Raw genomic sequence first — 71805 nt, forward strand, 5'->3', positions numbered from 1 at the left:
CTCAGAGTCAAAATATTATCAGACTCAAAATAAGCGTCATAATAGTGGTACATAGAAATAGAATGAAGCCCAGCATGGATCCTTATAATTTGACATTTGGATCTTGACAAGCCATGTACACTGGCACGCAAAACTTTGCAAAGCATCTGGAGATGGAAGAACGCCCATCAACCAAAAGAATTTCGAGACCTATCAGATGGATTCCGGGGTGTCTAAACTGTGGCTCCCCAGACGTGCATGGACTACAATTCCCACAAGCCCCTGCCAATGCTGGCAGGGCCTCATGGGATTTGTAGTCCCAGGGCATCAGGGGCGCCACAGTCTTCTGCAGCAGTTAGCTATGGAGAAAGCCATGCTCCCTGGTCTCAATTTCCCCAAGGGGGCGAGGGCAGATTCTCTCAGAGAGCACACATGACAAAACCAGACAAGGCCACAAAGGAAAATCGCCGAAGCTGCCCCTAGATTACGATTTGACGGCCGCGCGCATGCGCCCCGTCCCCCTCGCCCCTCTCAGGAAAGCGCACCGACCCCTCAGAACCACAAGGGGGCGCCCGCGCTTGCTCAAGGCGGCGAGGAAAGAAAAAGAAAGAAAGCGTTCCTGTTCTAGAAGTTTCCGGAACGTCCGCGGCCTTGGCGGAAGTGACGGCACGCGCTGCATCGCGGGGGCGGGGCCGGCTGTCTGCGCGTGACGCACCTCCTGTTTGCGGCCTGGACGGGAGAGAGAGGCTGTCGCTGCCGTCGCCGACCAGAGCAGAGCAGAGCGCGCCGCGGGAAGGAGCCTGTGCTGAGAGGGGGCAGAAAAGGCGAGTGGGGGGGCCGCGGACCGTGTCGGGCGCCCTCCCCGGCGGGGAATTCGCGGCGGGCGAGCGGGCGGGCAGAGCCGTTGTGGGGCCCCCTCAGGCCGGGGGAGAAGGAGGGGGAGGGGCCGCCGCCAAGTTGGGGGGCCCCGCAGCGGTTACAGGTGTGAGGGCGCCTCTCCCCCTCCCCCCCCAAGCGTTCTACGGCTCGCGCTGCCTCGTAATTGGCTGGAGCAGCCGCGGGGGGCGGGCTTGTCCATTGCCTCCTTTGCCTGCCCTCTTTGCAGTGTATCCCCCCCCCCCCAATATGGGCGCGGGACTCTGGTGCGCAGACTCCGTTTCACCTCCTCCGGGTCTCAAGTGGGACTCCCGGGAGGGAGGAGAGGAGGGGGCGGGCAGGCTGTCCCGCAGTTCCTTCAGTAACCTCAGCAAAACAGCCCAAGGGGCGCTGTGGGGGTTGGAATGGCGCTTTTTAGGAATACGAGGGGAGGGGAGCTGGTGGAAGGGGTGACTTGCTGTTGTTCCTGGCTTGGTGGTTTTGTTTACGGCTGGAACGAGTCACTGGGGTGGGGGAGGTGGGTGGCTGGCTTGCTGGGGGTGGGTAGGTTTCTCCAGTGCTGCTGTTGCAATGATAGAAGTTTGCGGGTTTCCTTAAGCGTTTCGGAATGGCCCCACGGGTTTAACCACTGAGCCGCTTAAAAACAAATCCCCAAATGTCTGTCGTGTCGTTTCCATTGTCTGTGCATGAAGGGTGTCAGCTGGTGTGTCTTGAGGGGAAAGTGGTTTAATGAGCTAACGTCTTGGGATCCGGTGCATGCCTTCTTAGAAGTGAGTGCCGCTGTATGCAACTTAACTTTGATTAAAGGGGGAAAACTTCATCAAGTTTTCAAGGTATTTGGAAGTGTTTTATTGGGCTTATATCTAATTGTGGAAATACAGATGGTGCCTGTCTGTGTTCTCAGAATTTGTAATGGTAGCTTGTTTTATTAGGAATCTTGGGTTCTGCATTTTGACAAATTGATTTTAGAAATTATGGCTGGATATACATTTTGAAACAGTCGTTTAAGATGAGAAACATTCCTTCTTTACATATTCTTCAAGAATAGTGGTAAGCCCAGTTGCCTGAAAGTAAATGAAAATGTTGAGTTTGTGAGGTCATCAGTCTTTTTCAAGTGGACCATGAAACAATACTGTATGGAGTCTAGTTTAGATGTTTCCCTCAAGAATATTTGTTTTTGGAATGTTTGAGAAAATTGCTATACTGTCTTTCTGTTTCTGTATGAGTTACCCAAAAGTTGTTTGCAAGACCAGTGATATATGTATGAACAGCAATATATAAACAGTAGAATTAATATAAATGTTTGAAATAAGCGAATCATAGGTTTAAATATTGATTCAGCAGGACATAGGTTTAATTATTGCATGGAATAGTCTTAGCATAACGTTTTCCATTAAAACTATTGCTTGGACATGGAGTACTAAGAGAATAATAATTTTGGATGAAGGGTACATAGGAAGGAATAGTTCTAATTATAGTTCATAGTACATGGATTTAGAAGGCAGTTACACAGATGTCCTGCTGTAAATCTTTATTTAATGCTAGTGTTGTTTAATACTGCAGCCCACTCCACTCACAGGTACATATGAGAATTTCCATATTCATGTATGGAACTGTATGCTGGCACTATAGGCTATGAGGACCAAAGGCAGCATAAGAAATGATTTTAAAAGTTTGCAAAACTCACATTGTAATGGTGATAGTGCAAATTACTTTTATCTAAATATTGTAATGGGTACATTATTTCTTATTACCAATGGCCTTGAAAAAACGACTCAACAAGCCAGATATATTTTTCAGCCACTGGGGTTTTATCAATGGTTGAATTTTGTGATAGTTACTATAAAATCTAATGCTAATTTTTTTTTCAGTTTCTGAAAACTGCTGCTAGCAGAAGTGCAAAAATATCCATTTGGTGGCCTGTAGGACTTTTTATCTCTCATAAAGGAGGAGGATCTCCTCAGGGTTAATTTGACAATATACCCCCAGAGCTGTTAGTATCTCAATGAAGCCATTCTCAAGATACGTACTTTTTCATGAATACTACTTCATTGCTCAGGGTGCATGAATGCAATATGAATGTTACTTACTCTAATTCAGTGCTACAAATATCCCTGTCATAACAATGAGCTTTCCAGTTTATTTAAAAAATATTTTTATGCTACCTTTCCACCTGAACAGGGTCCCGAAGGTGGCACTCATAAAAAACATAAAAACAGAATGTAATAAAACCACTTAAACAGTATCAGAACCACAGAGGAGGACCAATTTCTTCTTTACTCAGTGGCAGAAGACCTCAGGCACTTAGGAAGTTCTGGTGCCACAACCTAGAAAACGTTTCTTGGAAGAAGAAAAAGAGTTGGTTCTTATATGCTGCTTTTCTCTACCAGAAGGAGTCTCAAAGTGGCGGGCAGTCGCCTTCCTTTTCCTCTCCCCACAACAGACACCCTGTGAGGGAGGTGAGGCTGAGAGAGCCCTGATATTCCTGCTTGGTCAGAACAGCTTTATCAGTGCAGTGGCGAGCCCAAGGTCACCCATCTGGCTGCATGTGGGGGAGTGGGGAATCAAACCCAGCTCACCAGATTAGAAGTCCGCACTCCTAACCACTATACCAAGCTGGCTCACTGCTCAATTAGTGTCAGATGGTGGGGGCAACCAAAACAAGGCATTCAAAGATGACCATTTAGCAGACTCCCTCTGGTTATGGGAGTAGTTGGAAGCAGTATCAATCATGCATTCAAAAAACAATCTTCGCTTGGATGCAACAGGCCTTGTCCATTCATTCTTTTCACTTATCAAACAAAAGGGTCAGTGAGCTTCAGAAAGGTCCATCTTGTCTGTGGGGCAGAGATTGCTGAATCTCTTTGAGTGCTTCCAGTAACAGCCAGGCAGAGGAAGATAATAATAAATGTTGGGAGCAGTGCTGCCAAGCTGTGAGATAAAATATATTAAGAACTGAAATGAAATTTCTGTGTAGCATGTTGACCTGTTGCCTAAGATTTACCGAACTTTTTATTACATACAGAAAATACGTTGAAGTGTAATTGAGGTAATTATACCCTGCTATTCTTTCCAATGGAGGCCTTAAAGCAGTTTATAGCATTGCTTTCTGCTCCTCCATTTTATCTTGTGAGTGAGACTCTGTGAGGTAGTTATGCTGAGAGAGTGTTGACTAGGTCACTCAATGAATTTCCATGGCAGAATGCAGATATTTGAACATGTGTCACCAGACTGTTTGACTACTGTATTGCACAGTTTTCTAAGTAGCAAGAGAGGTAAAATGTATAAAAACACCAGCTTGAGTGATGACACTGCTGAGCTTTGCTAAGAAAAATGGTTGCTAAAGTGGGTCAGTAGCAAGAGTGCACTAGTAGCTGTTTTGTTGGGCACAAAACTTAAATCTTACAAATTTAACCTAGAAATCCATGAGTTTGCACTGAAGGAGGTTAAATGGCCTGAGGGGCTTTTTGCTTTGTTCACTTTATGCTGTGGAGTAGTGTGCAATGTGCAGATTTAAGATTTCACAGTGAAAAATTCCTTAACTAATTAATTACATTTATATTCCACCCTCCCCTGAGGCTCAGGGCAGTATACCAGGGTTGCCAAACTGTGGCTCTCCAGATGTCTACGGACTACAATTCCCATAATCCTGTAGTCCATGGACATCTGGGGAGCCACAGTTTGGCCACCCCTGCTGTATACATTGTGTTTATGCCATTAATGAGGTAAAGGTCTGAAAGATAGGGAAAACATTTGAAGCCATTTGGAGCCTAGCAACACATTGCTTTACTCATCCGACCTGCTGGGAGCAAACAACCTTTTCTTTGCTGAATTTGAGATCAGAATTGATGTAGTCCTTTAGTTGGTAGTCAGAATATGGTAAAGGCTTTTGACCCAAGCTTCTTAGGATTAAGGATACAGAAATACCAAGACAGGCAAGTGGAGATGGGGAACTTGCATGTACGGGTGCAGAGTCAATAAGGCCCAGCGTGAGTTCATTGGTGAGTTGATACTCCCAGAAGGAGGAAGTGAGGAGTAGTCATAAATAAATAATTTTACATCCTTCTGAGTACTAATCTTTCTTGAGACCTTTAGAATTAACAGGAGCTTCAGCATGGTATTACTGCAGGTTAGCTTAAACATTCAAATCAGATAGCAGTTTTTTGAGATAGTCATTTTCTGAATTATGGTTTTTTCTTTAGTTTCCAGTTCTGTTCTTATTGATGTCAAAATTATCCTAATCTACATACATGTTGTGATTGTGTTCCTCTAGTGGGGGATAAAGCTTGGGAGCAAATAAAAATGAAAGGAGATAGACAAATGTTGCATCAGCCAGTTTTGTTTTCCCATTTTGGCCTCCCTAAATTTGGGCTTGATTTAGTTCATTCTTTTGTTCCACATTTTGGAATATTTGGCTAATAATGGTACATAGTGACTTTAAAGTACAAGCACCATATTGTGAAATATCAGGTCAGTGCAGTCTCAGATCTGTATAACTATCATTTGTTCTACGTTTTTTCCAACCTTGCTATCTGAAGGCCTGTTTATAGAAAACATTGGACCTTAAACTATTTAGACACAAAGCCTGTGTTCATCTGAAGATTATCACACTCTGTTAATTACATCAAAGTCTTCATTGCTGGTCTAGGCCATATCAAAGACTACATTCAGCACCAGATACTTAATAAGCAAATCCCATTCAGTTTGAAATTAAGTATGTGTAGACAGAAGATAGTCTATAATGGTCAGAGAACCATGGAGTATCACCATATGGCAGCCAAAGCCTGTCCTATGGGGTAGTCTAAATTGCTGGGGAGTTTTAGTTGAAAAGAGAAGATTACCAAGGTGGAGGACATGGTAATGGTTTTTAGAAAAGTGTCATTATGATTCATGATTTTAACACATTAAAGTTTATTGGTAATGATTTATGATAACCTGGAGAGTGTGTGTGTGTGGTGCACAGTGAACTCAGGGAGCCCATAGATGTGCAGGCAGCCACTAGCTTAAATAGCATTAAAAAGATTACTTGTGTCCATAATAGGTAGGTCAATCAAGGCTGTTAGTCATTGCAGCTAAATGGGACCTCTGTGTTGAAAGGCACCATATTGGTTAGTGCCAGGGACTGGAGATGAAGCTGGAAATGGTGATCATGTCATTCTTAAGTGGGCCTGGTGAAATTGTCTTAACAAGGGCTATAGATCCCGAGCTTACCTTAGGAAGCACATGTAGCTTCTCTGCACAGGTTGCAGCACAATTCACACAAGATGCTGAAATCACACAAGGATTTACACAAGGAAGCTTTTTTCCATATTTAAATTAGGCCTCAGGTATGTAAAACTTAATATTCCCTCAGAGTATAGGTCCAGAGTAAGACTGGCAGAGTCCTGGATTAAAATAGAAAGAATGCTTGTTAAGGGATGTTGGTTTTAAACTACGGCCTTTTGAGAGCACTTGTCTCCTACTTAGGGGAGAAAAAACTGTCCAAGACAAGCAGGATAATAATATTTTATTCTGTGATAGTGAACTTCATTGCTTGTAATATGAAAAAACAAACACTTCTACCATGCCTACGATATAACTATTAAAACTTTTACAGTCAATTACAATTAATCTGTTAGGTATCTCAAGAGGGGCCATAAGATCACTTGATCAAATGGAGCATTTAGCAGCTAAATGTTCTCATAAGTGGTATTTTTGAGTTTGTGTAATTGATTTAATTGCTTTCTCTGCTTTCCTGTATCTTCTACATTGGCTTATCAGTGTATACAATTCACTATTCAAGCTACTTGCTTGAACTTTTGAAAACCTGCAACTGATCTCTTTTTAATATGGTATATTTAAATGAAAGGAAGCTTTAGTTTCATTCTGATTGAGTTGCAGTTTACAACTATGAATGTGTATCTGTTCATTCCTGATGGGTTTCCTGTTTAAATGAAATTCCTTCTTTGGCAGGGAACCATTTGAGATGTTAGACTTACGCTGCTTGAGTTAAGACTCTGTTTTAGAATAACAAACTAATACTACGAATTAAGAGTTGCTTGTATTTTGTTTTGTTTTTTGTAAAAATAAACATATTGATACTATATTTGATAGCCCTGATCATTGCTGTTCGCTCTTCCTTCCCCCCCCTAACCCAGAAGCTACTTTTAGCTACATGGAGCCTGTGATTCCAGAGTGTAGCCTGAAGATTTCTGCTTATTTTGGTTGCTGAAAACAAACCCAATTTAATTTCACCATAATCTTTCACAGACTAGATCCCACTCCGTTCTATCTGAAGAAGTGAGCTCTAGTGTATTAATATTTATGCTGGAATAAAATAATGTTGCCACAGTACTCAAAATTTGTTTCTGGAGCTTGTTAGTTGGTGAACTATTTCTGGCAGTAGCTCATCGTTTGAGTCCAGTGGCACCTTTAAGACTTAACAAAGTTTTATTCTGGGTATGAATTTCATGTGCATGTACACAAAAGCTTATACCCAGAATTAAACTTTGTTGGTCTTAAACATGCCACTTGATTGATTCTGTAAAGGTTCAAGGGGGTGGCAGGCTCAAGTGGATGAGCAATAGGGTTGTGAATGTCCTGTATAGTGTGGGGGGTTGGACTAGATGACCCAGGAAGTCCCTTCCAACTCTATGATTTTATGATTCAAATTTTGTTCTGCTTCAGACCCACACCACTACCTACCTGAATCTATTTATTTAAAGCCCTTCATGATCAACGTATTTGAAGGACAGTTTCCTTAAATTGGTCCCTGTGCACCAATTTGGATAATCAGGCAGCCATCTGTTGGGTGCACTATCTGGCTTTGACCAGAGCTTGGCCCTTTTTAATCTTGGCTCCAGCCGTGTGAAATGGGCTCCTTGAAGAGATTTTGTGGAGCCACTTCCTTGGAGATCTTCAGGAGGGGCAGCAAGACCTCCTTGTTTTCCAGGGCTTTTGAAGGAGTGTATATGGCAGTGGTTCCCAACACCCGGTCCGGGGACCGGTACCAGGCCGCAGCTCGTCCTCCTCCCCGGCTGCTGCCTCGAGGGCTGCCCTGCCACTCTGCTGCCGGTTCACCTTTGGTGCTCTCCAGTGGCTGCCATGGCTGGGGCTCCCCCTTGGTGTGGCACTGCACAGCTGCTGCTGGCAGCACCCCCCATTGGGTGGCGGGAAGTCAGGGGCGCCAGTGGGAAAGCAAGCGGAGCAGGGGCTCAGGTGGCAGCGGCCCTCAGCGAAAGACTCTCCTCCCAGGCCTCAGTAAAATTGTCAAGTGCTGACCGGTCGCCGGTGATAAAAAGGTTGGGGACCATTGGTATATTGTATACATCTTTTAAGGGAGTTAAGGGGAATTAGAGTCTTGCTGTTTTATCTTTGGTTTTTAGGTTAGGGATGTTTGAACTATTATTGTAATTCCCCTTGAACCAAGAGGAAAGATGGGATGTAGATAAATTAATTAAGTTGGCAGCCAAAAGAGGAGAGACCAAGATTTCTTTTGCCATTTTGCTGTGCACCAGGTTTGGAGTAGCCCTCCCTTTCTGATTTCTGTGGATGGAGGAGAACCTGTTTTTCTCTCAAACTCTCAGCCTCTGCATTTAAAATATTTTTAGACCGGTTTCATCACAAAGCCTCCTCCACAGTAGTTTGCAGTAAAAAGGCAAATTATAAGAGAAGGGAAGTTTGGAACATGTTTTGGAAAAACCCCTGATGAAGCATGTTTAAATTTTTGAGCTCTATTGAAAAGCAGCTTGGTGCTTATTATAGATTTTACTGATGATTGGCTGATGCAATAATACAAAATAATCTGTTAGACTTAGAGGACATGCACTTCTGGTCACTTACCTTGCTTCTTCAAAGGAAATTTGCTCTCTTAGTGAAACAAGGCCTTGTTTTCTTTTTACAGAGCTTTGGTAACAAAGAAATCTAAAACATGGTGGATTATTATGAAGTTCTAGGAGTGCATAGGCACGCTTCACAAGAAGACATCAAAAAAGCGTAAGTAATTTGTATTTAAGAGTAAGATATTGTGCATATACTTTTGTTGTTGTTAGGTGTGAAGTCATGTCCGACCCATTGTGACTCCATGGACAATGATCCTCCAGGCCTTCCTGTCCTCTACCATTCCCCGGAGTCCATTTAAGTTTGCACCGACTGCTTCAGTGACTCCATCCAGCCACCTCATTCTCTGTCGTCCCCTTCTTCTTTTGCCCTCAATCGCTCCCAGCATTAGGCTCTTCTCCAGGGAGTTCTTTCTTCTCATGAGGTGGCCAAAGTATTTGAGTTTCATCTTCAGGATATACTTTAGGTTAGCAGTATTTCTGAATCTAATGTCTTTAAGTGCATAAATATCTCTATTTTGCTGTAAGGTGAGGGGTGTTTACCCTGTCCCTTACTGAAGACCTGCCCTGCTGTTTATTAATAAAACAAGAAGATGAACTGCTGTTACTATCCAAGAGTTTAGTGCTGTCTCATTTTGGATGTAGTATTTCATGCATAAAACTAGCATACTGAAAACTGTAACTGCCTCTTTTCATTTCAGGTACCGTAAGCTAGCTTTAAAGTGGCATCCTGATAAAAATCCAGATAACAAAGAAGAAGCAGAGAGGCAGTTTAAACAACTAGCTGAGGCATATGAGGTCCTGTCAGATGGTGAGTATTGAGAGGGTATTTGGGGTTAGCAGATGACTCTTGAAGGAAATCCTAAAGCAGGAACCTGTGTCTTCTATAACTTAGATCAGTTTCTAACATTGTAGAATCTGTACTGGCTATGACTTTTGTCTTCATAATATCAAATAATAAGATCCACATCTGATGTGAGAAAATACAACTTAGAGGTTAAGAGCTTGTGGCCACTTTGATCTTGCCTTAGAGCTCTCATTAGTCTCCAAGAATAATAAGGGTATGTGACTTTCTTCCCATCTTTTCTCATAGAGTCTTTTCTTCGCTCTCCATTGCTTTCTTTAAAGTGCTACAAGCTTTGTCATAAATTGGTCACTGTGTTTTGGCAGCAGTTGACTTTTTTATTATTACAACGTCAAATAGTAACATGTCTGGTCCTGTGCAATACATAAGCACTGTAAAATCTGGCTACTCACATAGATGGAAAGGACGTCTATATGCTTGTGTTGTGCAAAAATCAAACTATAATTCAAGCTTGTAGCAAATGTGATAATATGAAGAGAGTTGTGATTTGCCTTAACTATTCCCTGTTCTTTGTAGCTAAAAAACGTGACATCTATGACAGATATGGAAAAGAAGGCTTAAATGGAGGAGGTATGTAATTAATTTTTTTTCAAAGATATAAATGACTTCTAGCTATAAAGATGTATCTACATTATTCTCCAAACAGACACTAATAGTGATTTGAAAATATTGCTTATTCACATAATGTTTTAAACTGTCTTGAAAGTAAGCTCTCAATCTTGCTTCTAAAGGAAATAAAATTGCTAGAAAAAGTCTTGAAAAATGACTATGAAAATGTATGCCATAAAAGTAGCCGGATTCTCTCATTATTATGCTTTAGCAGACATGGCTACCTTTCTTAAAATAGTAGAACATCCCTGTCCTCTTATTCTCAAATTTAAATTTATATTTATGGGAATTGAGTAGTTGACAGTATGGTGTATCAGGGGAAGATATATATGGATAATGAAACTTAGAAATGAGTTAAAGCAAAATTGAAAACTTCACTGGAATGAGCCCTGTTTATAGTTTAGACTTGAGAGTTTTTGGGAGGAGGTTTACTTATAAAAAAAAAAAAGAACTCTCATGAGTTGGTAATAAAAATGTCAAGCTTTCCTGATTAGTATTTCATCTAAAGTTCTTAAGAATTAATACAAATAATAACTGTATTTGGAAGAAATTGACAACTGACAGATTCCTTAGTGAGAGCTGTATAAATGAAAGTCAAAACCCAATGTTCTGAGATTTCAGTGCATCAGTAGCATGTGGAACTGAGTTGTGACATTGGGTTTTTCTGTTCTGCAGGTGGAAGCCATTTTGACAGTCCATTTGAATATGGTTTTACATTCCGGAACCCAGAGGATGTCTTCAGGGAGTTTTTTGGTGGAAGGGACCCATTTTCATTTGACTTCTTCGGTAAGTATTTGATGTGTGTGTTAAAACTGAAAAAATTGAAAAAAATTGTTTCGTAATTCGATACTCTTCTTTTGCTGTCCTCCTTTGTTTTGCTGTAAAGATATTATAAAAGGGTTCTTAAGTCTTGCTGACATTTAAACTTTTTAAAACTTCCCTGTTCTTTTGCCTATGCACTATTTGTTTGCCAACACATAAACAGGTCTGTTTTCCTGTACAACTTACTGCTTTAGAATAGTCTTTACTGAGATGATACAAGTACTCCATATGGCTGATATATATATTGCTGGCTACTTTGCACACACATTAGTAACTGGTTGAGATGGGCAGTCTGCTTGGTACTTAGCCTTTGAGTGAGTATACACAAAGTTTTGTACGTGTGGGAAATTGGCTGGTGCCTTTGTGTATGGGAGGCTAGGAAACCAAAATAATGTTGACTGTTCTGGTGACTGATTTGCCTCCAAGAATCTACATTTGAGGGACTAGGTATTGAATTCAATCTCATTTTATGTAAATATAAGCCATATATTATACTGGATAAAAAATCTTTCCACTAAGAATTGTGTCGTACAGTGGTCCCCAGCCTTTTTATCACCGGGGACCGTTCAAATCTTGGGAATTTTACTGAGGCCCGGGGGGGGGGGTAGTATTTTGCCGAGGGATGTCACCGCCGCCACTGATTCACTTGCTTTCCTGTCGGCGCCCCTGATTTCTTGTCGCCCGCTGGGGGGCGCTGCCAGCAGCAGCTGTGCAGTGCCATGCTGAGAGGAAGCCCCAGCCATGATGGAGAGCACCAAAGATGAGCCAGTGGTAGGGCAGCCCCCAAGGCAGCAGTCAGGGAGGAGGAGGAGCCACGGCCCGGTACCGACTGATTTACGGGCCAGTCCCGGTCTCCGGACCGGGGGTTGGGGACCACTGGTGTAGTAGTTAAAACATCTTGGATAATAAGCAACAGAAGGCAATTGGAACAAAGGCCTGGACTTCTAAGACAGGCTGGTTAAATCTTGTATTATTATATACACTGGAACACTGAAAAAGTATCCCAGCTGGAATGTGCCACCCTTAGACTGTGAAATTCACTGTTAATCATTAAACACTGTCTTTAAACAAAGAAAACCCTTAATACTGCATAATTCCTAAACCGGCAATACTTGATTTCTTTTCCCATGTCTTTGAATGAGTATTTTGCACCCCAAGATAGCTAGTATTGTTTAATAACAGATTACTCAAGAATTGACACAAGTACAATTGATACTTTTCTTAGATGCCTACTCAGTGGTTATCAGTTGGCTGCCAGAGGAGTCTAATGAAGGATCAGAAGAAGGCTCCATAGAGGAGCTGGAGGAAGTGTATAGTAGTGAGTCAATAGGAGAGCTGACAGAGGAACTGGAGGAAGAGCTAGAAGAAGAATCTGTTGAAGATTTTATTGAGATGCTTGAAGATCACGATGAAGGATCTGTTGATCTGGAAGAACAGCTAGTGGAGGAGGAGAGCTCTGAAGGAGTGGCAGAAGAGGCCCTAGAGGAGGAAGCAAGTTTAGTGTCAGAAGAGTGGGTAGAAGAACCTAATAGTATAACCTTGGAGGACTTGGAAGACGAAATAAGTATAGGTTCAGAGTTGGAAGACATCTGTGGAAGTCTTTAATAAACTTTGTTTTAAGCAATCTAAGATGTCTCTTTGCTTCTCTGATGGGTACTCAGCTGAAGTAGCATAAAGAAGGAAATGTAACTACCGTATTTGCTGGGCAGCTATGTATATCCCAACTGAAGTGCACCCGGCGTATAAGACAACCCCCCCCCCCACTTGGAGGCATGTTTTTCAGGGGGAAAAAGTTTTATATGCCAGCAAATACTGTATTTTTGTTTAAATGCTATTACAAACTCTGCAGCATTGTAAGCTTACTAACTTTAGAAGTGATGAATATTTTTATAACCAGACTTAAGTGGCAGAACTCAAATGCTGGTTTTACGTCTAAGCAGAATTAAATGCCTTCTTGGAGATGAAATTGCAGAGAGCTGAGTCTTAATTAGTTAAAAAGCTTCTAAAAACTGGAGTACACAACTACATCTAACCCCATGAAGACCAAACTGATGCCCTCTGTATTTGTGTACTGTAAATCTACCTACTTGTTATCCATGGCAGATCCTAGGAATTCTTAAGTCTGTATGCTCAATTTTTTACTAGCATAAACAGATAAATACTAATGAACATAGATGACTGTGCTAACTCTAAAAGGAAGTTGCAATTTAATATGACCCAGATAGTGCTTACGATAGTGGCTGGAAGTTTTGCTACTTTAATTCTAGTGTTTACTGAATTTGTTACCACTTCATTAACATGATTTTGGTGTTGAATGGGTTTTGCAGGTGAGAGAGTTTACTTAAAACCTCAAAATACCAAACATCCCTAGACTTACAGATTTTTGTCTTCGATGAGGCAATATTCTGTAAAGTTGGCAGTTTTGTTTAGTTGCATTGTTGGTATTTAATGTCTTGTATTGTTCTGTATAGCCAGTCTGGTACAGGTTTTCCATCAGAGCAGAAAATCACACATGCTTATGACCCTCATCTGTTGGCTTACTTTTCCAAGCCATTTAGGACCTGTGGAAGTTTTTTGATAGCATTTGAGACTTGCTCATCTGTTTCCTCTTAGCGGTTGAAAGCATACATTCATACTTAACAACACTGTAGCAAAAAATATACAGTAAAAATACAAATAGATAGATTTTATCTCTTACTATCTTATTTCAAAGTGATGTTATCCTGAACTGAATGGCTTGCTCAAATGGTATGTCTGTATCATAAGCGTCTTCATGTGAAGCTAAAGGCAGTGCTTGCTTAGTTGTTTCTTTGAAGACTCAGATAATTTCCCACCAGAGTCTACAGGAATTTTCATATCCCATTCCCCAGCTGTATTGGGGGGGGGGGACCAACACACCTGCAGAATAACTTACTTGCAAAGAAAAAAAATTGAGAGCAGAGACAAGAATCCCACAACAAACTGGTGGCCATCTAAAAGTTTCAGTGTTAATATTGGACGTCTTCCATGTAGAGGCAGCAGCTGCCCTTATATATAAAATTAAGAACTCAGGTTGTAACTTATTGGAGAGGTCTGACATTGGCTAGCTGACCTATGTAACCTTCTTAATACAACACAACACAAAGATAAAAATTTACCTGTGCACTCCTAAGATAGTCTTGATTTGCAAAATATCAGATTTATCTCTCTTCAAGTTTCTATACAGTTATTTTAGATTCTGTGTTATTTTAGTATTTTGGTTGCATTGTGGTCTGTGCACGGTGACAGGCCAAATTTTTAATGCAGAAGGTAGTGGTAATGGAGACTAGCCAAGCAACCTATTGTCAGAGTGAGAGTACTAACTGGCCATGTAAAAGGGATAGAATTGCATGGGCAGAGGAAGAAAAAAAACTAGAAAATCTTTCCAGGACTCATTGTTATAATGATAGCAGAAGGAAACTTGGGATCCCCGTTGGATTTAAACTGACTTCCCTGTATAATATTAGTATAATGTAACCAGAATAAGACTGACTTGAGATTGTTTTCTGTACTTCATTCACAATCTTATAAAATCGTCAGTGCAATTTGACTGATCTCTGTTGCATGTAAACATCAAGTAAAAATAAAAGGCTGTATAAAGATACATAATAATGGCTAGTAATAGAATGTAGCTTATGCCTTTGTGAATAGCCTTCATAGTTTGTGCATCAGTCTGTTAACTAACAGAAGTAAACCAGGCTATTTACATTAATTACATGATAAATCTGTCGGACTAACAAGTAAACTTGCAAGCCTTTTGTTGTGCTTGGGATGCTTGGAGTGTATCATGCCAAATCTCTTAATTGTTCCTAAAGATGTACTGGCTGAGTTAAATGTGCATCCTACTCCTATTTGGGATTTTCAAAAGTAGAATTTCTTCCGATGGATTCATTTTACAGTTTAATACTAGTCAGGATACCCAATTTACTTTTATTATTTATTTGTATTTTAGCAATCAAGCCATTCATATTAGACTATTTAGTTATGTAAAAGCTTTGCATTTAATGAATTGCCACTTGTAAGCATGAGCCTAAAATGTACCTGTATGTGGAGGATGCTGTTCGCTTTGGCAATGAGTTTTAATGTCTAATTTAGAAGTCTGTCATAATACTTGGTGAGTGGGAATCATTGTGTTTTTTTATTCTCATTTGTGAGTATATCTAGAAATAGATCTGGTACCCCTACTTTCTGGCATGGAATAGAAATTTCTGAACATGTTCTTCTTATGTACCTTTAACTTTTACTTTTAGGGTGCATCTGAATTTGACTTTGAACTTTTGAAAAGCTAACTAAATTCATTAGCGCTATATTGCTAGGAAACGACTTTGTTTGCTAGGTATATATATAGGTATTATGGGAAACAATTTTTAATGCAGAATGTTCAGATGCATTCATAGAAGAATTTATGTTTAGTTGAAAGTTAAATTTTGCAAGCTCAATTTTTGGGGACTAAAGAATTTCTGAACTCAAAAAAATTGTGCTAAAATTGCCATGATGCATTAACATTAGTGCATTAACGATGCATTCACAGTAACATCCTTTATATGAAATCAGGTGCTTCTGTTTCTATAGCAGGGAATTCTTCACAAAAAGAGGACAAATCTTAATGTGCTGCTAGGCATAGAACCTTTGCTTAATGGAGTCTGTGAGACATGGGAAATGTGGTATAAGAACTGACTATAGGAAGTTTATAAAAATTAAATGATCTTCACATGGTGTGTAGTACTGAAATTCCCTTGTTCATTATTTCCACAATCTTTTCATTTTGATTTTCAGAAGACCCTTTTGATGACTTTTTCGGTAACAGGCGAGGGACGCGTGGAAACAGAAACCGAGGTGGTGGATCCTTCTTCTCTGCCTTTGGGGGATTCCCTGCCTTTGGGAGTGGATTTTCTCCTTTTGATACAGGTAAGGCTGTTCATGAAACAAATTCATTGTAATAAGTACAGTAGATGTGTAAATCTAATCCTTCACTGAATTACTTTTAGAGTAAAAAAATACTTATAAAGTACAATGCTACATAGCTTAAACTGTAGGCTATCTTTTGAAGAGGCCATGGTATGCATGCAAATGGCCGAAAAGGGCTAGAATGATGAGACAACATAAGGGAATAGTCGCCTGGTTCTAGAATATTGCTTTAGACATAACCTGAGGCTTCAGTATGCCCTGTGGGATTTCTGGCTTCCCCTTTGAAGTATCTAGGTCTGTTAATATGCTATGCATTATTTTAGAAATGTACACAGTTTCAGAAACGACTTCCAGTGTGATTGTTTTAATTCCATCTAATGTGCTGGAAAAGTAAATTAGATCATATGGTGTGAGACAGAAAAAGAACTAAACGGCCCTCTATGAAATATTGGTCCTCTTAAATTTAAAACACAAACTGTTAGCACTAAAGATCCCAGCTTCCTCTTGAGCTCAGTCTTCAAGAACGAAAGCACTGTGATTGTACCCAGTGGAACTGGCCAGAATTCTGTATTGCTTAGATATTTAAAATAGAAGTTTAACATTATTATCCATAGTCGCACTGTCATCCATTCTGATGCTTGAACTGAGAAGCGATCAGTCGCAGTCTGTTTTTCACTTTCTTCCTCTGTAGATGTTGTTTTGGTCAAGTCCATTTCTGTCATTTGTATTCCCTCACCAGGTTTTACTTCGTTTGGCTCTTTGGGACATGGAGGCCTCACTTCATTCTCTTCAACATCATTTGGTGGCAGCGGGATGGGGAACTTCAAATCAGTATCGACTTCAACTAAAATAGTGAATGGCAGAAAAATTACTACAAAGAGGTAGAGTGACTTCAGTATTTTGGTATGGCAGTAATGTAAACACTAGAATAACATAAACGTTGTTAAAGGTATTAAAATTAAGCACTGTTTCTTTCTGAACTACTTGGGCAAGGTTGAACTGAAAGTTTTTACTATGTACACTAGTGGTACAAAAAGCAGTTAGTATGCCTGTTAACATGTTTGGTGTGGGGTGGCGCTCCTTAATTGCAGGGATTTGAGGTGTTTTATGGATTAGAAGAGCCTCTTGTGGCGCAGAGTGGTAAGGCAGCCGTCTGAAAGCTTTGCCCATGAGGCTGGGAGTTCAATCCCAGCAGCCGGCTCAAGGTTGACTCAGCCTTCCATCCTTCCGAGGTCAGTAAAATGAGGACCCAGCTTGCTGGGGGGTAAACGGTAATGAATGGGGAAGGCACTGGCAAACCACCCCGTATTGAGTCTGCCATGAAAACGCTGGAGGGCGTCACCCCAAGGGTCAGACATGACCCGGTGCTTGCACAGGGGATACCTTTACCTTTTTATGGATTAGAAATGTGAAAATTATGGTTGCTTTAGTTCTTGAGATACTTTCTAAGGTCTGTCTGAAATTGGGATAGCGCTTAAAGTAGCTTGCCTAAAAAGGATTCAACAAAGACTTTGGTAATATAAATGCATACAAATTGTTCTAAAGCTTTTTCACAAAAAGGAGCTTCTAAGTCTAGCTGCTGTATTTGGTGCCTATCTGGTCCTAATCACTTTATGGGCAAGATATTCTTGTTCCGCTTGATTTGCTATTCAGACCACTTCAAAAAGACTATTAAATGGATTTTTATCCTGCAGAATTGTTGAGAATGGACAAGAGAGAGTAGAAGTCGAAGAAGATGGCCAGTTAAAGTCTTTAACAATAAATGGTAAGGAGCAGCTGCTACGCTTGGATAACAAGTAATTCAACGCACGCATTTAACAGAAATTTTAAGCTGTAACAAGCACCCTTTGAGGATTAACAGGAACATTTTTTGAAGATTTCAGACGAACTCTTTCATTATACTTGTACGTAATCTAAAGTATTTATAAACGGCTCATCGGAGCTCATGATACCGTCAGACTTTTGCGTTAATTGCTGGGACCACATGAATAGGAGCACTTTTTGTTCTTAAAATTGTTGTAAATTTCTGTATGCACTTTGCTTTTTATTAAACATGGTTCTAGGTAACAGTGATCCTGCGTTAGTGCTAGGGCAAAATTGTACACTAACACTAGCATGAATCATGCTTTTTGTTTTTGTTTTTTTTATTTTGATATGTGAGCCAATTAGTAGTTTACATCTGCTGTGAAGTTAACATTTCCAAGGCAAATTTAATTTCAAGCTTTTCAGTATTTAGTAGTGAATAATGTTAATATGTTCCTGATGGTGCGTTTCTGGTTTAAACAAATTAAGGATGTTTTCTAGTTGTGCATGAATGCTGGCTATAGTAAGTTTTGACATCTAAATGTGTAATGTTAAGCCTAGGCTAACGAGTTAAAGCTAGTAAGGTTGGGTATTTTGTCATTTTGCTAAAACATTCAAAATGAATAAATTCTGATGTTTGTGGTGCATTCTTTCATGGGTAACATTTGTAGCTTTATTATTATTTTTTTGTGCGCCTGTAACCTGGATAACAATTCTTTGCTTTCAGCACCCGCTTCCTTCAGACTTCCTTTTCAACTGTTCTCTCTATAAAATTGGATGCCACTTAAAATTGGTCACAGTGTTCCCAGCTAGCCAAATGTAATTCTTTTGAATTAAGTAAGAATAACACAAATCTGTGTTTGTAGACCAGAGCTTCCCAAATACAGCTTTCCAGTGGGCAGTGGTATTGAACGTTGATGGGCATTCTGTCTTTTCTTCCTGACAAGAGAGGCTGCTGCCAAAAACCAAAATAAAGGGCATGCATTAAGTGATTAAGAGCCTCTTGTGGCGCAGAGTGATAAGGCAGCAGAAATGCTGTCTGAAGCTGTCTGCCCATGAAGCTGGGAGTTCGATCCCAGCAGCCGGATCAAGGTTGACTCAGCCTTCCATCCTTCCGAGGTGGGTAAAATGAGGACCCAGCTTGCTGGGGGGTAAACGGTAATGACTGGGGAAGGCACTGGCAAACCACCCCGTATTGAGTCTGCCAAGAAAACGCTGGAGGGCGTCACCCCAAGGGTCAGACATGACTCAGTGCTTGCACAGGGGATACCTTTACCTTTTTATTAAGTGATTGCATTTTGTCATGAAAGCACCCAGGAGATCCCATTAGGACATGTCCTGGGACCAGGCCTCAGGGAAGACAATTCTGCATTGAGCCATGAAGCTGTAGATTGCAGGGGGGGTTGGAAAAGAAACTAAGCTGCTAATTGGGAAGAACTGCTCTGAGCCATTAGCGTTACAGCTGAGCAACTGGCTGCTCTCGCCATCATTTTTAATGTCAAAAGGGCCTAATTGTCTTGACTGTATATAATAATGTATAGATGGCACGTGACGTATCATGGGATCAGATTTTCAATTGAGAGCACAACGCTGTGTGTAAAATCTGTCCTTTAAAACCGCATGCCTCCATTTAGCAAACATGCCTGCTTATGCATACACAGACTTTGTGTATTGTCTTCTAAAAAAATACGCACATTGTTTTGTACACCAAAGAAGCACAAGCGGAGCTCAAAGAGCAACACAAGTGTCCTATCTCCTCTTTCCTGCAAACCCCCCACCCCTTACTGGCCACTATATGTGGTGTGGGGGGAGTGTGACAAATAGGGCGAATTAACAAAAATCCCCCCTTCCACCAATAGCAAACAGGGTGTTAAACAGAGGACCTTTCCTAGGATACATTTACTTTAAAACATTATTCAAGTGAATGTTACTAAGGCCCTTCACAGCCGCCTCGGTGATTTCTCTCCTCATGTGTATCATCTAGTTTCCCCATCCTACCCGATGACTGTCTTTATTATAATTAAAGTTTTCTAAATATTTAAACGTATTGAGAATGCAGGTGCTTCGGTCAACCAAAAGACCAAATGAAATCATCTAGCACAGAACTTCACGATATTTAAGTTGTTGCTGAGATCCTTGATGCTTCGCTTCTGGTCATTTGGATCTGAAATGTAACCCTCACTTACTAACTTTGAGTGATGCAAGCAAAGCCCTGCACATTTTTAAGCATGTGCTAGTTATTTGATCTGAGTGGGCGACACTAGCCTAATTAAGTCTATAAACCCTTTTCTAGAGGGGAAACTAGAGAGCCTCTTGTGGCGCAGAGTGGTAAGGCAGCCGTCTGAAAGCTTTGCCCATGAGGCTGGGAGTTCGATCCCAGCAGCCGGCTCAAGGTTGACTCAGCCTTTCATCCTTCCGAGGTTGGTAAAATGAGTACCCAGCTTGCTGGGGGGTAAACGGTAATGACTGGGGAAGGCACTGGCAAACCACCCCGTATTGAGTCTGCCATGAAAACGCTGGAGGGCGTCACCCCAAGGGTCAGACATGACTCGGTGCTTGCACAGGGGATACCGTTACCTTTACCTTTAGAGGGGAAAACTCTATTAATGTTACAGAAATCTATCTGTCATGTATACGAAATTCCCCACATACTGAATAGTCCCATAACCACATACAAAAAATTAGGTTGAACCACATGGCCTTTGCTTCCCACCAGCTGATTATGTTTCTGGTTCCTTTTCGGCCTGCTGCATTCATCCGAGTTGCTAGCTTGGGCTGCTGGCTTTATGGACTACTTCCCTCACATATTGAGAGACTTCAGCTGTGTATGACCTGTGGTCCATTGCACATATACAGAAAGTTGACGTAACTTCAGGTTACTTGGCCCTGAAGCGGCAGTTCTAAAACTGTGGCCTAAAGTCAGGCTGCAGAATATCTACATTTGTCATCCCCATTGCACTCTTTGTTGGAGACCCTGTATTTTTTTCTCTACAAGTCAATAGAATTTGACTTTGACCATTTGGGAAAAAATGATGACAGTCATGGAAACCAGTTGTGTGCGGTGGCGTCCGAATCAGCTGTTCCAGGCCGATGCAGGCAGTGCCGCACACTGGGTGGGAGGGGAGGTGCATAACTTGGCGCACACATGCAGGCACGGAGCTCTGTGGCGCAGCACTGGCTGCATTGGCCTGGAACAGCCGATTTGGACACCGCCATGTGCAATCCTACCAGTGATTGACTGCAGTTGCCCCTGTTCCCCATTATGCCAAATGGGGAGGGAAGTGTGGCCCTCTTAACAACCGTGCAGCTTCTTGCTCTGGTTGCCATCTGTTACTACTTCCACTTTCCTGCTTGTTTCCTGTTTCCTACACTTTGCATCCCATCTGCCCTAACTTCCTGCTTCAGGTCTTGGTTACATCAAAACCCCTTGTTTGCTGTCCTAGTGAAACTTGGGGGTAGTGCCTATTCACAAGGAAAACTATCTTGGATATAGAAAAACAATCTATGGGTGAAAATACCCAGTCAATACAGGCAAAATTGGTACGGTTGGTTACATACACTTGAAAGGTAGACTTTTGTGGGTCAGTTCTGAACTAGCAAGCTCTGCTGCTTACTCTCCCTCTAGAGTGGTTGTGCATTTTGTCAGTTGTGGGATGTCCTTGTAGCAACTGGCTGGTATGAACAGTAGTTGCTGCATCTTTGACACCCAGGCAAAGTCTAGTGGGGGAAATGGTTGTTTCCTGTAACTTTATATGGTGCTATATTGGTGGTTGAATTTTTTTTTGTACAAATTTGGGAAAGTCTCCCAAGATTCTTAAAAGTGGTCAAAGTTCTAATAAGGGGAACAGCATGATTTTATTCAGACATAGGCATTGCAGTGGCTACAATTGCTTCCTTGAATAGAATGTGAGATATTTTATATTTCATTGGCTTGAAACCTGGTTCAGATAATGTAGCATTCAACTTGAAGTCATAAATAAAATGCAACTTTATCTTAAGTGCGATGAATTAACTTGTCTTCTGTCTAGTCACTAGATTGAATGCTGTCATTGTACCTTGGGATTGATTTCCAACAAGGTATTGCTAAAACTGTCCCTATTTCTAAGTTATGCTTGGTAAAGGAAGAGTACACCAACCATTTTGTAAGTGACACAATTCTGAGACTTTTCATTTTGAAAGTTTAGCACTCTTCATTCTCATGTCTGAACTTTTGCTGTTGCTTGTCTGCCTGGCTGAACATAATTGGTTTGCGTGCAAGTGGCATTTTTGTCTAAGTGTCGTGCATTACCATGTTACAGTGTGTTTGAAGTATTCCTTTTTCACCAACCGCATTTCCAGGTTCAGCTTCAACTCAGAATCTTAAACATGAAATGTGTCTTTGAATTGTACTAAAATAAGTCACTTAACCTCAGTTTCTTCATCTGTGAAGTGCATGCTGTATCTTGTAGCAACAAGTATTTGAGAGAACTTGCTATATTTTTTTTTAAAAAACAACAATGAGTTGATAGTCTGCAGTTCACTCCCTGTAGCTTGATTATGATGTGGTTTAAATCAGAGGTAAAATGCCAGATATTTTGAGCTGGTTGCTTTGTCAGAACTTTTCTAATATGAGCGAAAAGCTTTGGGTACTCCACATTTTTTTTTAAGGCATTTTTGTTGTTCTGGATTCTGTAAGCATTTTATACCAGTTAAGTGCATTTACATATTTCATGTAAGTTTATTATTATTCATGTAAGGGACAGCATTATGAAAGCCCTGCCCCTAATTGGTGAGAATTTTACACCAGATATTTCCTACCTACTCTCAAGAAAAGTCTTAAGATACCCAGTTCTAAGCCTTAGATGAAAATGTTATATTTAATGTGCTCTCGCATAGAACAAATGACTCCTTTTACGTTCAGAGGGACAACTTGCATGAGTATATCCTTGGAGTCTTGAAGTGAATCTGGGTGGGTTCATATTGCCTATTGACAATCCACATTTCGTGACGATCTCTTTACAGGTACACTTTTTATCCATTGAGTACTAGTGCTTTTAAGCAATTTAAAGATCATCAAGAGCCTCTTGTGGCTCAGAGTGGTAAGGCAGCCGTCTGAAAGCTTTGCCATGAGGCTGGGAGTTCAATCCCAGCAGCCGGCTCAAGGTTGACTCAGCCTTCCATCCTTCCGAGGTCGGTAAAATGAGTCCCCAGCTTGCTGGGGGGTAAACGGTCATGACTGGGGAAGGCACTGGCAAACCACCCCGTATTGAGTCTGCCATGAAAACGCTAGAGGGCGTCACCCCAAGGGTCAGACATGACTCGGTGCTTGCACAGGGGATACCTTTACCTTTACTTGCTTTAAAGTGTTCTGAAATTTCTGAAAAAAAGGAGTGTGGAACTTAGATCCAAGCTCTTCTCTACCATCTGATTATTTCTTGATGTATGGGAATCTCAGACAAGGGCCAAGATTCATTTGGTTGCTTACGCCCACGGAATGGCCTTGTGCTGGCTCAGTGTGATTTCTGAATTCTTCTTTGAATAGCTGACTCCTGTGTCATGATCATGAACTGCTTTTGACACTTCCTTGAGTTGAGATTCTGGTGCAGGAGCACAAAGTCTGCCAGTGCAGCCTTAAGCAGAGAAATGATGCCTACAGGTCAACATAATTACAAACATAAACCCATAAAACTTGCACTTTCATTCAGACTGGCCTCTACTGGCCTAATTATTGGCCTTCATTTTTTCTCCCTGCCCTTTCAGACAATGGTGTCTTCTGAAGAGTATTGAGTTGAGGCCCACGTGGCCTAAAAGCTGGCTTTTTGAGCAGTTAAGACCTCATAGCAGTGTAGAACTTGTTTGTGTTTGGTCTTCTTTCTGCTCTTCTATCATTTGAGTTATTTTTCACAATTGTCCTTTCAAGTGAGAACCTGCAACCTTCAGCCCAATGTTTTTGCAAAGTGCTGAGTCAGCTGCTTAGATGTGCACTGGGAACATGGGTTAAAGCTGTTGACTTAGTTGTAGAGATTCTTTTTCCATTTAAGTCACCTTGTCCTTAAGACCGTAATAAGGGTGCTAATGTGCCACTTGACTCATAGCTATTCTACTTGAGACTTAAAAGGCAGCTAACTATGCTTTGCTTTATGTGTCCTCCCTGGAAAGTTTACATAAGATTGGAGCCATGGCAACAGTATTTTTTCTTTCATGAATCACTGCAGTTTGAGTGCACAAATACTCTGTCCCAAGCAAACTAACTTATGGGAGGCTCTCAAAAGTACTGTGTTGCATTAGATACCCAGTATGAACAAACAAACCAAATAGTCTGCATTTGTCACATAATTGGGCTCTGGACCACAAGCAAAATCCTTCGTTGGTTGTGGTGCTGGAAATTCCCTAAATTGCCCTTGTCTTGCGTGTCAAGTTTGGGCCTGTTGGTGACGAGCAGCCATGATAAGGCGTTGAAATAGTGTATGTATAGGTCAATATGGGTCAGAATTTGGTGGCTAATACAGCCCACTGAGCCAGAGCACACCGTCTGGGGTGTGGTGCCACATACATCTTCCTTGCACCTGCCTGCTCACTTGCTGAAGGTGACAGGAAAAGAGAGAGAGAGACTGTAAAATGTGTTGGTTTTCATGACTCTTCCCTTCCATGTGTGAGGATTTGGTCTTGAAGCTGTTTCTTCCTGTATTCAGCTGCAGAACTATGAACTTTTAAAACACTTGGACAGCCAGGTAAACTAAATCCACAAGGCAAATTCCTATAGTTAACTCTCCCTAGTCCTTATGAATTAATTTATATGATTGCAAAGTTCAGATATAAAACACCATCTTTCACTTTTCCTTTCTAAGTACACTTAAGAGTCAATTTATTGTGCTAGCACAGTTGAACTGCTTCTCTTGGGTTTGGCTGCTGGGTACATAATTGTATAGATGTAACTCGGTGTTGATAAATCATGGACGTAGGAATATTTGTTTCTGCTTGGAAAGTCCTGATTTGGAATCTGCCTTAGGAATTACTGTTCTTGTCTGAGGAAGAGTGCTTGCACTCGAAAGCTCACGACTTGAATAAATCTTTGTTGGTCTTAAAGGTACCACTAGCCTCTGATTTTGTTTTGTTGTGATCTTGTGCGTGTACTTGGTTTATGTAGTTCCCCACTCATTCAGTAATGTTCCTGCTCAGTCCCTTCTAATTATAGTTGAAATCTGTTTGTGCTACCGTCATCTACTTATAACTAGTGGTTGAGCAAGGTCTGTGTTAAATATAAAGGCTGTTTGTGTTTTCGCTAACCTTATTCACTTGACCGTGGTAATATGAAAGTTATTGCAGAAGTGATAGTTGGCTTGTACTGTCAAATAAGATTGTGTTTATGCTTATAAACATTCCAGATACCATACTGCTTCATTGTGAAATAGGACACGGAAATTCAATATGGGGATTAGTAGAAGTCATTAAAGCCTTCCCTCCCAACCTAGGATTAAGTTTTAAGAAAGGGGGGTGGGGAGCACATTTTCCAGTGCTTTACCGGAGTTAGTTGTGGGAGGAAATGGTTCACCTAGATCAGGGGTAGTCAAACTGTGGCCCTCCAGATGTCCATGGACTACAATTCCCAGGAGCCCCTGCCAGTGCCGCAGTTTGACTACCCCTGACCTAGATTGACCAAGGTGCCACGTTGATATAGAGTGTTTAGCAATGAATGGCCAATGAAGAAGGAAAAACAGAGTCACTTTCCCTTAACTCTTTTCTTCCCTGTCCATGAAATTTGAGGCATTTCATTTTTATATACATTTAGTTTCTATATAATTTTACTTGGGTGCATATTGCTGCATGTTACTTCTTAGATAAGGGTGGCCTGTTTTGCCTACACAAAGCAACCTGGCATAAGATTTCCATCAGTGGAAGAGGCTGCTATGCTGCCTGAGTGGCTTCCTGCATTGATGGGACCCTGTTATCTTCTGTTCCAGCTGATATGGAATATCACCCATTCATTTCTATATTAGCTTTTATTGCATGGCCAGAAACAAAGCCAAAATAAAGGGATAAAAGAATTGCATTGTTACCAATATGCAGGATAAACAGTTTCATACCTGTTTCATACCTTTGCACGTCACTTTCTGTACCTTTTGTACATCATGTACTGGGAATTTGCGGTATACAGATAACGCTATCCATGCTTACTGCTGCTTTTTCGGAACTTGCAGGGTATTCAAGGGTCAGCACATGATCTAGAGCAGATAATGCAAGCTAAAACTTGACGGCTTGTTAGCAAACTTAAGTTAAAATAGTTCTTTCATGACTACACAGTGCATGCAGTCGGTACGTTTTCTGCCAGATCATGGACTGCAGTACTTTTGAGCAGGTGCTAAAGCCAGGTGGGGTGTCTTTGCCACACACACAGCTCCTTGGGTAGGAACCCGTGGCAAACATTATTATTCACAACTCAAGATGAAATCTATCCAGGGCAGTAACCTTGCCTTTGCATTCAATTAAGCTGACTGTCCAGTCCAAGTGAGGAGAACTTTTCAAAAATGCAAATAACTAGGCCTCCAGTGAGGCATTCCCATTAGCAGTTTTCAGGACTCCAGAGAAACATTTCTATTAAGGCCTTTACAAAAAAATTGCCAGGTTAAACAAAGCCTCATCACCCAGAGGTAAACTACTGGATTACTTGCTCTTCTGGTCGTAACAGATCTTTAATAAATCTCCCAGAGGTTTTTTTTTTTTTTTTACAAGGTCATGATGTCTTGTTTCTTTTTCTTCCATTTTCCCCACAGGACAGATGATATATCATGGTGTAGTGCTTGGGAGTGGTTAGGAGTACGGACTTCTAATCTGGCATGCCCAGTTTGATTCTGCACTCCTCCACATGCAGCCAGCTGGGTGACCTTGGGCTCGCCAGGGCAGTGATAAAACTGTTCTGACTGGGCAGTGATATCAGGGCTCTCTCAGCCTCACCCACCCCACAGGGTGTCTGTTGTGGGGAGAGGAATGGGAAGGCGACTGTAAGCCGCTTTGTGCCTCCTTCGGGTAAAGAAAAGTGGCATATAAGAGCCAACTCTTCTTCTCCTTCTGGCTGCCTTGCCTTGCCAGTCTTCTTTCAGCAGGATGTTTACCAGATGTCCAGTGTACAAACAAAAATTCCATAATTAAATAGCAGTAATTAAACGAAGGGAGTATTTCTAGCAAAATAAAGGGTGTGACAGTGTCTTAAGAAAGTTGCTTTAATGTTCAGCACATGATCTATTATCTATGTGTTGCTGCTGCTGTTAGTATTGCTCTGTGTATAAAGAGATGCACTTGAGGTGGATCCATGCATGGTTTTCCTGGCTTACCTCCAAGCAGGGAAAATTCACTTGTACTTCAGTTGGTAGCCATTCAAGTGACTTCTGATGGAACCAGCTCATTGGTGGCATGCTGACTTAAACATATCCAGCATTGTCCATGTTTGCATTCAATCCTGCTGCCTTTAGGCATTTAGTGGTACCTCTAAAGCAAGGTGGGTGGGTCCTACTCCCATGTATCTCCAGCAATTCTCCCCCCCCCCACACACACACAGTAACCTTTTTATAGTGAGTTGGTTCACTGCAGTGCTTTTCCAGCTTCCCACCCCACCCCTGCATTTCATCCCTTCAGTGTTCCTGTAGGAAGCATACCCTTAGTGGAGAATAGAGGCATTTACTACTAGTGGTCTGTAGCTTTTGTCCACTGGCATGTGTTCAGAGATTTGAGGAGACAACGGTTTCTTTTGCAAGAGTTTGGAAGCTTTCTTGTGCAAGATCCATTGCTGTGTTACAATGGGAGTTACGCTCTTTGACTTCAAACAGAGGTAATTCTGGAACTTGCATGTGCTTCAGAGCGATTAATTCCTGATAGCAAACTTTATAGTTAGCTGAGCAAACTGCAAACAACATGTTCAGGCATAAGTCTTGGCAGCAAATCAGTCATTTGCATGCCAAGTGAAGTGTCATAAAACGACCCCCCATCTGATTGTTTATACAAAGGTAGGCTTATTACTGATACATATGCCACTTATAGACTCTGTATATACCTTTAAAAAAATTTGGCAACTTTAACATCAGGTAGGTCAGTAGGGTTACCCTTATCTTGTATATAGGGAGCTGAAAGTCTCTTTAGTTTATTTGAGTGTGCGGTGAGATTTGAATATTTGTTTATGGCTCCTGCTTTTAGCCACCGCAATTCCTTGGGGAAGAATTTGCAGAACTGCAAAGCTAAGCCTGATCCTGTGCTTTAAATTTGCTGCCAGTCTGTGCCCGAACAAACCACAGGCATCCGGTCCTTTTGTTTGTATTTCTTTTTGCACAGGATGGGGCAGATTCCTTCTGGTTGAGTGACCTAAGAAGCCCCAGTCAGTTGACTCTGGTGGGAGACTTGTCCTATGTCCAAGGCATCTGTCCCATGTCTTGGCATGGGGCTGCTGTGTCAAGGACTTGGGTGGGTAGCCAGGGATGTACGAATGTTTAGTGCTGAGGCTGTTGACAGAGTTCACATTTTTTTCAAGTGAAATTTGCTCCATTATGGGCTGGCATCTCACTCCCAGTAACACCCTTGCCTTTTCCATGCTGTAGGCCGTCTTGGACCACGACAGCTCCATGGAAGGCCTACACCTACAGACTTACACTATGTAACTGGGCTGCCTAACTTTCTTCTGCTGGTATTTCAGCTGCACCATTGTAAAACAGCCTTTGCATCCGTGCCCTGGCCCGCTCAGCTGGAACTTTGCATCTGGTAGGATTGGGCCCAAGACTTCTAGCATTAGTGCAACCATAACTTTGTGCCACTTCAGTCTGTTCAGCATGAGAGAAAAACACACTGAAATGAAGCCCAGTGTGTTTAGGGTTATGGGTGCTGATGTTGGTTGTACTGAGCTTTTTTTTGGCAAACGGTTAAGCATTCTTGAATCATTAGAGTTAGCTCTGTTTCAAAATAGTTTGGGGCCCAGATAAAATCTTCCCAAAATAGGCGCCTGTTACACGGAGTGCTATAAAATCTTATCAAAAGGACCCAGCTCTGTAGACCTCCCTTTAGAAAACAACAGCACTACACTTTTTTTTTTTAAACCATCCACTGCTGCTTTTCTGCTGTGGTAAGGGCACAGCCTGTAAGGATTGAAGGAGCCTGGAATAAAAAGTAGCATAGAAACAATTGAATTAATTTTATTTATTTACACCATTTATGTCCATGTTTCCACTCTATCATGGCCTCCGAGAGCTAACAATTAGTACAAACATAATAAAAATTACATTTCTACAACCACTTCTCCCAGCATATCCGGCTCAGGGCAATTTACAACATATTAATGTTATTGTTTTAAAGATTATTTATATAATAAATAATTTGCAGTTAATTTAAAATTTTGGATTTAAAATTTGCCTTTAACTATAAAAAGACTTTGCGGATGGTTAACCATTGATACAAATCTTAAAGCAAGTCAGAGCAATAGAATATAAGCAAGGTGAAATGCAGGGAATGGGATCTCAATTATCACCAAACGTATGAGAGACGAGAACAGATTTTGCCACTTGAAAGATCCTGGAACTTCTCCCAATGTGTGTCCATCTGGCTTGGCCTCCACCTCAAAGGAATCTTTCTCCAGGTAATCTAGCTCCACCCTTGAGAGAGATCATAGGAAACCCTACATTTAAACAAACAAGGAGAATGGGGATATCTGCACTGAATCTGCAAGCTTTCTCTTAAGCACCAGTTAAACCATGGCAGGCTTCACTGCTACACTGGCATTCCATAGATGGTTTCTGCATATTTTTGGCCTCCAGTTTAAAAAGCACTTTTTTGGGGGGTCGAGAAATTCTAAAACAATTATTCCCTCCTCCCATATAATATCAAATGCCAGGAGGTTTTAAAAGTTTTTGCTGTTGGTCTAGCATGTGTTGAAATACTTGCTTGTATTCAAAAAAGGGTGTCTGTGTTAAAAATGAACAGATTTTAGAACTTTGCCTTATTTGGAATTGTTGTAGTGTTGTGGGTTTTCTTGGAATTTCAAACCTTAGCTGAAGGGGGGGGGATCTTCATACTCAGAAACATTTGCAGAAACAATGTTAGCAGTATTCTGTAAACTCAGGTATTTAACTCTGGGAAATAAAAAAGGATTTTTAGCTTCCAAGCTGCTACTGAATGAAAGGAAGGTGGGGCAGGCCAGCTGAATGCTAAAAACTTGCTTCGGCCTCTGAAGGGTGACAGTTGCAATTCCTGTTACTTGCGTGGTGGTTCTCTAAACCAGGGGTAGTCAACCTGTGGTCCTCCAGATGTCCATGGACTACAATTCCCATGAGCCCCTGCCAGCAAATGCTGGCAGGGGCTCATGGGAATTGTAGCCCATGGACATCTGAAGGACCACAGGTTGACTACCCCTGCTCTAAACCTCTTGGCTGAATTCAGTTCACCTTAACTCGGAAATAGACCCACTGAGAGGGTCGGAGCGAGAAATAACAGCCCTAATCGATGCTATTGTAAGTTACAGTTGTGATTTGAAATGGTTTTTAATTGATTTGGTCTGTCACGTCTACATTTAAATTCATCAAACAATTTCAAAACATTAAAGCCAAAGAATAAATACTAAAATTTCCCAATTCCCTGTATCATAGGGCAGGACCCTTTTTGTTGGCATGTCGTGCAGTTCGACAGATTTCCAGCAGGGAGGCTGGTGGTTCCATCTTCCGGCCTCAACCATAGGCCTGGCAGAACAGCTCCATCTTGCAAGCCCTACGGAAGTGATTAAGGTCTTGCGGGGTTCTGATCTCATTCAGTAGAGTGTTCCACCAGGTTGGGCCAAATATGCCCTGGCCCTGGTTAAAGCCAGCTTACTCTCCTAATATAGTCTAATTGAGACACATGACTCACATGGGCACATAAATCTGTCTTATACTGAACCATCCATCAAAGTCCATATTGTCAAATCAGATTGACAGCAGCTCTCCAAGGTCTTAGACAGATTCCTGTGCACCTGGCTGAGAAGAGAACATCCCCCTGCCCCAGCTCCTGTGCTTTTTTAAAAAAAATGTATTCAGAAGTTTGTTTTGAATGCTCACCCCATATGTGAGTGCTCCTCATTTCCTTCACAGAGAGAGAGCCAATTTGGTGTGGTTAGGAGCTCTGGCTTCTAGTTTCCCCCATATGCAGCCAGCTGGGTGGCCTTGGGCTCACCACAGCCCTGTTAGAGCAGTTCTGACCGAGCAGGAATATCAGAGCTCTGTCAGCTTCCCCCCCCCCCCCCTTGCAGGGTGTTTGTTGGGAGGAGAGGAAAGGGAAGGCGAATTTAAGCATCTTTGGGACTCCTGGTAGAGAAAAGAACCAACTCTTCTTCTTAAGTAATATCAGGGCTCTCTCAGCCTCCCCTCCCTCACAGGGTGCCTGTGGTGGGGAGAGGAAAGGGAAGGCGACTGTAAACCACTTGGAGACTCCTTTGCAGATTATTGAAAAGCGGCATATAAGAACCAACTCTTCTTCTTCTTCAGTTATATCAGGGCTCTCTCAGCCTCCCCTCCCTCACAGCCTCCCCTCCCTCTGTTGTGGGGAGAGGAAAGGGAAGGTTATTGTAAGCCTCTTTGAGACTCCTTTGGGGAGAGAAAAGCGGCAAATAAGATTTAACTCTTCTTCTTTAATATACTTGCTTGAAATACTTATTCTGTCATTCCATTAAAACCTTTGAGGCAGCTTATGATTATGAACAAATCAAACAATAAAACAACAACAACCCAAATCCAACTAATACCAAAACCAGCAGGCTCCCCTGGATTGCACTAATGGAGGAATCTTGTTCTGGTTTTGAGAGCCTTCCCACGTAGCCGAAGCAAGGCCTTGGATTCAGCTTGATAAAAGCACCGGCAGCATGAAATATTGAAAGGCGAGTTCTGCCTCAGGAGGGGGTGTGAGAGAGACATGTACATCTTGTGAGAACATCTCTTCTGTCCCGTTCTTGGTATTTCCCCGCTTCTGTCACATCTTCCACTGGGCTAGTTTACCAGAGGACTTTTCATGTTCAATCTTGCCCCATTTAGGGCATTCCAGAGACCATGCTGTGAGACCTGAAGTCTAAGGAACCTTCGTAATGTCTGCCTCCAGCTTGCGCAAGGCTTCCAGCTCTTCCAAATGCACGTTGATAGTTATTGTGTTTTGAAAAGTTTCTTAGTACCCATGCTAAAAATACTCCAGTGAGACTAAGTTTGGCACTCGGATAATATCTTCTTCCCAGGCCATCTTGATGATTCCCTCACCACACCACGTACGTGTGCCAACAAGTATTTTTCCCATCTGTAAGAAGGCTATTAGGTGTGATCCTCCATAGTGTTGGCTATGCCACACATCATAGATCAGGGGTAGTCAAACTGCGGCCCTCCAGATGTCCATGGACTACAATTCCCAGGAGCCCTTGCCAGCATTCACCAGCGAATGCTGGCAAGGGCTCCTGGGAACTGTAGTCCATGGACATCTGGAGGGCCGCAGTTTGACTACCCCTGCCATAGATGCATGGGATTTCCCCAAGATGCTCTCTACCAAAAACATACTCAGCTGGTCGGAATATTTAAAATCTAAGGTTGCAACGTACATATTCACAAATACTGTATAAGGGCACACTTTTTTTAAAAAGAAAAGAAAATTGTACAAAGAAAAAAATCTTTTAGTCTTTAATGTGCTACTGACCTCTTCCTCTTTTCTGCTGCTGCAGGCAGACCGACATGGTCACCCATCTTGTCGGCAGCCTCGCCCTGTTTGCCTCCAGCACCCGGGAATTGGAAAGGCGTCTCGCCTCTTGAGCTTTCTCTAGCCGTCGTATTGACTAACAGCGTTGAGTTTTCGGATTCTTTTTGTGAACCTGCCGTCGGCTGCATTTGCTGTTGTGTCCAAAGGCCTTTCCAGCCTCTGGCACCATGTTTCAACTGCTCCTGGTTTAGAACAAGGCTTTTCCCACTGAATGATTTTTCAGAGCCAAACCGATACATGTACAATTTTTGCTTTTGGCCGTGGGGAGGTGTTGGTAAACTTGAAGCATGTGCCCATCACCAAAGTCCTGTCTAGCCAGCACCCTGATTTAAATCAGGCAAATGCCGAAAAGTGTTGACAGATGGCTTTATTGTTGATTTTGCATTGTGCAACGTTGCCCTCTGCTGATAAGTTTTGACTTCTGATGTCTTCTCTTAGATAAGAGCGAGGGTGTTCAGACGCGGCGTGCGACATAGCACGGGCATTGTGCCATTGTGACAAAAGTCTACGCTAATCCACATTGATCCGGCTCTGTTTAAAGAAGGCTAATGTGCAACTCCTATTGATTTAAACATTTTCATAGACCGCAGCTCATAGATAATCTGCCGAGAGTAGATCCGTACATATTGAAGAGTCAGTAATAGCTAGCTGTCTCGAACTGCCTCCAACTGACCAGGAGGGGGTAGGAAGGGGAGGGACCAAGCCATACAATACCTTGCTGGCCCAGGCTCATTGCGCATGGTAGTGACTAGAGTGCAGAGCGATAAGTCCTGTCATTTTGACTTAACTGACCGGAGGGGACGGGGGATGGAACGGCATAGGCCTGCCCCGTTTCTGCAGACACCCTTTGGTGAAGAAGAGCAACCTGGTAGCCAGCCCAGAGCGTAGGTGTGGTTCTGGTCAAAAATCATCTGAAAATATTTCTGGTCTGTGGTATGGTGATGACACTTCTGGTGACATGTGACTTTTGGGGGCACAGTAGGGAAGTGTGGCCAGCTGACATGACTTCCAGGGTTTCTCGAAGCCTGAAGACTGTTTCAGGGTTTTTCAATGATAAAAAGGTTGAGGAAAGCTGGTATAGGTGTTCTTTACTTTCCAGACAATTTCTCCCAAAGCCTTTCAACGGGCTTGGCCCATGTTTTGATGGCTGAGTCACCCACAAGCAAGGGTGTTCATTGTTGGCCTAAATAAGCCACACAGTTCTCATGCGTCTGAAATGGGTCAGTGGTTTAGCAATGTGGGTGCTTCACCATCTGTTTCCGAGAACTTCCCTGTAAGGACCCACCTGTTCCACTTACTATTGTGGGGCTAGTGGGAGTCATCCTATCAGAGGCCCGTGTAAAAAAATATAATCTCTGAGAAATGAGCTGTCTGTTTACATACTTGTTTTGAGGATTCTTTAATTATGAAAAGGAAGTCTAAAAATTGAAGAAATTGTGATGGAGAACCCAAAGATATGCAAAACTAAAGGCCTCATCCAAGAAATACACAACCAGAGAGAGTTCCAAAACTTGGGGAACCACCTCAAGGCTGTGAAGGTTTCAGGGTATGTATTGCATTTCATATATAGGATATAAAAGCATCTATCTTCTGCAATATATGCTTTAGGGCCACAGAATTTTAGCCTAGTCCATACTACGTTAATAAGTCAACAGACTTATAATTTACTTGTATTCCATTCACCTGTGGTCTAAGAGGAATGTTGCAGTACTATAATTTTGGGTCCTTGGGCATTACGCGGCATTTTGCTGGTAGAACTTAACTGAGAGTACTAGTGTCTTCATTTATGTTGCCGTACGCTTCTGCCTGTAGAAACTTTTTAATCGGCTTTCTCGATTTTCTTGATGCCTTTAGTACCACAACCAAATGACTAAACTTAAGTGCTATTTTTCAACATCCAGGCAAAATGTTGAGGAAACGTGGCTATGTATTTACCCAGGTGGGTTTACCTGCAGTATATTGTCTCTTTTTAAAAATTAAAAAAAATATATTTAGACCATTTTTTGCTAACAGCCAAAAACTATAGTATGTAGTTAATAATATAAAAATTAAACTCTTCTGTTAATAGCAGATATGAAAATGTTCTCGAGACAACCTGATAGTTGGCAGCCAGAAACTAGTTAGAAACAAAAGTTTTGTGCCTCTGGAACAGCATGAAAAGTTGCCTTTCTTCCCCACCTCTTCTACAAATCTACTCCTGTTCCAGAGGGTGGGTGCAGTTATAGAGAGAATCTTATTTCTGACCACTATAACTTGGCCCCTCTGAGGATGGAGGGTTCCCATCAATAGACTATATTGCCTTGATCTGACTTGGTGCGAAGGCTCAGAGAAGTGACCCTTGATATGTGTGGGTCTTTTGAAACAACCGGTCTGACTGACCACAAGAACTGGTAGAATCAAGTTCAAAGCGACCAGGGTGTATTAAACACACACCCTGCTATCCTGCTGTTAGTTGAAATTGCTGAACTCTCTTTAAGGGCAGACCTGTCTGACAACGTTCCTGTAGTGAAGCTTGGATCAGTGAAGCAACATTCAGCAGACAGTGTAGTCGATGAAGGTGGGAAATGAACCCCTGGTTCCAATTTCCTCCTGTTTTTGGGCTGGCTCTTTTAGTTCCCCAGGCTTTTCACTTGATGGGACAAGGTAATAAGTGCCTCTATTGCAGGTCAATTAATTTTCTCTACAACCGCTGAATCATCTGAACATCACCCTGCCATCTCAAGGCACCGTTTCAGAATAGGGGCGGCTATGCTGGGATGCTTTGTTAATGAAATACAGAGCTGAGAGACATCAGTATATCGATGATATCCAGATAATCTTACTCAGCAGCTTTATGTCTATGATAAATTATATTGGACTGAATACCGATCCCTAAGGGACTCTATAAATCAATGTCCCACCAATGGTAAGGCATTGAGTTATCTTGGCAGTAAGGAAGGGAGCTATCCTGAAGCCTCCAGACAGATGTTTCCGATGGCACGATCAGCCATATTAAAAATCACTGAGAGAGCCAGCAAGGTTTTCATGGAGTAATTAATCTTATAATCTGAAGGTGGATACAAAGGCTTGTAAAAGAGTCTGCCCTGTATCAGAGTCTGAATCTAGACCAGCCTTTCTCAACTTTGTTTACCATTGAGAGCCCCCTGAAACATTCTTCCGGCTTTGAAGTGGCACAATTGTGCAGAACAGGGTTGGGAAGCACAGCTGTGTACATGCCTACCTGGCAGTTTTCTGTCAGCCCACTCCCAGACATTGCCCAACTAACTTTGTTCCTCTACTCAGTATACCAAGGAGCTTGGGGGGATCCATGAGGCAGCAGGAAAAGTTGCTGGGGTGTGATTTTGTGGATTGCCCTGGTCAACCCTTTAATACTAGGGATGGGCACAAACTGTTCATGAGCCCAAATCTGGCATGAATTTGAACTGGTTCAGAGCCCCTGAATCGATGTTCATGGAAAGCATATTCCCTGAATATTTACTGCCCTTTTGTCTAGTAAATGGCAGTGCGGGCCATTTAAACTGAGCAGGGTGTGTCTACTCATAGCCATTTAAACTTAACCACCTGGTAGGTCTACCTGTTAGGTTTCAATGGCTGTGAGCCATTTGATCCATCCGTTTTGCTCTCCACCCCCCATTGATGAAATGGCTCACAGTTATTTCAGCCTAATAGTGGATGGACACCCTTAAGTGGGGGGAAGCAAAAAAAAAAAAAGGATCAATCCGATCAACCAAACCCTCTAAGCACTGACTAGTTCTCTGCTCAGTAAAAATTTTAATGGTAAAGAGATGGCAGCTTCTGAATAGTTTTAAAGCCACATTTAAATTTTATGTAAACTTTCTGTACTGATAGTTTGATATTTGATGAAACTAGCTTTATCACCAGAGATAGGGAATACATTGGATAGGTGGTTAGAAATAAACAAAATTCCTTGGAGCCAGCATAAGAATCAGGGCTAGCCTCCTACAATACTGGGCATTTGGGAATGGCAAATGACTTGCGAGGACTTGTGGTGAATGAAGTCAAAGTTGATTATGGCCTCTATTTGCAGATAGAACAAGTCGGACCAAAATGAGAGCACTTGTACCGTCAGCTAGATTTTGCAGAAACAGGTCAGGTCTGTTGTCTCATCCACAAGTATATTGTTCATTAAAGACTATAATCAGGGGTTGCTTGGGATTTCAACACTCACATTCCTTTGAGTGTGACAGGGATTTGGCGAGCAGCATGCACAACTTTTCCTTCTATTTAAAACATTCTTCCCGCCACCATGCTAATAGTGGAGTGGATCTTTCCCCTGATTATTTTGCCCAGTGCTTGATATCCAAGACGGAAGGCTACTTCTTTTTGTGCCGCCTTGGAGAAGGGAGCAGGGTACACAGCAAATCCCGTCTGGAAGCTTCTGCCCTCTGACTAACCTGGGACAGAAGTCATTGTTTGTCTTTTGGGTTGGAGAGACAGGTCCTCTCCTCCCCAGCCAATGTGAATAATAAATCTAAACAAGGCTGGGAGACCAAGTAAGCTTAGTAAAAAAGAAGTCCAGAAGATTGGCTGGCTAGACCATTTTTGTTTGTTTCAACACTTGGGCACTTGGGGTTGGATCTGATAGTTTTTCCTTGTTCCCTTCCTTCAACAAGGGAAAACTATCAAAAAAATGTTGCATCTACTGAAGGAAGCCTTCCTTTTTAGATGGAGGGCTTACCAGAACTGAGTCATAGGATCCAGCGTTATATCCTAGACCAGGGGTAGTCAAACTGCGGCCCTCCAGATGTCCATGGATTACAATTCCCAGGAGCCCTTGCCAGCATTCGCCAGCGAATGCTGGCAAGGGCTCCTGGGAATTGTAGTCCATGGACATCTGGAGGGCCGCAGTTTGACTACCCCTGTCCTAGACCATGGGACCACCTGGAAAGTGATGTCTTCAGGGGATTTATGCTTTTTCTTGTTTCTCTCATTTTAAACATGTTCAGAGAAACTTGCTGGAAGGACAAGAGCACCCAGCCCAAGCATGGTCTTTGGAATAGTTTACATGAAGAAAACTGCCAGGATTCTTGACCTGGGGGATCATGTCACTTTTTTTTGAAATGGTATTATAAGATACAGCAATGCAGCTTGCCCAATCAGACTTTCAGGACAATGTGGGGAAAGGGGTAATGAAACACCTATTTAATTGGCAGAGCAAAATTCTCGTCCTGCTACAGATGGAGAAACTGAGGTGCCTAAGTGTGGCCTGCTTGCTTCTGAAATGTGGGGGGGGGGAGAGTTTTTTTAAAAACAAAATTGGAGCGTACGGCTAGGGGGAATCTGAAGTCCGCCCCTTCTTATGCACCATCTTGCTGCAGTCCGTTGCTTCTCTCCCCCCCCCCCCCCCGACTGGCTCACTTTGGCATCGGAGTTGGACTTGGAGAAAAACCCTTAAAGCAACTTAACTGAGCAAGGTAAAGTAGGTAAACAGGGCAGGATTCAATTCTCTTCGCTTGCTCCATTTTAGTTGTTAAAAAAACAGGCCCCTTGCATCAGGCATGGACGTTGAGTTGGACCCATTTCGTTTCAGCCTCAGGTTTCCCCGAAAGGCCGAGCGCAAACATTTGATCGCCTCTTGAAAACGAAGTCGTTTCCCTTGAACCTGAATCCATCCGGCACGGCCGCCTCCTTTCTTTCTTGAATCGTCTGCTTTTTCGCCCCCCTCAGGTGTGTCTGACGAAGAGGCCCTGGCCGAGGAATGCAGACGCCGAGGACAAAACGCGTTGCCTTTCCAGCCGACCACTGTCCGGTCTCCAAAGTCCCTCAAGCCGGCTGCCTACCCTAAGCATGTCTTTCACATTAACAGTGACGATGACGATGACTTGGTCATGACCGGATGGGAGTCTCCCTTTTACTCATCAGGTGTGCACAAAAGGGGGGACAAGGAACCCGCCAAAGCCGAGACGCCGGCGAAGCAAAAGCCGGTCTCAAAGTGCCGAGCCAAAGTGTGCTGCTGCGTTCTGACTTGACTCGAGCATTTTGGCCGCTTTTCTTCACCGCGCTTAGGCTGGCTTCGGAGTAGGCTGGTCTGCGGCAGCTTGTACCCCACCGCGCGGCCGAAACAGTTGACGGGAGCATTAAAGGAGAAATGGTTCCACTAAGACGCCAAGAGCCTTAAACTCGCTGAAAATTTCATTACTGTGTAGATGTGGTGAGCTGGAGCAGTGCCCCCCCCCCCCCACCTTAAGCTGGTCGAACTGCCTCCAATTTAGGTGGCTCTTCTGCTGAAGGAAGAGTTGCTGAAGTTGAAGGGAGCACCCTTAGTGGAGCAGTAGGGTAGAGCCCCCTCTGCCACTTCCTTACCTTGTCCCAGATCGAGTAACACAATGCCTAGGGGTGGGGTGGGTGGGTGGGTTTGGCTGGTTTTGTACTGTTAAGTAACTCTAGTTTTTAGCTGGAATTGATGGAGTCTACTCAACAACACCCCTTCCCCCCCCCCCCAATTCCTTATAACAGCCCACAGCTTCACTGACAAAAAGGCGTGGAGCCCCCTAACAGTTTCCGAACAACCTTCATTTCCATCGGCCCCTTATCTAAAACATCTAACTTGCAGATTAATGCTACAAGATTCGTGTTTCACTGAGTTGCCCTCCCCCTCCACCATATTAACAAGCACTTTTAACATGGGTAATCCATGCTCGAACCAGATTTGGTTTTATTGGCGGCCATTGTGGAAGAGGGAAGCACACTAAATCGATGAACTGGGGGGCACGCTGAGGCTGCAGGGGTGGCGGGGCGTGATTAGAATCCTTGCAGGGAAGTGGCCTATATTTGGAGCAGGCTGCTGCCATTCCGCAAGCCGGCACCTCCCCTTTCTAAACGGACCAGTCACTTCTCAGCCGTTTCCCAAGCAAGGTTTGTTTAGAGCAGGCTCAGTTGCCCTGTGGAATGGGATCAGGTGCCCTGAGTGTGTAGGTGGGGCTTATTTTCTGCAATGCATAGCCCTAGAAGGGAAATGGGTAGTTTTGTAATGGGTGGCTTTGATGCATTATTCCGGTAGCTGGTGGCACCAGTGGTTCCCTTAAGATCCATCGTCATGGGGTTTTGTCTGTTTTGAAATCCATCTATCATTTCTAGCCTCCTGTCTGTTGAGTTGTCAGTGTTGTGCCCTTTTGGCGACAGGGTGTGACCCACTTACAAATATCCTTTCTCCTGCTGGTGGTTCTTCAGAACCAGTACCTTTGGTCTGTCCTGTCTGGTGGATCATAATTGCTTCATAGAATGTGGACTTATCTTCTTCTTTGGCAGTGGCTGCTCTAAAAATTAAGAGTTTATCCACCTGAACAGGTATTTCTCTCTTTATAAACAAGAGGGAACTTTTATAAAAAGAGAACACGCTGGAGGAAGCTTACAGAGAAACGTCATTTGGCTTCTGATAGGACACCCAGTTTTTAATCTAGTTGATTACATTATAGTTCCTCTTATGTAGACAAGAGAGCTATTTTTGTATGTATTCTCCAAGTCAATAGCTACTTAGAGGCCTCATAATAAGTGCCTGAGCATCTATTTGGGAGGGAAGACAAGCACCGTCAAGCCAGATGTGCTGCTGGCTACCATCTGGATTTAGAAATAGAAAACCTCTCCTGCAGATAGTGTTCTCGCCTACTTATTTGAAGAATGTTCCAAGGGAAATTCCCTTGTTCCTATGGGTGACCCCCCCCCCCAAAAGTAGCTTGTCTTTCATTTGGTCTGCTAGCAGGAAGGTTCAAAGCTCAAAGTACAGTAGACACGTGAAGAATGTAAGGTTTCCAGTGCAGATTGGGCGAAGGAAGATCAGTTGCCTTTGGTCATGATTTTGGAATGGAACTTTTACACATGGTTGTACCCCATGGCGGGTTAATTCCTAGCATTCCTGCTCAGCTGACAGCATCTCTTTCCTCCGGCACAGAATACACTGCCAAAAGACCTGCCTGAGTTAGCTGTAAGCTTCCCACCCCAATGGAACACCCCACCCCCTATTGTTAGCTGAGTTTTAGGAGCCAACCCCAATGGTCCAGTTTTATCAAGAGGGAAGCAGCTCCTGAATTGTCTTGAAGGTCCTTTGAATGTTCAGTTAAAACATTCAGCTTCAAAGAGAGGCCTTTAACAAAAAAGATTAAAGGAACTCTATTAAAATTGGCGGTAACCATAAAACTATTATTATTTTATTACGATTATTTATTAAATGAATTTCTGTACCGCCCACCCAACAGAAATAAATTTATGCCAGTTTTCAAAATCTCAAGTAATGGCAGACAGGAAGAGGACAAGGAGTGTACATATTGTTCTTGAGAGGGCTGCAGAAAGACCCATCCCAATGGTGCCATATTGGAAACCACGAAACCCACATGGCTCCTAGCATTCCATTGAGAATGGCTAGGAATACATTAGGACATTTCTGTGCTTGACTTTCTGCACCTGTGTTACAAACTGCCTACTGTCAGCCACATCTCTGTGATTCAGTCATAACATCGAGCCGAACATGCCACGTGGACCCTCCCGGGGGGGTTGGAATATTTCCTGTGTCAGAGAAACTCGGGTGTGAACTCTCAATGGAATCCGGAGGTCATTTCTCTGAGGCCGGTACTGTTGTGACAGCATGCTCTGTTTGGAGATGCTAACATATACAGGCTGGCTGTTAAGGAAACCGTGAGCATGCAAGGGACCAGGGAAAAGCTTGTGCATATCTGAGCAAAGTCGCTTGACTCCTTATGTTTTAAGAGGACAGGGCTTCTTTAAAGTGGGGTGTTTTGCTGCTTTAACGGAGGGGAATCTGAGTGAACACTGTTTTACCAGCCATGTCTCCTCAGGACACAAAGAAGTCAGCAAGCGGAAGAAGCAGAAGCTGAGGGAGGAGCAGAAGAAGAAGAAGTCGGCCAAGGCGCCTTACTAAAACGGACGGCGAGGCCCTAAAACACTGAACCCCGTGCTCTCCTACTATTTAACAATCCCCGATCCCCGGTGCATCCCTTTTCTCACGGTTCTATTCACTTAGTGAGGGAGATAGCGAAGACTCTTGTTTCCAAGTATGCTCAAGTTGCACTGTTCTGCTTCAGCGCCACACATTCGCTTCTGTACGGCTGCTCGGTTACCCACACTCTGCTGTGACGTCTCCCCCCTTGAAATCAGGGGGTCTTTCTTCTCAAGTAGGATCAGGATATCAGCCGCCCCAACCTGAGCAGGTCCAGGCTAGAAACGTGTTAAAGTTTGGAAAACGCAATACTAGATTCCTTTTCCCAGACTAAATCTACCGTGGCCGAATGCATTTTTTTTTTTTTTTTTTTTGCTCAGGCTTGCGCGAGGGATGGCTTGGACCCTGCAGATCCATTCTGTTCCACAAACCGTGGTCTTTTCCTCCGGTGTAAGGAACCTTTTGTTCGGTGGAACAGATCGATGGGATCCAACTCCACGGCTTCATTTTAGAAACGGCCACTTGGATTGGGTGCCAGTTTTGAAAACCCCCAATGCATCCCTCATCTAAGTTTCCTGCAGGTAGCGGCAGGGTTAAGCTTTAGACCAAATTCAAGCAGAACGGCTTGAGTTGACGCAATCAGTTTTTCGGCGTTCCCTTCCCACAATGCTTTTACGTGCCATTCTTTGTGCGCACACGGCGTCATGCAGATATGATTGGAGTCAGTTCCCAGTGAGAGTTCCCCAAACTGATCCAGACCCAGTAAACTGACTGCCCATTCTATCAGAACCATGCCTCAATCGGCTATTCATCAACGATCGTGAAGAACCAATAGGGTCCCGTCCAGATCACAAAGAAGGCATGCAAAGCCACCAGGGCTTCCTCGGTGCAGGCATCCTTCATTGTCCTTCAGCTGACTCACCTGTGGGGAGTGCCTGGCCAGGGGAAGGCTTGGGGGTGACCAGCTGGAGCGCTAATGCCTCCTATCGCCTGGTCTGATCTCCAGGAGTTATTGACGCATTATGCGTGTCCATCTAATCAGATTTGGGCTGAACTGCGGAGTGAGAGCATGCCAGTGCTTGCCCGGGAAATGTAAATGTTTAAAACAGCTTCATCCCTCCGTACACGTTTTTAATTTGCATGCTCCACAATTTCCGCTAACCTCATAACCAAGTGCTCAGCCCATCGCCTTCCAAGCACGGCCGTCGTAAGCAAGCTGCCTTCTTGCTGTTTAATCCTTGAGCTGAAATTCTCTGCAGCTTCGGTTTCCAGCGTTGGTTCTCACCCCCCCCCTCTTTGCCCGTTACGTGACCCTGTTGGAAACCCACATTTCCTGGAGGAATCGTTCATTAGCCCCTAATAACATAGCGTAGGTAAGGAAGAAGGCGACATGAGGATTTCGGGTCCTTATTTGGATTTAGCTTCACTGCTCGTATTATGGAAACGTAACCTTAATGCAAACTCGTTGGGGTATTTAAAATTCTGAAACAAGGTACAGTACCTTTTTGTTTTGTTACATAAATACCACTGAATTGTGTTGTGCAGTGTTACTAATATTTAAAGAAATAAAGTCTGTTCCCCTATTTCTCGGGTTTTGTTTAATCTTTTTTTAAAAACGCAAATCGATTTCAGACATTGGAAAAGGAACGGTAAGACAAAGGAGCCTTTTGCATGCGTCCAGAATATTCTTCCCCTTCGGGTAGCAAAGCAATGGGTGGCCTGCGGAGTCACAGCAGAAATCCGTATGAGTCAGAAATCCATATTTTATTCAATCGCCATCATTGTGAGTGAGTCACTGTTTATGGGGTTTTTAATGGGGAATTTTAATGGTTTTTAATGTATTGATTTGTATTGAAATATTGTGAACCGCCACAAGCTGGTTTCTGAGAGTGGCGATCATACAAACTAAAATAATGAGAAGGAAGAAAGGAAGGAAGAAAGAAACTCAAATACTTTGGCCACCTCATGAGAACGAAGGACTCCCAGGAGAAGAGCCTAATGCTGGGAGCGATTGAGGGCAAAAGAAGAAGGGGACGACAGAGAACAAGGTGGCTGGATGGAGTCACTGAAGCAGTCGGTGCAAACTTAAATGGGCTCCGGGGAATGGTAGAGGACAGGAAGACCTGGAGAATCATTGAAGAAGAAGAAGAGTTGGTTCTTATATGCTGCTTTTCCCTACCCGAAGGAGGCTCAAAGCGGCTTACAGTCGCCTTTCCATTCCTCTCCCCACAACAGACACCCTGTGGGGTGGGTGAGGCTGAGAGAGCCCTGATATCACTGCCCGGTCAGAACAGCTTTATCAGTGCTGTGACTAGCCCAAGGCCACCCAGCTGGCTGCATGTGGGGGAGCGAAGAATCGAACCGGGCATGCCAGATCAGAAGTCCGCACCGCTAACCACTACACCAAACTGGCTCTCATTGTCCATGGGGTCGCGATGGGTCGGACACGACTTCACACCTAACAACAACAACTACTACTACTTATTAGTAGTTTCTGTGGAGGGAGGAGGAAACAGGAAAACACTGAAAGCCACAGAATGAGGCCAGATGACTAACAATGGCCATTTATTCTGGCCAGAAGAGTTACAACGACTGGCATGCTTCTTCCTCCAAGCAGAGTAGCCTTCAGAAGCAGAAAACAATGTTTGTTTCAAGAAAGAGTGAGTTGGATGGGTTGATTCTATGTTGCTCATTTCGCATCATCTTCTGCTCACACTCTGATTAACGTAACATGTGAGCGGATGGCTCATCGGCAGCCACAGCAGAAAGGCACGTGTTGGGCGTCCCCGGTTGCCGAGGCTGCTGGGTTCCCCGAGGTGCCGGCACACACAGCTCTGCCGTCATGAGCAAGTTACCTGTAGCCACACAAACCAGGCAAAACTAGCCCCGGATCACCCTGTGACTCAATTCTCACTCACTGGAATCAGGAAAAGGTTTTGTTATTATTTTTTTTAATGAATTATTTATTCGTTTTAATACTTGTACACTTTCAGCTTAGGATATGCAAGAACAAGACCCGGAAGGGAAGGGGGAGCGGGATAAAAACATTACGGGAGGGAGACCAGCTTAACGGCGAGGATCTCTATGCAGGTCATGCCCCCCCCCCCCCCCACACACACACTGGTATTGTTGCATGCACAGAAAGTGGTTTAGGAGCTGTGGCCCATTGGGAGAGGATGTCTTGCATTCGGAAGGCCCCAGGTGCAGCCCCAACATCTCCAGTCAAAAGGAGCAGGTAGTGGGTGATGCAGAATGATGGCCTGGAGGTAAAGAAAAGGATAGCTATTAGAGATTGATTATAGTTGTATATCCTGTCCTGGTTCAAGTCTTTGGTTCTGAGCAGGCAGAGAAAACGGCCTGTTCCTCTCTGGAATGTACTTTTTGATAAGCCCTCTCACAAGACCAGAGTTTATAGCTGAGATAGTCCTTCTCAAGGCTCGAGAACTGGGAGAAGAGCGTATCATTACTGCTTATGTAAACAATTGTAGGTTGGGGGGGGGGGGAAGCATGTGACCAGCTTTTTGGACCTGTCAGCAGTTCCTGGAAGGCTGGCTTAAGGTCTGTAGGGTCTTTCCCAGAGTTAGAGTGGAGAGGTAGTGACCCCAGGCTATTGGCTCATCCTGCAAGCCCAACCTCCCAGGCAAGGGTATTTAATATGATGTAATCCCATTGCAGCAAAGAAATTAAAAGACGCTTGCTCCTGGGGAGGAAAGCTATGGCAAATCTAGACAGCATCCTAAAAAGCAGAGACATCACCCTGCCAACAAAAGTGCGTTTAGTCAAGGCTACGGTATTCCCAGTTGCAATGTATGGCTGCGAAAGTTGGACCATAAGGAAGGCCGAGCGTCAAAGAATTGAGGCTTTTGAACTCTGGTGCTGGAGAAGACTCTTGCGAGTCCCTTGGACTGCAAGGCGAACAAACTGGTCAGTCCTAGAGGAGATCAGCCCTGACTGCTCCTTAGAAGGCCAGATCCTGAAGATGAAACTCAAATACTTTGGCCACCTCATGAGAAGGAAGGACTCCCTGGAGAAGAGCCTAATGCTGGGAGCGATCGAGGGCAAAAGAAGAAGGGGACGACAGAGAATGAGGTGGCTGGATGGAGTCACTGAAGCAGTCGGTGCAAACTTAAATGGACTCCGGGGAATGGTAGAGGACAGGAAGGCCTGGAGGATCATTGTCCATGGGGTCGCCATGGGTCGGACACGACTTCGCACATAACAACAACAACAATCCCATTGTTCTCTGCACAGATTTGGGAATCCCCCCCCGGGTCTATTTCTTTTGCAGTAAAAATATAAAAAGTTTTTTCTCTCGGTGTGATTCATTGGGGCTGGGCAAACGAACCCTAATTTGGCCATTTGGCTATCAAGAAGATCCCCGCCAAAGTAGACAGCACTGGCCTTATTCTGTGTCCCTTAGTCCGCTGACCTTCCCCTGCACTCCGCACTTTCCCTCCCCTCCTTGCTCTTCTTTCACAGCCAATAACTCTCCCGGTATGTGCTCCTCTGCACTCTTGGGCCTGCTCCGGGGCAAAAGTAAAGTTCTGCTCACTATGCATGGTGGAGAAGGGAGACCAAAGGGTCTGGAGAGCATCCTTACAAAGTGGCTGACAAAGTGGCAGGCAAAAAAATGTACGCTTGCTTAGCTCCAGGGCTTTCTAGTGGCGATCATCGGACACAACCTGTTGTCAAGGGCTTGAGAAGGACAGGTTGTTTCCACCTTAGGTGGCTTAGCTGTCTCCTTCACTGAAGAAAATCCATCTGCTGGTCTGTCTCCTTTCTGGGGTTTAGGAAATGCCTGGACACACCCCTTTCCTTCTGCTGACTCGCGCTATGGTGAGGGTTCCTCTCGAGGGCTGTGTTTCACCTGTTGGCTGTGTCCAGAGGGCCAATCACTCCCAGCGCAGGGCAGGGTCAACTCCCGGGAATCTCTGCAAGGACGGCTAAGCCAGCTGAGCATTCCGATTCCAGTGGCTGGATCATTTCCTGCCGAAGGTAAGGAGTGAATCATCCCAGAAGGTGCATTTGCCATGCTTGTCCGTACAGGTGATTGTTCCGTGCTGACTAGGCAGGCGTGGCTTGCTCTTAAACATTTCCGTTGCACAATGGAAGTGCAGCGCTCGATGCTTCGACCCAGTTTGCTTTTCAAAGCAAGCCATCAGGGTTGATCGTGATAAATAAGGAAATGTAGCCTGAAATGCCACACGCTAAATGGCTGCTAGCCGTGAAGAAGAAAGGGAACCTCCATGTTCAGGGGCAGTACGCCTCTAAATGCCATTGCCAGCAGGCAAAATCAGAGGAAGGCCTCAGATTCTATTGCCCTGTTGCTGGGTCTGGCCAGACACTTTGCAAAGATGCTCGACTAGACGGACAGCTGGTCTGAGTCCGCAGGGCTCTTTTCCCGTTCTTAAGTACCCTCCCACCTGGGCTCAGGCGAGAGAAAGCCAGGCCCCTAGAGTCCTTCTGAAAAAGGATCCCCAGTCCAGCCAGCTATTTTTGTTTTATCTGTTGTGATAAAGGATCGCTGACACAAGCAAAGGAAGAGGAAAGAACCAAGTTAAATGAATCACTCTTGTATCATGTCTTGTGAAAGTAAGGGAAGGATGGGCGGGTACCTTCTCTTGCAATTACCATGGCTGGAAATCTCCTGCAGCATTTTCAATTAGCGTTTCTTTCCTACCTGCGGTTAGCAGGATGCTAAAATGGAAAAAACACCTAAGAGCTGCTTCATAAGGGAATCTCCACCACGGAGATCTTGCGTGACCCTCTTTTCTCGGTTACGCCATATTCTGAATAGGCTCAATTCCTGGCAAGGATTTTGCTCTGTTCTCACCTAGCAATTGTAACTGGGGCAGAGAAAACCATGAGGAACAAGGAAGTTAGAAATAGCCAGGATGGGTTAAGGATTTGTGCATCCTAGCAGAGTCCTATTGCAGCAGGAAAGCCAGACTGGGGGCAGACTGGCCCCACAGTGGAAAGGGGTGTCAATCCAAATGTCCTGAAAGAGGGGAAAGGGGGAGAGAGGCTGATCTATGGGGGGAAGGCACCATGCTGGGTCCATAGCATATGCTACATGGATAAACCGGCCTTGGAAATAGCACTATTATTTATAGTTGGCATGCTGGGAAACGTCTCTTTATGGTGAGAATCTGATTGCCTTCAGATGTTCTGAACCAGGGGTGGTCAAACTGCAGCCCTCCAGATGTCCATGGACTACAATTCCCATGAGCCCCCGCCAGCGAACCAAGCATGAGAAACAGCTGCTACATTTGACATACTGGGCCAGCGAATGCTGGCAGGGGCTCATGGGAATTGTAGTCCATGGACATATGGAGGGTCGCAATTTGCCTACCCTTGGCCTTAGCCAACGTGGCCCTGCGCTTTCGCTCTTTCCCGGGCCGGGGGCCTTACGGGGGCGAGCAGCGGGTCCCTGACCGGCTCCCCCTCTGGTTGCACTGCAACCCCCCCCCCGCGCCGCCCCACTGGAAGGCGAGATGCGAAGGGGGGAGACCCGGTTTGTGGAGCCGGCGGCGGGGGAGGGTCTTTCTGGGGGGGGTCTGCTTCCCCCCCCCAGTATCCGACCGCAGAGGCGACTCCCGCGGGCTCCACCAACGGAGAAGAGCCTTCAAATGTTGTGTCGACGCGCCCCCGCGTGGTGAAAGCAGGACTTGCACTCAGGCGAGCCACGGGCGAAGGCGGGGGCGGAGTCGCGCCGTCAGACTCAGCAGCGCCGGCCGTCCAAAATATTTTGCATCCTTAGAGAGCACCGAGGAAGGGCGGGTGTCGGAGGGGAGGACCGGCCGACTGTTTCGACTTCCTGAGTCAGGGGTAGTCAAACTGCGCTCTTCCAGATGTCCATGGACTACATTTACCATGAGCCCCTGCCAGCGTTCGCTGGCAGGGGCTCATGGGAATTGTAGTCTATGGACATCTGGAGGGCCACAGTTTGACTACCCCTGAAAGGTGGACAGTGTGGAATTATACCCTATTGAAGTCCCTCCCTTTCCCAGACCCTCCCTCTGTAGGCTCCGCCCCCAATATCTCCCGGTTTCCCCCAACCCGGAGCTGGCAACCCTTCTTACTGCTCGCATTATAATCGGGTTGCACAGAATATTCTTTCCTCCCCCTCTGGGAGAAGGAGGCAGCTTCTTGGCAGAGGAAGAAGGAGTGGCATTCGCCCAATTTTGTTTGTTCCGGCAGCAAATAAAACAAACTGGGACGGAGCTGGAGAAGACAACGCAGGATCTTTGGAAGTTCTCTTCCAAACGTCCCAGGCCATATGTTGCCTCCGCGCGTTCCTCGTACAGGTCTAGGATCTCCCCGTTAAAAAACGACAACAGGGTACCAGGCCAAGTTTGCAAAACTCCAAGGGATGAGACTGGCTCAGGTTCTTGCCTGCGATATGAAAGTAAGGCTGGGCTTGCCAAATAAGTTTTCGACCACAGCTGCTGCCTCCTGCAATGCAAAACTAAGAGGTTTTACACCTTAATGCTCAAGTATGTTAATTAAGGAAGAACTAGAGGCAGCAGCTGCTACTGGCCTGGCTTAGAGGAGGGAAGGGTGGATTTAGCTGCTTGTTCTGCAAAGTTTTTCCTTCTGCAGGAACTTGGACTCTGCAGAGGGGAGGAGCCGGGAGCTGGGAACCGGGGTGCCGATAGAATGATTCCCTGATGGTGCATATTCTGCAGGGAAAGGGGGAAAGGGTGGCCCAAGGCCTGGAAGAGGCCGGAGCAGGAGCCCAGAGAGCAGTGGAAAGGGCTCTGATACTTCTCCTCCAGACAGAACCAGGAGGCTCTGCACTGTGTATTTCTGTCTCCAGCCAATCGTCTCTATGCTATAGTAGCCTTTTCCAGATATTTCAACTACAGAGAATGAATGCACTTGGTGGTGGTGGTGGGGATGGCAATAGCTTCCGTCCCAACTTTGCATGTTCATTGGAAAGTCTTATGGAGTCTCTATGTCTCTGCATAGCTGAGGACTCCTAGACAAAGGCTACTTCCTCTTGCGGCCCCATGGTCTTTGCTGGAATCCATGCTCCAAATCAGGCCTTGGTCCATCAAGGTCAGTATTGTCTACTCAGACTGGCAGCAGTCGTCCTGGATTTCAGGCAGAGGTCTTTTGCATCCCCTCCCACAGGAGAGGCCAAACTGTGGCTCTCCAGATATCCATGAACTACAATTACTATGAGCCCCTGCCAGCACCAAGCTGGCAGGGGCTCATGGTAATTGTAGTTCATGGATGTTTGGAGAGCCACAGTTTGGCTATCCCTGACCTACGGCTTGGTCCTTTAAGCAGGAGATGCCGGGGCTTGAACCTGGGACCTTCTGCATGCCGACAGATGCTCACTCACTGGACCTCAGGCCCTGCCTGTGGGCTTCACTAATCCCAAGGGCATCTCATCTATTTTGGCTCAGCCATCCCAGCTCACAATTTGCCTCCAACTGAACACAGCCCTGCCTCTCAACACCAACCTATATATGCTGCCTTTTCACCAAGTGGTGAGAAGCTGCAGGGTCTCACTCACTTGGGCTGGTTATCTTTAGAGGAGAGCACTACCCATCTACGGCAATTAGCATTGGGTGGGCTTGATTTAGCAGTTATATACAGCTGGCGCAGGGTGGTAAGGCAGCCGACATGCTGTCTGAAGCTCTGCCCATGAGGCTGGGAGTTCGATCCCAGCAGCCGGCTCAAGGTTGACTCAGCCTTCCGTCCTTCCGAGGTCGGTATAATGAGTACCCAGCTTGCTGGGGGGTAAACGGTCATGACTGGAGAAGGGAATGGCAAACCACCCCGTATTGAGTCTGCCATGAAAACGCTGGAGGGCATCACCCCAAGGGTCAGACATGACTCGGTGCTTGCACAGGGGATACCTTTACCTTTACCTTTACAGGTAGTGACACAGAAGTACTCCTATAAGACAGCAGATCCACTACCCCACACCAGAGCGTCCCTACATGTATATTGTCCGCATAAAAGATCTGGGGCCAGTTTTGGAGACAGCAATAACACAAGCACTTAACCAGCAAGCAACTTCATTGTTCTGACCAGGCACAGACTAGGAACAGAGACTCAGGGAAGGACACAGGGCTAGTCGGCCTTTGTGCCACAGAAACCAAACAAAACGGTCTGTTTTCGCAGTCCTGGTGCGTCATGCTCCTCTAAGCCCAATTCCCTATTAAACTTTATCCTTAGATCTAAATTATATTCTTCTTGCTTGGCTAGTCCAGAGCAAACCAAGCAAGAGAGAAGCGATAGAGGACAGGGTGCCCGAAGTGAGACCCAAAGGCACTGTGGGATGAATGGGAATAGGTTATAAGTTAATGGGAAAGGAGTGAGGGACCAGGATGCAACGGGAAGGAGCCAGCGGGATAAGCAGGCCCGCTACAGAGCACAGAGCACAGGAAAAAAAAGACCGGGATGGTTACGTTTAGAAAGGAAAGCCGAACAGGGGAAGAGACCCTGCCTGTACAGTAGAGGGAAGGTCCAGTGCTGGTTTGGGATGGATGCCATCTTCCCAGAACTGAAAGCTTGGGGAGTTTCTCTGATGCACCTGAGTTTATCTGAGTGCCAACAGCAAAGAACTCTTTGTGGGCTCAGTAATGGGGGTCTCGCCTGGCATCAGTCCACGACTTTGGCAACTTGGGTGGATCTGGGGCTGAAACCTGATTGGCTCAGAGACCCTATTGCACTAAGGCGTTTGGACTGATCAGATAATGCGTCTGTCCCATCAAAAGAGGGGCACTAGAATGTGTGTGGAAATTGCACCTGCAGCAGGTGATAAGGCTGATGCAGGGTTGTGGATGGCACTAGCAGGGGTAGTCAAACTGCGGCCCTCCAGATGTCCATGGACTACAATTCCCAGGAGCCCCTGCCAGCGTTTGCTGGCAGGGGCTCCTGGGAATTGCAGTCCATGGACATCTGGAGGGCCGCAGTTTGACTACCCCTGCACTAGAGAGCCAGTCTGGCAGCCTTTTGACCGTGAAGAAACCCTTTAAATATGTTTCAGGCTTCGAGGAACCCCCGGGAGTGGTGGCCTGCCCCTTCACAGAAGTGGGTGTTGAAATAAGATGTGGAGCCAGCTGGCCGGCCGGCCGGCCGATCAAGCAATCCATCATTTACCTTTTTTTTTTTCATTGTGGAGAAAGAGACTAACCCTGTGGAGCAGGGGTAGTCAAACTGCGGCCCTCCAGATGTCCATGGACTACAATTCCCAGGAGCCCCCTGCCAGCGTTCGCTGGCAGGGGCTCCTGGGAATTGTAGTCCATGGACATCTAGAGGGCCGCAGTTTGACTACCCCTGCTGTAGAGCAACAGGAGCCATTCAAAATTCTGGGAAAGGCCACGTCACCCCAAGGTGTGGAACCCCAGGGTTATCCGGAACCCCGACTGGGAATCTCTGCAGTGTGGCATAGCGGTCAAAGCAGGTTTTCTCAACCAGGGTTGAAACGTGGCTTTTAATTCCCATGTGCAGCCAGCGCTATACTTGCAGTGGTATTCCAGCGCCAGAGAAAAGTGGGGCAAGAATTTCATACGCTTCCTATGATGTCCTGCAAGAGGCAACTCCGAAACGGTTTTAGCCTGCGAGGATCTTATCCGGCCCGTCCGCATTTTGTGCCATTAATTAGAGCTGCGCAATTATTTAATCATGTCCTGTAAAAAGAAATAAAATAATAAGACAAACTCTCGAAATCCGGAATGGAACAGAATGATTAAAAATTCAATTCCTCTCCTGCGCTTAAAGGGCCCCTCTCTCTCTCTCTCAATTAACATTGCAAAGTGCGTTCTCCTGATGGTAAGATACAGACGGCTACACACTGAAATCACATTTCCTTTCTGGATGATAAACTGCACCAGCTACAAACAGGAGCCAGACAGACAAAGAAATGGTTTGACCAACACAAGCAAGAATCATTGAGGAATCAGATGTCAAGTCACGGGTGCAAGGCGATGTAGAAAGAGTAGCGTGCCCATAATTGGCCCACTAAATTCTGAGGCTGCTGCTGTTGTTTGGCTTTTCGGGACAAGACTTTAGCCAGGAGGGTACAAGCCCCCTGGTGCTGCAGCGGGTGGGTAAGACCCTTCAAGTATACGTCCAGTTTCTGGTTTTGTGCTGCCTACTTCTCAGAGCTAATGCACAAATCTATTCCCAATGTAGCAAGTGCACAGTGAAGTTAACAACGGTGTCTTTATTCGCTGGTCTTATGAATATATTCGTTCAAAAGCGTCACAAGCGTCGAGCTCTTCCATGCCTGGGATGGGCTCCTGGGCTCTTGTGCCCCTGTGCCATTCAAGCTTTCCTTCCTGTCAGCTGAGGCCAAACTTTGGATGCCGTTACTGGGCTTGCAGTCCTATGCCCGGCGGAACAGCTGTGTCTTGCAGGCCCTACGGAACTGGTTGAGGTTCCACTGGGCCCTGATCTCATTCAGCAGAGTTTTCCACCAGGCTGGTGCCAGGACTAGAAAAGCTCTGGCTCTGGTTGAGGCCTGTTTGACTTCTTCGAGGGTACCTGCTTCTACTTGGACAGCTCTCCAATTTGTGGTAACAGGGAAAACGTGCCATGGAGAAGCCCCAGTGCTTTGGAGCCCGAACCCGAAAGGGGGCAGCTTTGAGTGGCATCCTGTTGCTTATCTAAGTGAGCAAAAAGGGTGAAGGGGAAAGTTATTTTCGCAGACCAAAAACGCTGATCTGCAGAGATTTCCCCGGAGACAAATTCAGCAAATAGAAAAAGAACAGGAGTCTTCCTTCCATAAAGCCAAAAGGGAATCGTCGGTTCTAATGCAGAAATTGGAGAACTCATTCAGGCAAGAAGGAGATTAGGAGCTCTTCTCTCCACTGGCACGGGGGGGGGGGGGTGTCGGCTGGCTTGTTACGGTCACTTGCCCGGCTCCCTCCCCCCTTCCCCCTTCCCCCTTCCCTTTCCAGTGGAGGAGGAGGAAGAAGAATACATATTTTATGAACCCTTTTGGCAAGGTCTTTAAAGGAGGTTACGATCCACAGTTTGAACCTGAAGCCATTGGTGCTTCTCAGCCTCTGGTGTGTAGCCCCCTTTCTCTGTGAGTGCACGGTGTAGGAATAAGCATGAGACACATATTGGCACTGCCCTTCGGGGGGCAAACTTTCCCACTCCCTGATAAAGCTGGAGATGGCTACCCCCCCCCCCGAGAGTTGAAAGAGAGCTCCTCAGGTGTCTTCACGCCACCACATTCAGGATGTTTAATTTCCAGGTTGAGGAAGAATTCTGGGAAGAAAATCTTCGCCCTCTGCTGTGGCTTTGAGATGGTCCTAAGAAAAGTGTTGAGTTGTTATGAACTTTCTTGCATGGTCTAGCGCAGGGGTAGTCAAACTGCGGCCTTCCAGATGTCCACGGACTACAATTCCCACGAGCCCCTGCCAGCGAATGCTGGCAGGGGCTTGTGGGAATTGTAGTTCGTGGACATCTGGAGGGCCGCAGTTTGACTACCCCTGGTCTAGCGGCTTTACTCCAGTGAGGTGGATGTGGGCCTGTCACTACCTGGACAGAAGCCTTCCTGGGTGAGGAACAGGGCGGCCAGGTAAGTTGCCATTTTCAGGAAACTCCTGGAGATTTGGGGATGGAGCCTGGGAGAACAGGGACCTCAGTGGGGTACAATGTCACTGAGACCACCCTCAAGTGCAGCCCTTTTCTCCAGGTGAACTAATCTCTGTAGCCTGGAGATGAACTCCAATTCCAGGGGATATCCAGATCCTACCTGGAGATTGGCATCCCTATTTGGGAATCCCTTTTCTACTTCCTTGTAGGCTGTGATGGGTAGAAATTAGAAATACATTAAATTAACACAGTTACTGTTTAGATTTTTCCCCTTCTGGACCTATGAATGTCTTGGAGGGCGAAGGAATGACTGCCTCTTGTTTTTGGGTTCCAGAAGGCATCGGAGAATTCTCCAAGCACACGGTCACTGGAATAATTGTAATCAGAGGTGTAGATTACTTAAACCCTTTGCCCTTGATTGCTGGCCACCACCTGCGAATGGACTCTGCCTGGAAAGCACAGGAGGTGAGATTAAAGTTCTGTCTTTGGTGTTAGATCTTTGATGGCTCGTTCACACACGCAAGTTGGTAATGCATTCTCCGACGTGTGAAAGGTGAAATGTCCTTTATGATCTCACTGGGATGTGAAATCCATTTGCCGGAAGACGGAAGAGATTCTTCCCGCTCCGGAGTTCCTCAAATTGGCTTGACTTCCTCTCTTTGTCAATTATGCTCGGGCGTTAATTGGCTCGTATTGAGCATAATCTTAACTCCTGCAGAAGTCGATGGGAGAAGAATCAAGCCGAATGCCCTTGACTATCAGCTGAAACAAAACTCTTTTGCAAATAACATGAAACCACTCAGCTACATAAAGAGATCCGGGGGTACCCTTAATACTCGTCAAACTGTGATTAACTCTGTCATCCTCTCTTATGAGGACCTAAGCATAGCACCGTTCTTCAAAAGCCATCATATTCTAAGTTGGTGTAACCCTTGGAAATAAGGACCAAGCAGAAGAATGATGCTGAAAATAACCTCACGCCTTGTATGCTGAGAGCAGTCAACAGTGTTTTAAATAAATAAATGATTGCTTCTTCATATGGAAGACCGCAGTTCCCTTTAGCACCGTGTCTGGGTCGTCCACCATTGGTTTGGTTTGTCTTTCACTTTGTCCTTCTTCCTTGCTTTCCTTCTCGCTCTCCTGATTTCAGGGTAGTCACTTCCCATGGGGAAATATCTGGAGATTTGGGGTATGGAGCCTGAGACAGGCAGGGCTTGAGGAAGTGGCCATTTTCTCCAGGTGAACTGATCTCTGTTGCATGGAGATAGATAGATGGACTCCGAAGAGATTGGCAGCTGGATACTGGCAACCCTATGTTTCAGGGATGGGCATGCCAACTCCAAGCTGGAAATATTCCTTGAGATTTTGGGGTACAGCCAGGGGAAGTTGGGTTTTTTTGAAGGAGGGGGACTTCATTGGGGTAGAATGCCACAGGATTTGCCCTTCACATCAGTCATTTTTTCCAGAGGAGCTGACCTCTTGCTTGGAGATCAGTTCTATGTTAGGCATGAACCGAATATGGAAGAGTCAGGATATCAGCCTTAATACAAAGTGCCGACTAGTAACGCCATTGTCTTCCCCATAACAAGCTATGGATGTGAAAGCTGGACCCTGAAGAAAGAAGACAGGAGGAGAAGAAGAGATGCTTTCGAATTATGGTGCTGGAGATGAATGCTGTGAATCCCATGGACAGCCAAAGTTACCAACAAGACAGTTTTAGAGAGGAGCAAACCAACTTTGTCATTAGAAGGGAAGATATTACGGCTAAAGCTCACTTACTTTGGACACATCATGCAATCAAACTCACTAGAAAAATCATTAATGCTTGGCATGGTCAGTGGCAAAAGGAAACGTGGTCGCCAAAGGATCCACTGGCTCAACACGATCAAAGCCGATACAGGGATGACCATGAACCAACTAAAAGAAGCAGTCAGAGACAGGGGTGCGTGGCGAAGACTTTCCTATAGAATCGCTGAGGGTTGGACACGACTGAACAGATAACATCATCATCATCATCATCATCATCATCATCATCATCTGGAGGGACTGATTTCTGCAGCCTGGAGATCGGTTGTAATTTCAGAAGATCTCCAGTCCCTCCAGTGGCTGACAACCCTTTTCAGGGAGGCTTTCAATATTGTGGCAAATATCCATGCTGACAACTTCTCCTTAGCCACTGAGTTGTTTGTTTCTCCAGAAGATGAAGACTAAGGATCAGTTGCCAGTGGTTTGTTCCATTAGAGCAGGGGTAGTCAACCTGTGGTCCTCCAGATGTCCATGGACTACAATTCCCAGGAGCCCCTGCCAGCATTTGCTGGCCATGGACGTCTGGAGGACCACAGGTTGACTACCCCTGCATTAGAGGAAACACTTTCTCTTAATGCAAGACGCTCCTCCAAGGATCTTGTGTCTCCCCTAGTGCAAACAGATCCACTGGATTCGACCTCTCTGAAACTCAAAAACTGGTAAATAAGAAAGCCTTTTTTGGGCTTTCTCAATCAAAGTTTTGTGAAACCCTGGGGTTTCTTGACAGCCCTGGAAGGGTTTCCTGGATGGGTGGGATTTAATTAATTTTTCCTATTTTTTAAACATTTGTTAAACATTTACCAGGTGATATGACCATATATAGTTATGTTGATCTCTCCCCCCACAAAAAAACTGGCCAATGAAGGGCCTGGAGTGAGTGGGAAGGGGAGGGGACCTAGGTGGGCATATACACAGCTCTGCTTCCCAACCTTATTCTGCACAATCCCACCACTTCTGGGGTTTCTCAAAGCCTGAAGAACGTTTCCGGAGTTTCTCAATGGTAAAAAAAGTCGAGAAAGGCTGCTCAATTTCGTCCACCTTTGTCCATCATCCACCTTTCCTGGATGAGGTCCTTTCATTCACTTGAACGCACTTCTATTCTGCAAGGTTTCTCTGGCGCTCAGCAGTCAGTGAACGTGGATGGAAACCTAAATCCCCCCCCCCCTGAAAAATTTCACAGCGTTTATGTTCTCTCTTCTGTGCTCCGCAGATATTTTGTTTTACGCCGCAGTATTCTGAAAGGCCACTGGAGGGCCACGTTTACTACCGAAAGGAGGAGAAAACATGGTGGGACCCTGGGTCTGAGTAAATTCATCAGTTCTGTTTAAAAACCTGAGGGTGCGACATGACCTTGGTTATTAGCTGAATATACATAAGGCGAGGAGAACAAAGGCAGCCGCTGATGGGGTGTGATAGCGAAGACCGTCCGTTTCATCTGATAATATTTGTAATCTCAGAGAACAACACACTGGTCTGGGCGATCTTTGGGGCTTTTAGCGCTGGTTTGAACAAAGATGGTCACGTCCACGGTTCTTCCCCTCCCTCCCTCACGCACACAATGAAATTGGGTAAAGCAAAGAAAACATTACAAATATGATGAAAGGGGATCAGCCCAGGGATGCCGATCGTCTGGAATCACAGCTGATCTCCACAGGACACAACTTCTTATTTTAGTTATTTATTTTAAAACATTTATGCCACTTCTGAAGGAAATAGCTTCTTTGGAAGGTTGATTGCACTACCTTGGACCCTGCTGCCCCTGGACCTCAATTTTCCAGGTATTTCCAGACCTGTTGACCGCTCTGTCTGCATGGAAGCCACAATAATTGATCCCAGAGCCCATCACAGAGCTGTTCTCTCAGAGCTCTCTCAGCCCCGTCTACTTCACAAGGTGGGTGTTGAGGGGAGAGGAAGGGAGGGCGATTGTAGGCCGCTTTGGGACTTCTTGGGGAATTGAAAAGTGGGGTATAAAACCCAACTTTCCCCCTCCTGCTCCCTGGAGTATATCCTGAGGGCTGCTGTTGTAGGTCTTAGGATATACTCTAATGCAGGGGTAGTCAAACTGTGGCCCTCCAGATGTCCATGGACTACAATTCCCAGGAGCCCCTGGGAATTGTAGTCCATGGACATCTGGAGGGCCGCAGTTTGACTACCCCTGCTCTAATGAGACAATTCCAGTTCTGGCCTTTGTGGAAGGGACCTGTCAATCACCTTTGGCTAGTTTCTAGAATGTTCCTTCCCTTATAACAGTGTCAGAAGCATCTGTACCTGCTTCTACTTGGACAGTTCTCCAATTTGTGGCAACAGTCACCATGACAGGATCAATGGGTGACCTTGGAATTGTGAAGAGTCCAAATTCGTCAGCTTCTGCTGGGCCCCCAGTGGCTGAGGGATTCTTTCTTGGTGTAAGCTCTCTGGTATAGTGGTCAAGAGCAACATGGTGTAGTGGTTTAGAGCAGCGAGCTCTAGTCTGGAAGATTGGGTTTGATTCCCCACTCTTCCCTCACAGGAGGCCTGCTGGGTGACCTTAGGCCAGTCACGGTCCTCTCAGAACTCTCTCAGCTCCACCTACCTCACAGGGTGCCTGTTGTGAGGAGGAGAAGGGACGGCTGCTTTGAGATTCCTTAAGTGAGAGAAAAGTGGGGTATGGAAACCAAGTCTTCTTCTAAACCACCTTTTTGTGGTTTAGACCCTCTCTTTGCTTTCCTATGGCAAATGACATTTTGCAGTAACGACATTTAGCATGAGTGAGCCTGCACATCTTTGGGTGATGTCAATCTCCACAAGGTTTCTTCACAGGCATTGTAGCGACAAAGCACATGGCCTTGTGGGGGTTTGGGCTGCCTGCTGATGCCTGAGTTCTAGGGACCGGGGTGCTATGGGGTCTAAGCTGGGTTCTTTTTCTCCCTGGTCTGCAGGCTTCATTGCAAGGCCGTGAAACTTAAGGTCCTTAAGGTCAGCTGAAAAATGGAGCTGAATAGTGAATTTCCCCCCCCCTCCCAGTTGATCTCACAGCATGTCCTCCAGCATATTTCAGATGAACAACTGGATGCTGGTGTTTAAGAGCTGTTACAAAACAGCTACGGTTTCTCCTTGGGCTATGGCACATGACTTAAATTTAAACCATGGGAAAAAAGAAACAGGAGTCACACAGAAGTGATAAAACCAGAGTGCCAGATGCTGCTGATCCTGTTTCAGAACTAGTTGCTTTCCCAAGATGGCCGCTGTTGCACTTAGATGAATTCAAAATAGTGCTTAAAAGTCACCCAAAAGTGTGGTGACCAATCCTCAAACAATCAAAATGTCTTTATGCTACGAACCTTAAGTGCTAATGCCGAAATCAGACGCCTTGTGAAGACAACTATCTGTGAAATGGGACCGGCAGCTGGCCCTTGCTGGTGTCTGGCTCTCTGGTTTCATTACTCCTGTGTGACTCCTGCTTCTGTTTATAAGAAATACAGGTTGTTAATTACAAGTTACCAGCAAACAGTGTTTTTTTTTCCAAATTGGTCTTGGGTTTCTTGGTCGTCGTTCTTTACTCTTTGTGTACTTTTTTGATTTATTACATTTAAATCATGGCCTAATTGCAGAGGGCTTTGGGTCATGTGGTTGGCCATTCTCTCTAAAATGCTGGCATGGAGGTGCTTTATCAACAATTCTTTGGCGCCAGCAGGGCTCAGATGAACCCATAAGGGAAAGAGCTACAGACACCCAGGAAGAGACTTATCCCCTTTTTGTTGAAGGAAAAACAAAACAAAACACATGGGCATCCAAAGATCCTGGCATAGGTTAAAGGCATCCATTTCCCCAAATAAGTGCGGTCTGCAGATTTTGGTACCTCGCCCCCTCTTTTCTCCATTAAGATATGAACTGCATTTTTCTTTCTTGCTCCATAGGGGGAGCTCACGCTCCCTATCCTATGGCTGGGTGGATTTCAGGTGTAGTGCTAAACAGAGTTGCAGCTTCACTGAATATTCGAGGTAGAAAACCCCAACTGGAGATGCTTCTTGCTTTGCATATATTTGTCTTTCACCCTTCCTCTTCCCTCCATTCCTCATCTGCAGGAAAAGGGCAGCTTAGAGCCATGCCAGGGAGATACTGCAAGATTTCCTTGCCCTATAGCAGGGGTAGTCAACCTGTGGTCCTCCAGATGTTCATGGACTACAATTCCCATGAGCCCCTGCCAGCGTTTGCTGGCAGGAGCTCATGGGAATTGTAGTCCATGAACATATGGAGGACCACAGGTTGACTACCCCTGCCCTATAGGGTCTACGGCATAGGGTTGCCAACTTTGGGTTATGAACTACCTGGAGACTTTGGGGGTGGAGTCTGGGGAGAGAAGGGCAGGACTGCAGTGGGTCTAACGCCATGGAGTCCACCCTCCAAAGCAGTCAGTTTATTCAGGGGAACTGTCACTCGGAGATGAGTTCAAATTCTGAGAAATTTCCAGGTCCTACCTGGAGGTTGGCAAGCCCAATAATTTGGCCTGTGATGCTGTCTGCTGTTATTGTTTTTGCCCCACCCCTATCATGAGAGGAAAAAGAAGAATTCCCACCCCCTACCAGTCTGGTAGGTTACCACAATGATCTTGGGGCCAGACACATGCATTCAGACCAGCCTACCTCACAGGGTTGTAGTGAGGGGAAATGCAGGAAAGGAGAACAATGAAGCTTGTCTTGGGTCCCCGATGGGAAGAAATTTTAGGGTATCAATGAAATAAGTAAATATTTGTTCATATGTTTCAACTGGGAAGATATTTTCAGGTACGAGTAGATTTCTGCTGGTAGCTAGAACTTAATAAAGGAAATCCAGAAAGGGGGGATGGGGGCTTCTTGGTATATTCTTTAATGGGCGATTTGTCAAATTTTGGTGTTTGTGTGCGAGTCAAACAAGCCAGTTAATTCTGAGCAGAAACTGGGCTCCACTGAGCAACTTCTTCATCTGTGGCTATCCAGATGTTGAGTAGCTGGTTCCACAGTATGCAGTACAACATCTGGATAGATGATAAAACAGTTCCTTCATAAACTGGGCCAGCTTGGTGTAGTGGTTAGGAGCGTGGACTTCTAATCTGGCGAGCCAGGTTTGATTCCCCACTCCCCCACATGCAGCTAGCCAGGTGACCTTGGGCTAGTCACAGCCCTGATAAAGCTGTTCTGACTGAGCAGTAATAGCAGGGCTCTCTCAGCCTCACCTCCCTCACAGGGTGTCTATTGTGAGGAATCTTCTTCTTCTTCTTCTTCTTCTTCTTCTTCTTCTTCTTCTTCTTCTTCTTCTTCTTCTTCTTCTTCTTCTTCTTCTTCTTCTTCTTCAGAAAAGTACTCTGTACATGTTCTGGAACACTTGAGAACATTCTTGCCAAGTTTCCTCTAGCCACTGGCCAGGGGCGGGGTATGGTTGCCAGCTCCAGGCTGGGAAACTCCTGGAGATTTGGGGATGGAGTGTGGGGAGAACAGGGACACCTCAGTGGGGTATAATGCCAGAGATACCCCCCTCCCAAGCAGCCATTTTCTGCAGGGGAAACTGATCTCTGTAGTCTGGGGATGAGCTATAATTCTGGGGGATCCCCAGGTCTCACCTGGAGGCTGGCATCTCTATGACATCCTCTCAGCAGCATTTGCTTTTGTAACCAAAATTTGGCAACATCTAGTTCCAAAAAAACAGCCCCTGAAAACAGAATTCAGGGCCGAGTCCTTGCTTAAACAAAGCTCTGCAAGACCGTGGCAGCATTTCAGAGTTGGAGAATATTCTTTCTGTAAATCAGTGATCTTTTAATAATGAAGCGAATGGTTCCTGCTGGTATTTAGCGTTCTCTCTGGCCTCTCTATATAAATAACAAAGTGATATATCAAATTATATCCAAGTATTGATGTGTTTTTTCCCCTCCTGCACTGCAGAAGTTGTTTGCCAAATCTTTATCATCAATCCTACAGGGTGAAAATGTAATTTTCTTCCTACTGGCAACAAGGATACCTGAAACAAGGACTCTGGCCTTTTTCTGCTTAAAATACGATAGCCAGTAGACATCTAGAATATTTATTCAAGGGCAATGGAGCACCCACATCTTAATATTAAGTGCTATCAGCTTTATGTATTACCCTCTGTTGTGAGGTAAATTTCATGTCCATTTCTTTCATATTGGATATTAAAATCTTTTTTTTTTTTTTTCAAATTTCTGTAGTAATGAGGAGACCTCAATCTGAGCTAAACAGGCCCTGAAATTCAGCTGCCCAGGAGATGTGGAAGTACTTCAGGAATTCTGGAACCCTCTTTGAGTCCTCCATTTTGAGAGAAAGGAGTTCCATGTTTTGGGATTAATTAGTGATGACCACAAGCAGAGTGGTAAGGCAGCAGACATGCAGTCTGAAAGCTCTGCCCATGAGGCTGGGAGTTCGATCCCAGCAGCCGGCTCAAGGTTGACTCAGCCTTCCATCCTTCCGAGGTCGGTAAAATGAGTACCCAGCTGGCTGGGGGGTAAACGGTAATGACTGGGGAAGGCACTGGCAAACCACCCCGTAGTGAGTCTGCCACGAAAACGCTAGAGGGCGTCACCCCAAGGGTCAGACATGACTTGGTGCTTGCACAGGGGATACCTTTACCTTTACCTTTAGTGATGACCACAAACCGCAGCTTGGTGAGGGTCAAGTGAAATGCGATGACAGATCCTTGGCTCTGGTGCTGGTTTATTTTCACAAGAACATACCCGTGAGACCCCCAAAACACAGGAGGGGAAGGACCAACAGCAGGAAAGGGGGTGTGGTAAGTCCCAAGTTTCTTTTATATTTGTCAAGTCAAATTTTACCGCACTAGGCCATAGGCCATCGCAAGATTTCTTTTATATCCATTGAGTGCTAGTTACAGTGACTCTCTTCCACTAACTGAGTCCTCCTTCAACCCAGGGAGGCTTCTTGTTACCGCCAAAATCAACCAGTTTTTCTTTCTGCATCTTCTTGTTCATGGCCCCACGATGCTAGAACTGTCCTCCTAGGGTGGTTCATTTGTTCCCTTCTGTGGTCATTTTCATTTCATTCGGCATAAATATAATAAATAAATAAAATTCCCTCAGAGATTCCCTCCTTACAAACCAATGTTTTAATTGTTTTTATGTTTTGTGCATTGTTTAACTCTATATTTAATCATTTTAATAATGGGGGGGGTTGGGTTGGAGGAATTATTTTAATGATTAAAATGTGGTTTTATCATGTACCTTGTAAAGAATTAGTCACCTTGGTGGCCCTTGTGAGGGCATAAAGACCGGATATAAATTCTGCAAATACTTAAATAACACCAGCGATGACTAACCAAATTTTATTCCGGCACAAGTTTTTATGGAGTAGATAGAGCCCACTTTTTCAGAGTCTGCCCATAAATAATACTCTTTTATGTTTTCTATATGGTACCACCAGAGTCCTGTTTGTTTTGCTTGCGACAAATTAACATGGCTGCCCCTCTGGAATCTTCCCGCTGGAATTCCTCTTTGAGAAAGATTCCTTTCCTCAAAAGAAGAGCTTTTTTTCCACTTAACAAAATGGAGTTGTTGGCTCCAATCCATAATGTCCCAGTGCCCAAATTAACTCAGAAAGGCTGATACTGCCAAATATCACCATCTATATTTAGTAATCCATATTTGCTAAATTCATTATTATATTTGGAAAGCTATTGTGGGTATGCTGATTTTGTTCAACTAATACTTCTTCTATTAATGACACGCCACGTGCAAATTAATTAACGTGAACTTATTATTCAGTTTCATTCCCTATGGTGTAAAAAAACCCCTCAGATTTATAAAATACAAATGGAGAGTGTGCACTTTCACACAATTTTCATTTTGCTGTCTTTATTTTCATTGACTTGAGGAAAACTGTTCAAGTAAAATAAAAATCAGTGACAAAAGTGTTGGATAACTAATGGCAGTAAGGAGGTAAGTTTTTTTTTTTAAAAATATGCGGTTACCATTTCACTATTTTTTTTGATACTATCAGAAAGCTCACGCCTTGAATAAATCTTTGTTGGTCTTAAAGGTGCCACTGTATTCTGGACTCTGATTTTATTTTGTTATGGTGCTTTAGACCAGGGGTAGTCAACCTGTGGTCCTCCAGATGTTCATGGACTACAGTTCCCACGAGCCCCTGCCAGCAAAAGCAGGCAGGGGCTCATGAGAATTGTAGTCCATGAACATCTGGAGGACCACAGGTTGACTACCCCTGCTTTAGACCAACACAGCTACCCACTTGAATATAGCCTTATTGATACTATATCCCAGAGTGTTCAGTAGAGTTGGTCTGAGGGACCATATCACTCCAGTCTTTTTCCATCTATAGTGGCTTCCAGTTTGCTTCCAGGCTCAAGTCAAGATGCTAGGATTGACCTTTAAATGCCTGTACAGTCTGGAACTTAGGACTGCCTTCTCCTATATGAATTTGCCTACTGTCTCTGCTTTCTCCTGTGTGAACCTACCTGGTCATTCCAGGCATCCTTTGAGGTCTTGCTTCAATCACCTTTGCCATCTGAGACTAAGCGGATGATAACCACAAAAAAGGGCTTTCTCTGTTGTGGCACCAAAACTTTGGAATTCTTTCCCTGGGGTCATTTGTCTGCCTCCCTCTATAAGTGTCTTTCACCAGCAAGTGAACTGGCTATGCTCCAGAAGGCATGGAATATTTAAAGAAGGAGAAAGAAAAAGAGAATATAGGCCACTCAAACACCCAAGAGCTTGGAGAATCCCCTAGAACAGGGGTAGTCAACCTGTGGTCCTCCAGATGTTCATGGACTATAATTCCCATGGGCCCCTGCCAGCGTTTGCTGGCAGGGGCTCATGGGAATTGTAGTCCATGAACATCCGGAGGACCACAGGTTGACTACCCCTGCCCTAGAAGGAAAGTATTTCCCTACTCTTTCTTACTATTCCTTCAAGGCCCCTAGCTTGTTTTTAGCAAGCCCTGGGGACGCGCATCTAATCTCTGCATCCCATCATTACGTCTAGTTTGGCACCTCATCACTACAATCTCCTACTGGATCGGCCCCTATTTAACATCCTCCAATCCATGCCCCAGCCCATGGATGACTATGAATTGGCTGCTGCTTTATCCCCAAGAACTGCATTATTTTGGGTCCTGGCAAATATGCCCGTGCAAATATTTATGATTGGGATGTAAGATTAGAATTTGCAGTCAATTATGAGTCCTGTTCATTTTCTTGGCTGATTGCCTTCCCTTTTCCCATTTCCCATTTGATGTCTCTTATTTTCGAAAGCAGCGCTCCCAACCTGCCTGCATAAGTCCTATTCATCGCAGCCGATTTAGGCTGAACTTGGATTAAGAAATGCCAGTCCATTAAATGAAATCGTATAAAGGGAAATTGTACTCCTTAGCAAGCCGGTCTCCTCCCTGTTGAATTCTTCCCAAATTGCAGTCACTGTAAAATATTAATTTCTTTTTGATAACTCGCTTTTAGGGGATGCCGTTCCGGTTCCAGTGAAAAGCTCCAAATTTCTAATATAATGTGGATGTTAACAACAATCTCTAAGGAATGATGACATCTATTTAATTTGCATTGTATATTACTGATGAATATATATTTTTTAAATTATCTTTTTCTGATTTACATTTTATTTCTCTTCACTTTTTGGTGGCTCACCACTCCTCCGCCCTGCAAGAATACGTGCACGCTAGGGGGGGGGGGAAATTACATACAGAAATTATGCATTTGTGAGATTGACAGACGGGCCCATGTATACGGCGTTGTGCTTGGAGCCTATTAGCGACAGACACAGGATGGCTGAGCTGATTCTATGGAATGCTCACAACCATCCCATCTTTTCTTTCTTTGTCGCAGGTTTGTTCTTGCGGTTCAGAAGTTGCCTCAGTATGAAGCAATCACAGCGTGAAGGTCCCCTCACCGTACAGCACCGTGGGCCCCCTGGAACCACAGGGCCCGTAGTACAAGCTACATGTGCCACCTGGATAAATCACTTCTGGTAGGGGTGTTCTAGGACAGGGGCAGTCAACCTGTGGTCCTCCAGATGTTCATGGACTACAATTCCCATGAGCCCCTGCCATGACTGTTCTAGGACACACTTGGTGTTTACATGATGCAACAGCAATGGCCAACAGGCCTAGCCAGTGCTCTGCATGGACTAAAGACCCCCCTCAAAAATTACCCAGAATCCTCTGCAAAGCCCCAAAGCCTTCTGGCAGACGCTAGTGCAGAAACTGACTCCTGAAGGCAGAACATTTGCAGATCACCAGCCTTCGGGAATCCTTGAAGCTCCTTGGCACCTGGCAGGTCTTTAATTTTATATCAAACACGTTTCCGTCGACATCTTAGAGCGTCTTTCCTTCAGCGCTGTTCAGCTAAGTCAACTTGTTTTGCTTTCATGTTCCTCCCTGATCTTCATTACTTGATAACATTTATCCCTCAGTGACAAACATCCTTTCCTGAAAGACCGGGAGATAATCATCTCATAAGAAGGGGACAGTTACACGTGATTATTCCGGGAGATTCTCTTTCCGGACTGCTGTAAATTGGCGACAGAAACACTTTTTATGTTTCCCTCTCTCTCCCTCCCCTCCCTTCTTCCTTTCTCCGGGATTAAGATGTCTGTGAGGCAGAGGCAGCGGTAAGCTCAGAAGCAGACTCATGTGGCTTTGGCGCATGAATCACAGCCGCTGTGCCTTCTCCATAAAGAACAAGGAATATTTCCCCCTCACTGTAAGCCAGAGATTTTTTTCCCAAGAGAAATAAGACTATTCCGGCCGTGGTAATCATGGTAAGGTTTCCCTGCTTGGGGCTTCATTTTTGTGTCATGGCGACCTGCCTGAACCGGGGATCGGTCGTACCTTCTCTCCTTCTTCCTGTTCCATCCTTCTCCCCTGATCTACACATCACAAAGTACGCAAGCTGAATCTAGAGTCCCCGGTCCTGTGTCCGGTTGTGGGTTCTCCTCAAGGCCCATATGTGTGGTGGCGAGTTTGGACCGTGACTGTGGTACGTGGAGTGTGGAGCAATCACGTATAATGTCAGTCTTGCTCAGTTCTCTCAGATTGAGGGCCATAGCTTCCTTGAATGAGTCAATCCATTTTATCTTGGTTCTTCCTCTTTTCCTGCTGCCTTCCACTTTTCATAGCATTATTATCTTTTTCCCATGGCTGTTGTTTTCCCATAATATGATCAAAGTACAATAGTCTCAGTTTAGTAATTTCAAGCTTATAGAGTTCAGGCTTATTTTGATCTTCAACCCATTGGTTTCTCTTTTTGTTGGTCTGCGGTATCTTTAAAACTCTCCAAATACCACCGTCTTCCAGGCAGTTTTCTTCGTTGTCCAGCTTTCATATCCATACCTAGTAATGCGGAATACTATGGCATGTACTAACTTCCGTCCACTTAGGGTCTGATGTAATCCACCTTGAGACGTTCTAAAGAGGTGGGCTAAAAATCAATAAACAAACAAATAATTAATATCCTTCCCCTTAAGAATCTTTTAAAGCTTTTTCCTGGTTGCCCTTCCCAGTTTCAATCTCCTTCTGATTCCTTGGTTTTCAGCCTCCTTTTGAGTTGAAGATGGAGCCAAGGAAAGTTGTGTGATTCCCCAGTAGCCATTACTTCGGTCTTCTCGATGTTCAACTGTCATCCTGCTTTGACGCTTTCAGCTTCAACCTTCCTCTCTAGTTGTTAAGGCCAATTAATCAGCCTTGCAGCATGAAAATGGAACAAATCAACAGGAGACAAGACAAGTCACGCTGCTTTGATGGAGTCAACAAAGTGCGTGGATGGTGAGAGAACCTTGGCTTGGGTGCATAGCCACTCCATGCGGACAAGTCTATCAATGAGAAAGGTGTCGTGGACAGATTTTCTGTTTAGTAGACCTTTCCGTCTCAGGCTTCTCATTAATCATTGTCTCCCTGACAGGAGCTCTGGCTGGTTATTCTGACTTGTATGTCATTTATCAGTGTTAAATACAAGCAAAGAACATCCCTTTAAACCCTCTTTAACTTTTCACAGGCCTCTGGCCTTGAATAATGGGAGCTGTCTTCTTAGACCCAAATATCCCACTTTCAGACTTTTTCTTTCGATTCTGTTAGTCACACTACCATTGATTAAAATTGCAATAAGGGCGCTTGGAAATCTAAAAATGATTGTATTTCTACATGGGTCATGTTCTAAAAGGAGAAAGAATCAGATTTGAACAGCAGCATTGTAAATGGACTCCTTTCATGGCCTGTGAACCAAGTAACGTTTTATAGATCCCCCTAGGCTGGCGTTATCTAAGAGCATCTTTCTGGGGCTGTGGACCTCCCATGACTTAGCCATTGCCATAGAGAGCTTAGAGAAGAAAAGTCCCAGGGAATTCCTGACAGGTATTTTCCTTTCTGGCCACTGCATCTGTGCAGATAGAGAAGGGGATGGCTAGAAATCTCCTGCTGAAATGTCAGACTAACTTGGCTCATGGTGGGTAATGCAGTTTCAGTGCAATCTAGATGTCGATTTTCCTGTTCCTCGCTGGAAGATCCAGCTGCAAAAGCAGGTTGAAAGCGCATTATCCAACGTATGCGGAATGGGCTTACCTCCCTATGCCTGGGCTACAGAGTGCCAAAATGTTATCTGTGCTGTGTGGTCACTTGCCTATGACAAATGGGCGGGTATGTTCTTGATACGGCAGTCAATTTTTGGGTATAGAAGAGGTTACCAAGCTCCCAGTGGCAACTGCAGATCTCTCGCTCTTACAGCTGATCATCTCCAGACATTCAAGATCAGCTCCTCCGGAAAAATTGGGTGCTTTGGAAGGTACACTCTGCAGCATTATTCCCTGCGAGGTCCCTCCCTGAACCCACACCCCAAATCTCCAGTTATTTCCCAATCTGGAGCTGGCCACCTGAGTCTAGAATCAGAGGAGGAAAAAGCCAGGTTTGGCTGTCGTCTGTTTGGTTGTTCCAAGTTAGCAGAGGGAACGCAAACTGCCTTGTGAGGATACATTTTATGTATACATTTTAGGCGCCCACTTTTCTCTAATTCCACCACTGGCTTCCCAGATCGAGAGCAGAAATGTGGGCCTACAGATCCTGCCCCCTGCCCAAATTCGAATCGCCTCCTCTAAACTCTCTCTCCGAGCCGCAGCTGTGAGTGGGAGCGACTGGAAGCATCACGGGAGGAGGAGTGGGCAAGAGACTTTAATTAAACACCACTAGGCTGGAGTGCTGAGTTTTGTTACTCATGTGGCTTTATGATGCATTTTCATTTCGCCTACAAAGAACTAAGACGCATGCAGAAGCAGAGGGAGAGAACATGGAAGGTTACGAACCAAGCCAATTAAAAAGCAAAGTGAGGAAATTCAGACATTTGAAAAACTAACAAGTACTTTTCATCTTCCAAGTGTTCTATGAGCCCTAGCTAATTATGCCTGGTCACATTTCCTCCTGGGGTGGGGAAACACCACCTCGTCTCAAAGACCGGGCAGGTGCTCACCTTTCAGGTTCCTCTAGCATCCCCGGACAACAGCCCTCAATCGCTCCTTCCATTTCAGATTAGGTGTTTGTTCAGGGGGTAAATCAGAGGCTGATGAAAACCAGTTTTTCGTTTACTTCTTTTCTGATGATATGGGTGATTGCCATTTTAAAAAATGTATATCTCTGCTACACCGATTGGGGTTTTCCCCTGGGAGATGAAGCATTCCACGTAGCACACAGGGCCCTAGCAAAACAAGAGTGTCTGAAAAATCCAAAACTGGATGGATCTGAAATGAGGCGCACCCAGGAACCCTTGCTGTCCTTTGAAACCTTATAAAGCAGCATAAGATAGGGTGAGCAGAGGTCAGTGTGGATGGGGCCACATCCGGTATGACTGAAACAGCCTGCTGGTTGTCCAAGGCTGTCCTTGACCCAGGAGATCTCAGTAGTCATTGAGCCCCAAAGGCTCCATTCTTGAGCAAAGTGGTTGAGGATCTGGCAGCTGGAGAACTTCAAGCTATCCTTGGAGTAGTGGTTTGGAGGGTGGCCTTCTAATCTGGCATGCCAGGTTCGATTCTGCGCTCCCCCACATGCAGCCAGCTGGGTGACCTTGGGCTCGCCACGGCACTGATAAAACTGTTCTGACCTAGCAGTGATATCAGGGCTCTCTCAGCCTCACCCACCTCACAGGGTGTCTGTTGTGGGGAGAGGAAGGGAAAGCGAATGTAAGCCACTTTGAGATTCCTTTGGGAAGAGAAAAGCAGCATATAAGAACATATAAGAGCATATAAGAACCAACTCTTCTTCTGGATGCGGGGAATTGTCTAGATCAGCCTTTCTCAATTTTTTTTACCATTGAGAAACCCCCGAAACATTTTCAGGCTTTGAGAAACCCTAGAAGTGGCATAATCGTGCAGAATATGGTTGGAAAGCATAGCTGTGTCCCTTCCAGGCCCATCCATGGCCATTTTGGGAGGGATGGGTGGGTCTACATAACCATATATGGTCATATTCATGATAAATGTTTTACAAATTTTAAAAATGTATTCATTAACTCCCATCCATTCGGGAAACCCTTCCAGGGATGTCAAAAAACCTCAGGGTTTCATGAAGCCCTGGTTAAGAAAGTCTAGTCTAGACTTAGTTTAGACCTGGCTAAGGGACTGAAACAGCCATGATTGCCCTGATTATTTGTTCTGGGAGATGGACAAGGGGAGTATGAATTTATTGATGTTCCTGGACCATATAAGAACCAAGTCTTCTTCTTCTGTTCTGACTGAGCAGTAATAGCAGGGCTCTTTCAGCCTCACCTCCCTCACAGGGTGTCTATTGTGAGGAATCTTCTTCTTCTTCTTCTTCTTCTTCTTCTTCTTCTTCCTTTCAATACCATTGATCCATGGTATCACAGAATCATAGAGCTGGAAGGGCGGGCGATACAGTCCATCTTGTCCAGGGATGGCCAAACTATGTCTCTCCAGATGTCCATGGACTACAATTACTATGAGCCCCTGACAGCATGCCAGTTTGGCCATTCCTGAATCTAGTCCAACCCCCTGATCAATGCAGAATCACCTTATGGTGTTCATGGCGATCCTTCTGGATTATCTCTCTGGAATGTGTTTGGGAATGCTAGGTATCTATCTATCTATCTATCTATCTATCTATCTATCTATCTACCTACCTACCTACCTACCTACCTACCTACCTACCTACCTACCTATCATCATCATCATCATCATCATCATCATCATCATCATCATCCACCCACCCACCCACCTACCTACCTACCTACCTACCGCCCTCCCCGGAGGCTCAGAGTGGTTTACATAAAAAACAATACAAGAAATAATCCATAGCATATAGGTAAGGATAACATTAATACTACTAACTGAATTGTAACAATAGTAACAGTGCAACAGGTCCAGGAGCAGAACGCATTGATGCATTTATGGGAGGGAGGGAGGGAGGGAGCAGGGCCCCTGCAGATGTTGCAGGTTACACCTAGTCTCAACCAAATGCCTGGCGGAAGAGCTCCCTTTTGCAGGCCCTGTGGAACTGTTTTACCTCTTTCAGGGGTGCTTCCACTTTCAGAGATGAGGCAGAAGATGGCACCCAGGAGATGGCCTTCTTCGTCATGGCATCCAAATGCTGGAACCCTCTCTCAGGGAGATTCGTCTGCCCCCTTCTGTTGCCCTCTTCCACCACTGCACCCCACTCGATATTACTTTCGGTGGCTTATTGTAGTTGTCCTTGGGGCAGAAGGGAATAAGCATTTGGCGTTTCTCAGCTGCTATTTCAGCAGAGACACGTGGAACAAGGGCCAGCACACACAGTCTGGTCCCCGTGAGGAGGCTGCCTTAGACCAATTTGTTTGCTGAATTTCTATCCCACGCCATCCCCTGGGCGCATGTGATTTATAGCAGCCCCCCCCCTCCCCCAATGCAAACATTTCTGTCCCAGGGGGTCTCACAATCCAAGCAGTTAAATAGTGTGGGGGATAAGAGGCCAATTGAAATGAAGTGACATTTTAGAGATGCAAATGCTGCTATTAAAAGAAGAAGAACCTCAGGAATCATACTCTGCCTTATATAACCAGTGACTGTTTGTTGAAGAGGATGGCAGGATGGCCAAGGCTGTACAAGGAGCAGAAACCAGTCCCCGAGGGAGGTGTTG

At 44.7% G+C, this 71805-nt stretch overlaps 1 protein-coding gene across 1 annotated transcript; it reads left to right on the forward strand.

Annotated features, from left to right (window-relative positions):
• Positions 1–630: 630 nt before the first annotated feature.
• DNAJB6 (DnaJ heat shock protein family (Hsp40) member B6) lies at positions 631–42903 on the forward strand. The gene is made up of 10 exons (XM_077304237.1): positions 631–803; positions 8738–8829; positions 9374–9483; positions 10054–10107; positions 10822–10932; positions 15763–15894; positions 16634–16775; positions 17589–17659; positions 38098–38292; positions 41220–42903. The coding sequence occupies exons 2-10, from the start codon at positions 8765–8767 to the stop codon at positions 41300–41302; spliced, it is 963 nt and encodes a 320-aa protein (XP_077160352.1). The 5' UTR covers positions 631–803; positions 8738–8764; the 3' UTR covers positions 41303–42903.
• Positions 42904–71805: the final 28902 nt, after the last annotated feature.

Source organism: Paroedura picta, chromosome 11 (genome assembly GCF_049243985.1).
Source record: "Paroedura picta isolate Pp20150507F chromosome 11, Ppicta_v3.0, whole genome shotgun sequence".
Taxonomy (NCBI): domain Eukaryota; kingdom Metazoa; phylum Chordata; class Lepidosauria; order Squamata; family Gekkonidae; genus Paroedura; species Paroedura picta.

What these genes read in the sequence shown, in the direction of transcription:
- DNAJB6 (XM_077304237.1), top strand. Translation starts at nt 8,765, where the DNA reads ATGGTGGATTATTATGAAGTTCTAGGAGTGCATAGGCACGCTTCACAA. An exon ending in ATTTTCTCCTTTTGATACAG is followed by an intron (nt 15,895 to 16,633) that starts GTAAGGCTGTTC and finishes TTCCCTCACCAG; the next exon opens with GTTTTACTTCGTTTGGCTCT. An exon ending in AGAAAAATTACTACAAAGAG is followed by an intron (nt 16,776 to 17,588) that starts GTAGAGTGACTT and finishes TTTATCCTGCAG; the next exon opens with AATTGTTGAGAATGGACAAG.